At 41.1% G+C, this 72,089-nt stretch overlaps 1 long non-coding RNA gene across 1 annotated transcript; it reads left to right on the top strand.

The window, feature by feature from the left end:
* The first annotated feature begins 20,839 nt into the window (after window positions 1-20,839).
* LOC309670427 lies at window positions 20,840-33,491 on the top strand. The gene is made up of 3 exons (XR_014269008.1): window positions 20,840-20,963; window positions 31,736-31,884; window positions 33,451-33,491. It is a non-coding gene; the product is annotated as an uncharacterized lncRNA (long non-coding RNA).
* Window positions 33,492-72,089: the final 38,598 nt, after the last annotated feature.

Genomic DNA, 72,089 nt, shown 5'->3' with positions numbered 1-72,089 from the left:
TTCATTAGGCAGCAGGATGATGAACAGTCATTCTGCCTCATAAATGTGACTTGCACTAGCCCAGTGTCACAATCTGGTGTGAGTTACATGATCATTGTTCACACGTACGTTCTTGAGGGAGGAGGTTGCATTTCAAATACAGACAAAAGAAATTTGACACCATTTTGACTTGATGAGAGAAGCGTGCAAGTGTCCTGTCACGGACTGGATGCTGTACTTTGTGTATTAGCAAAGAGATACTGTTTCATCCGCAATGCACACAAGCTGGTTTGTATGATAAGGCAGAACAAGAGACTTGCTAAAGGATGGTCTGCTTCTGCCAAGGTGGGCATGAGGCTCCTGCCTCAATATTTTTTGTCATTCCCCTGCCAACACATCAGCAACAAGGTAAGGAAAAGACTTCAGCTCTTCATGTTATAAGATGCAGAAGTTCAAGTGGTAATTATCTGAACATTCAAGAACTGGGCACTTTCTTTTGTGGCAGAGGCTCTCGCTTAGGTAAGAGGTGAGTTATAAGCCCACATACTGGTTTTGTAGGTCTCATCTCTTGCCCATAGGACCCCAGTGTTCTTATGGAACAGTGGGAGTACAGAATGATCTGTGGAATAGAGCTTTGTTTTCCCTTGTGCTGCTCCCTTGAGTAATGTAACAGCAAGGAATCATTTTCTTTCAGAAAGAATTGATCCATACAAAAAAATTTTCCCCTTACTGCACAAAATGTGTTATCAGCCCAAGGTTATAGGTGCCAATAGTGTCTAATTACTCTTGTTTTCTGTGAAGTTCTAAGAAGAGCTTTACATTCTTTCATTATCTTGAGACAGGTGGAAACACTATTCATTAAAAATTTAGCACTCTTCTCATTTATTCAGAATAGATTAATACCGTGGTGCACTATGAGAGGTAGTTGCATGTGAAACCAGCGATGCTGTTACCCTTGAGCCAGACATGCGGATCTTTCTTAAAAGGATGCTGCAAATGCACACAGTTCTCTATCAATCATGGTAAAGGCACAGGATTTTTCAGAAGTGTCTATTAGTTTCAGGTGCGTCACTTCTGTGGTGCTTATCTTCACACAACTTAAGAGGAGCCTGATTTTCAAAGAGCAGGTGTCCATCATTTTGTAAAAATCCAGTTATATTAAAGTGTCACTCAACTTGAGGTATCCAGATGTACTAAGCCATTTTTTGAAGTCTTGTTCAAACCAATGTCTTCTGCAAGGCTTTGTAGTCTAATTCAGCCAAATACAATGTATAGAATAAAAACAAGATGAGGCTTGAGAAGAGAGAGAGACATCAAAGGGAACAGAATGAAAACACAGAATTTGTCATATCAGAGCAGACCATTGATCTGAGGAGGACTGTGTTCTGCTTCCAGCTGTGACCAGTACCCTGTGATGTAAAAGAAGGGCCAAAAAATGTGATTCATAATGTGCCATGCCAAAATCCCCCCAAAGGTTCTTGCTTGTGTTGTTCACTGTAAATAGATTGGTTAAGTAAGAACAAGGTGGAACAAGAAGCCGTGCATGCCAGTTGATAGTTGATGAAGCAAGCGTATCTGTGTCTAACATACAGGCAAAATGCTACAAGACTAGTTCATCCTTAGGAAAATATTATCCTTGTAATGCTGCCAAATTCAGTGCCTACATGGGTTATGTCTGCCTTGAACAGAAACTGCTAGGTTCACGAGGTGAATTTCTTCAGAATGTTTTATCTTATTTTTTTCTGATTGCTCAGAAAACCTTTATCATATGTCATTCATTTCTCCTTTGCGCAGGAACTGTTGCTTAAGTTGGAAAGCACAGCTCACCAGCTAAGGCATTACTTCCTAAAAATGCGGAAGTAGAGTTGAGCACTGGAGGTCAGCCTCCGTGTCATAGCCTTCTTACTCTTGCATCAGTTCAACCGTGCATCTTCCTAATTATCATGTTACAAGAAGGTCTGAGAAGAATCATAGAATGGGCTCGATTAGAGAGGATCTTTGGAGGTCATTTGGTCAACCTCTCCCTGGGCACCAAGAAGTGCTAACATTCAGTTGAATTGCTTAGGGCCTTGTCCAAGAAAACTTTGAATATTACCAAGGATGGAAGTTTCATGACCTCTGTAAGCCTGTTGCTTTGCTTGACCACTCTTATTTTGGGTTGGGTTTTTTTTTTTTCCCTTCATACGTAAATGGAATCTCCCATGCTGTAAGTTTTGAGCATTGCCTCTTGTCCTTCTCCTGTGCGCTGCTGAGAAGAAGCTGTCTCTGTCTTTTCTCTGGCTCTTCTATCCCTTTTAGGAAGTTGAAAATAGAAACTAGACTATCCTTTAGCCTTTTGTCTGGGTTGAACAAATCCAGTTTCATAGGATCATAGAATAGTTTTGGTTGGAAGGGACCTTTAAATGTCACCTAGTCCACCCCTCCTGCAATTTCCTCAACTTGCGTCATATGTGCCCCACCAACCTGATTGGACTTTTCAGTTTGTAAATGTCTGTTTTGTTCTGGGGAGCCCCAAACTACACACAATGCTCCAGATGGGGTCCCTCAAGTGCTAAATTGAGGGGAATAATTGCTTATTTATAAAATGGGTCATGATTGTTTCCCCCCTTGTCTGTCTACATTAATACAAAATAAAAACCAAAGTAAGAAAACAAGATGCCAGGACTACAAGAAGGGAGAACAAGAGATGCTGTGATGCTGTGCTTAGTTTTTCTTTCTGGTTCTTTCAATTTTGCTTTTCTTTCTGCATAGTGACACAGCTTCAAAAGAAGGGGCAGATGGTGCTCCTACTGATCCCAGTTATCAAAGAAACACCCTGTTGGGATGGAGGCGAGGGACAGGGGTCTCAGCCAGTTCCTGCTTGGTCCTGTCAGTTGTTTGTGAGGGATACACCATCCATTCAGGGATGATTGAGTATCAAGTTGAATATTCCCACAGATGTCTTTTTGCATGCAAAACTGTTTTGGATTTTGAGGCTTTTCTGTATTTGCTCATACTGCAGACACTCCGCTGCCCCTGTAACAGCTAGAATGTGCATGCAATACCTTTGGCTGGACTTCTGTACATTTGGAAATGCTGCATGTATTAATTTGTTTGGGAAATTCATTGCTTGGGTGATTCAGACATTGGAATTACCTTTCTAGTTTCTAGGTTTCATTGCAGCTTAGACTGGGGGAAAGCTCTGTACTGGAGAAGCAGGGCACTTTCAAGACAAAATGACAGCTGAATCTGGCAGCTGTCAGGTGGGTTGTCTAGGCACATAAAGTCCCATTTTAATCATCAAAGTCCTCTTTTGGGGGGGTGTCTAACCTTAAGAGTAAAATTTTAGAAATATTTAGGCAACTAAGCGAACAGATAAGAACATAATTTGATTTAAGGAATTTTCAGCCTTGCCATGCCTCACTTTCCTGTTCGTGACATGGGCATATTCTCTTCTTGCAAGACTGTTGTGGAGATGAAATTACATATTCAAGTCTGCAGAGTTCTCAGACACTATGTTGTATGTGGGCCATAAAGTTATTTCACCAGGTGTTGTGATAGAGGGGTTTAATTCTCCTCCTATCTCAGTCCAGTCAATCCTCTGCTTTCCTTCTGCTTGTTTGCCTTTTCCTTCCTGTTTTATTGTGATATACTTCTGTTCTTAGAGAAGCATACGTTGATGAATACTGATGGCTGAGTGAGTGTTGTGGAAGAGCACGTACTCGTGGATTTCTTTTTTCCATGACACTTCTACAAAAAATAACAGCAAAGCCATTCATGAATAAAACCCAGGCACTCGGTATCACTGTGCAGAGTATAAATCAACAAAGAGGCAGCCTCATGTTTGACTTTATAATATGGAGCAGAAGTGCCTTCACATCATCAGATGTTGATGCTATGGCTGCCATTCCTATGTTATCCCCCCCCCCTCCAAGCTGCTGCTAATAAATTACAAACACATTTGCTCTCATTAATCATTCTTTGAAATGGCAGAATAGTCTTTGCTGATTGAAAATAATTATTAGCTTCTCAAAAGGATTAAACAGCCTGTTTAGATTTTCATTTATATCACCATTTTGATGGAGTGATGTGGGGGTATGTACACAGCCTTTGTCTTAAAAGTAATAATAATAATTAATGCTGTGTAACAAAGAGTTTCAGAAGGACTTCAGACAAAGAAAGAAAAGGCAGGCAAGGTGAGCTGTGGAATAAATGTAGGACACAGAACTGAACACAAGCTTGTGTTGGGCAGGAAGCCTCCTACTGTAGCGCAGCAGTGATAAACACAAAGGAAAATACAGCATTCTCAACATAGCAGCGGAGAGACTTGAAATTTCTGGCTAACGTTACAATCTGAGCGGTGTAATTAATCTGGAATTGAAAGAATACCACAGATGTTTAAAATTATTTTTTCTACTGAGTCAGTATCCTGCACATTTACAAATTGCAGGTTGTGGATTAATAGCCCCTGAGGTTCATTACCCGATGGGCCTTGCTCCAAGCTTTGAATTTGCACTCAGCAAAGTGTAATTGGACTGAGACAACTTCCTAAAGTCGGGCCCCAAGATTTTAAAATAAAGCGTGTTTGCTTTTAGTGTTCTGTGGACACTGGGATGGGAGTGCTTGCTGGAGTGCCAGAGGTATTAAAATAAACAAAAAAAGTAAACAAAAAGGCCAGGTAAGAGTTAGCACATGTACATTACAGAATGGGATGCGATGCCGAGATGCCCAGATCGTATGACCCTATTAATGTCTTACACCCAGAGTGTAACACTGCTAATATGATATTATATTTGCCTGCTGAAGGCAGGACTTATTAACTAGATCCATGTTCTATACTAATTTGATTGCGCTGTCTTGGGACCCGAGCTGATGTATCCATGTAGTGCAACACAGCTTTCTGCGGAGGTACCAGCTAGTTTGGGTTCATTACATGATACAGGCATACCTTCTAAGACGCTGGATGGTACAGAAAGTGTCTGGGTCATATTCGAACCAAAGTCCCCATTCTTGATATTTCCTGTTGGTTCTCTGTACGCAGCTCACTCCCTTGAGCTTTATTTCAGTTCTTTAAGTCACGCCTGAGAGTCCGTCAGATGCCCAGATCTGTAGACATGGCACGTAGATGTAAAAAGGGCTGTTAAAATACACCCCTCTGTGACCGTCCTGTTGCATTCATCCTCATTGGAATGCTTGAAAGGAGAGCCCGAACACTGGGAGCCCAGTAATGGGTTTTCTTCACCTGGGGGGATGGGAGATGTGGCATTCCAGTTTCTACTCAGAAATATTTACATATTTTTTTTGCAAAATGGAAAAGCCCCAGCAAGAGAGGTGGAGATGTGATCTCCTTGGTTTGGAAATAATGATGGTCATGTAACCATTGAATTAAATATCTGCAACAGAGAGGACTTCCATAGCTGTTAAGTAGAGGACCATCCAGAATTGTTCTTTATGTGCTGCTGTTTACTGATGTTGGTTCCTGAGAGGGAGATGGTGCCTCTATAGATCGTGCCACTGACGTACAGTGCCTTTGTGAATTTTTTTGGGACCAAGTAATGTTTGGTCACAATTTAGATTATTGTGCATCTAGTCAAGAGCACCATGTTGACATTAGCAGTGGAAGAAGGGGATGTTTTAAGCACTGAATGTTCAAATGGTGCCTTAAATGTTGGGCTCAGAAACCTAAAGAGGCACTTTGGTATCTTGTGAACCTAACTCTCGTCAGCCCCAGCATTCATTTCCCGGTGGAAATCTTTGAATATTACTTTTTTCAACTAAAAGAGAAAGTGTATACAGATGCACTGAAGTAGTGTATTTTTTGTTACCCATCACAATTTGTACCAAGAATCACAATAGAAAAGCTTATCTGGATTTCTGGTTGGATAAATGGTTTTGTGGCAAGGGTCAAGGAACCCTTGACGTAATTATTTAACTAGCCTCCAGAGCATTAGTTCTCTGACTGTACAATGGGAATCTTAATTTCTCTTGCACTTTGTTATGCTTAATTAGTGTGCAAGGTCTTTTGACAGGTCTAATTTCTTAAAATGTATGTAAGCATTTTAAGGACCTGTGCACTGAGATCCCCATTTCCAGAGGGCTGCGGTGAAATGGATAACAAGATGGGCCGTGTGACGGGGTGCATGGCACGGGGGGCTCTACAACCACTAAGTTAAAGACTGTCTACACCAGAGAGCTTGCAATCGAAATATCAGTGATTTATTTTAGCAGCTGTTTACATAATTCTTATATCAGTGTGAAAATTGTCTATGAAAATATTTAGAAGTAAATGTAATTTGTTCTTCCAAAGTTCAGTAGCCAGTTCCTAAACCTGGAGCTCCAGATGAAGGTTTATTTACTAGAAGCGTCTGTTACATTATGTGTGGCAGTATATGCTCTTCCTCCCCTTTTTACAGGGTGTTTATATTGCTACACGCAGGTTCCATTCTGAACGTACTCAGAACCAAACACTGTATTTTTCATTCACTTTGGAAGACATTTCTGAGAGCTGCATATACTGAAACAAGGTCATGACTTTCCTGTTTTTCTCACAGACCACCTTAATAAATATTGCATTGACTCTTGACTATATTAGTTGCTACTATTATGTCCTTATTTTAGACTTTTCCATGCACAGCTCTTATTTAAATGCACAGAGATCAACAGGATAGAGTAGGTCAGACCTGCTTGTATTTTGCATGCATAGAGCACTTGATTTTACCAGGGGACGGAACTGGTCTAACTTATAACTACTAGCTACAGGTTGATTTGCATAAAGAGTTGATGGCAAAGATTTCCTTGTCAACAATGAAAACCCATATTGGATTCAAATTAACAAAGTTGTAGGGAACAATAAATCAGAATATACTGATCCTGGGAAGTAAGGCAACAAAATGTATGTCTGTCTTCCACATGTTAGCCTAATTCCTACTCTCTCTGAACTCTCATCTTCTTTGCATCATCTTCTTCATGCAGCCAGGTAGGAGAACATTGCCCTCTCCTCCCAGCCCGTGTGCAGAGAAGACCCTCACTCCAGTGAAAACCATGATCTCTTCATGGCACAGCCATCTGATGTGTAGGTGAGAGGAACCTTGAGTGGGTCTCTTCCGACACCATCAGCATCATGTGGAACGGGAAGGAAGGTGTAGGGGGTACAGATTTGCTGCTACATACTTCCACTATGGGTCAAGAACTTTCTGAGCTTTATACGACAAAACTTTTTTATAGGCCGAATTTGTTTGCATGTTAGGTCCCTTTGGTATACTCCTGCACGTTGGCACCCAGTTATGTATTTCTGCCCACGGGCCTTAAAATTAGATAGTGCATGGTATGTAATTGCAGCCACTGAAATCTTTGGTTATGAACAATTCTACAATTACAAAGCAGAAACACGAAGGATGGAGAAAATAAGCGGATGAAAAACAGTCACTTAAAAGTGTCATTTTTTATAAAAACATTGGCATGTTTTATTAAAATGTGGGATTTTACAGAGCAAAATACGTTTGCGTCTGCTAGAGACATTGAGAAAGTGGGAATAGACAAGGTAGCATTGAACATTCATTCTCTTTTTATGCACTTCTTTATTAACTTGGGTTATCATATCTGTTTTATTATCAGCTCTGTTTTTATTTTTATACAGTTTGGGCCTGATCCAGTATATTCTTACCAGGATAGAGTGTTCTTTGACTAGCGAAAATAGGATTTTGTCCTTTTGTTTGTTGATTTTGTCTGCTCATTAAAGGTCACTTTTGTTTGAGCTGTTAACAACCTGTCACTATATCTTGAGAGTCTCCCTGGATTATTCCTTGATAATTGGGGAACTGTATAATACAATAAATTTTATATATATATATATATATATAAAGGTATAGGGTATAACAGAAGGTTGCTCTGTAATTTGTTGTAATTGTTAATTTGACTCACTTGTCTATTCTAAACAAATTTTGCCATGTTATTGCAATTACTGTATGTCAGAAAATAGTAAAATAAAATAAAACAAAATCATATAGGCTTCTATTCAAGAGAATTATTAATACAAGAACATGAACTTAACTGCAACATTAATAAACAATATCTGGTTCTGCCTTTTTAAATCCAACAAAAGTCAAATAAATTCTGTGGATGAAACTGAAGTGTATTTAGACTGTTTTATTTTGCTTGGTGCTAGGATAGAATGTGAAATTAAATATGTTCTTCCAAAGATAACTGAAGTTCCTGCTCCTGTTTAGATTTCATCGTCTGTTAGAAATCTCCTAGGTGATTAAACTAATGCACTGTAAAAGAATGAATCAGTCCTGCAGAGCTCTTCTCTGCACAGAGAATAACTTGCTCGGTTAAGTACTACTGGGGTTTTACTAAATTAAAATCCTAGGAATTTTTGTACATAATATATTTTATCTGTGAAAACTGAGCAAAATTTTCTATGTGAGTCTCAAACTAGATTCCTATGGTAATTAATAAAGAAGATTTGAATACATTTCTGGTAGAGTCATCTTTGACCAATTTAATAACTTGATTTTCTTAACAGAGGAAAACCCTTATCTCTCAAGGCTTGTGGTAACATTGGGATACACCATGAAATTGTTAAGAGAATCAGAGTCTCTTCTTCTTTGTCGGGAGAAGATGAATTTAGGTGGAACACATTCTTAGTAATTATTTAATATTTATATTTCAGTTCCTGTGTAGGTTTCAGTAGATCCCTGAAACTCTTATCAGAAGGATCAAGTCTCCATTGTATACCAGCACAGGAAAATATGAGCCTCCTTCAAAGCTGAACTCACTGGATCCTGATAAGGCTGCTTACGTATGCCAAGCCAGCTCATTTTAACTGTTCTCCTGTTTACAGGTAAACATGAATATTGTTTTTTTGCATATGTGGCAAAGATAGGCAAAAAAATGTAGCCAGATGTATATTCTTCTAGCATGTATATGCACACTTGCCTTTTCGAGTAGATTTCTTAAATGTCAGTTATCCCCACCCCCTCTTGGCCTAATTTTTTTTTGTGACTGGTATGGCAAAGGGGAGTGCTATGAACTAAAAAGGAGATAAGGAAATGATCTTATCAGTCAGCTCAGAGATGGCATTTCATGAGTGGCATTTTGTGATTGTTGCATGGAATAAAAGTGCAGATATATAATAAATCTTTGGGTTTTGGTGGGTGTTTTTTTGGAACTCCCGATCTCCAGCTGCTCTTACCTGCTTCGCTCAATGTACGTATAGATGAATACTATATGGAATTCATTGCAATCCAACAAAAGCTTCCTTTTATTATATGACATAGCATTTATGTGTGTATTCACTGTCTAATACAGTGTTTGATTTTTGATTGTAGTAAATAGAAATAATTAGCGCAGCTTTTTTTCATATGGTATATGCTTTTCCAGTTTTTAAAATTCCATGTAAACATCTTACTGTGCTGCACCCAGGAAGTACCTGCACAATATACACACTTCTGTAGATTGCTAAGTCAATGTGAAATCTGCCTAAAGTTGATGGAATTGTGAGAAGAAAAAAAAAAAAGCGTGCACTCATTTGAATTCAGGAGGAAATTTTAATTCAATCATATCTGCTGCCCTTTCATACTTTCTGTTTGTGAACACTTAAGAACTTGATTCTTGATGCTGAGAATATTCCAGGAATATTTAAGACTGAAGATTTTATGAAAGCAAATGTCTAATATAGTACTAATGGGGTGAGATTCCTTTGGTCCTTTTGTAGTAAAGCTTGTGATAGTGTTGGGGAGTAATGCTTATCTCTATAAAGAGCTGGTTGATGTGGAACTCGATTTGGAAGAGGGCTTTCCTGATTAAATTCAGTAGTCTTACACCAGGTGGGAAAGCTACCATAATTAGGAAGTAAAGCCTATAGTTTTCCATAGGAATGTTATAAAGTGACATAGATCTATTTGATCTACTTGAAATGACCAGTATTTTCAGGAAAGGGTTTCTTGTGCAATAGCACTTGGCAGAATGGAAACAAGAATTGCACAGTCTGGGAGAAGAAGGAGTTGATAGCAGCTCAGCATACAACACTTTTCTTATTTTGGAACAGTACATTTAGTTGGCTTTTGACCTCGTGTCCTCCTAAATCAACAGCAAAGGTTGGACAGATAAATAAGAGAAATTTGATGCACTGGAAATTAAGAAGGTATCCTGATTCAGGGCAGTAACTTAGGGAAAATGAAGAATGCAAACAGACAGATGCAAAATAGAGCGGGGGAGCCTCTCCTAGGCTACTCCAATAACCTTTGAGCTCTGCTTCTGCAAAGTACAGTACTTTGCCCGCTGTGAAGGGAAGGCTGATTTAGTTCTCTCTTCTGCTTTGTTTTCAGTGGGGGGACATGGCAGAAGTTGCTGCAAGTGAGAAGGCTTACCCACACAATTTCTATGTCAGGTTTCTATTTCCATGACAAAGGTTGCCCCAAACAAGACAGCAGTGGTAGCTGACAGATTAAGTCAAGGCAGATCCTGAAGGAAAGATCTTTCAAGAGACGGCATTTTGACAACTGGCAGGTCAAGGGATTTCATCTTTAATGGAACGGCGACTTGGAAGTTCTTTCTGCCCAGTTGGAAAGGTGACAGTCTAAATTGCAGAAGAGTCCAAAGGTAGCAAAGGAATGAGCTAAGGAGATCAACAAGGTGGACAGAGCATAAAAAGGCATGTTAATGAACTCAAGAGTAAAATGGCTGCTAATTAAAGTACACATTCTTCTATTTAAGTCAGCAATTATACTGGAAGATAGCAAAGATTGTGTTTATATTTATAAAAAGCCCCAATAAGAATTACAGAGCAGTAAGGCTTACTTCAGCTCTTGCAACTTAACTGATCGGATGATTGACAATACAATTATAAAAAAATCCCAGAAACAAAGAATTTGATGGTGTAGTAGGGAAAAAAATTGCACAAATTTTGTAAAGGAATATTGCATCTCACTAATTCTTTAAATGTATACACAATACAGTAGATGAAGGAAAACCAGTCGATAAAGTACATTTGTGTACTTAATCACTGATACTTCTTAAAGTGACAGCTAAGGAAACAAAACCACGTAGATTTCCCTAAAAAGGTGGTGAGAGGAGGTAGAAGTCTGAGGTTCAGGTCTTCTTCTGAATCAGTACAGAAGACAGATTTCATCTTGCATTCTCTGTATTCAAAATAGCTGTTCGAATCAGTGGATTTCTGAGATCCCAAGGAGTGACTTTTTTGTTCCCTTTGTTCTGATAGGATTTACAGTCCCTGGCAGAATGCCTGTCTCAGCTGAATTGATGCCGAAACCCCACCCATTTCCTCTGTTTCACTGCTGACTTGCTTCGCAGTGTCACATTCAGCCAGCTTTGGGAATCTCTGTAGCTGCATATTAATTGCATGCAAGTATGCCATTAGGCATCAGGGCATGTCTGAGTTAGGCGTAGTAACACTTTAGTATCTTTGATGTTTTGAGCAGAGTAACACTGAGAAAGTAGCATCCTGTGTGGATAAAAGAGTACAAAACAGAATAGAAAAAAATATTCCATTTTCCTCAGGGGAAAAAATTACCTGTGGGGTATCTCAGGTTCCCACATATGGGTGGGAGTTCATCTATTTATTAATAATTTGGAAAATGGAAGACCAATGAGGTATTAAATTATAAATATGCTCCAAAATCTTGTAATCGAGGTTGAAGAAATGCAGACAAACGTCAGCTGGAACTAACACAGCTGGAAGCAAAGTTGCCACAATGGCGGGCTAAAATCAGTGTTGTCTTAAAGTGGTGATCCTTAAATCTTTTTATGCCAAAGGACTACTGTCACACCTTCAATTTTGTCACAGATGGCTTTTAAAAATGTGAGTGCCATGAAGAGAACATCTCAAATGAGTAATGAGGTGCAGATGATATAATCAGAAAAATTCAGAATAAATTTAAGAATGAAATGACTACTAGTAAAAGCATGCACTTTCTTCTCATCAGACTTTTAATGGGTGTATTATAGTACTGTTTGATATGCTCCTGTGGACTGTCCACAATCTACTTGTCATGGCTTAGCAGAACTCCATGGAAACCACAAGAATTTGGTTTGGGATCTCTTGGCCTAAGAAAAGCACTACATATGGAAAGGTACAATTTTAACTATTTTTACATCTTAATGGTTTTAAAAACCCAAATATTGCTGCTTATTTCTCAGTGAAGTGCCTGAATTCCTAGTGCCTGGAGCTGAACTCGGGCTGCCTGCCCGCCCGCCCACCCACGGGCTCAGGCAGCTCTCTGTGCCAAAGGACTGCCTTCCTAATGGTTTTCAACCTATTTTGATTTGTAGTATCTTGAGAAATTTCTTGTAGAGGTGCAGGCTCCTGTGTAATAAGTGCAAATGTTCTGATATTAGGCTTGCTTTTATTATATATATTTTTTTTAAATGACTGCTTCCACATCCCAGGAGTAGTCCATGGAGATCCGGGAATCCATAGATGATAGGTTAAAAAAACCAAACCTCCAGTTCCATAAGGGTTTTTAAAGAAGCCTTGAGTTGAAAAGTCTGGTGATTAGGATTAGAACAATTGTATCTAAGCACATGTTAAAGTGTATTTTGCATTTCATGCCGCCATAGCTATTTTTAGCATCCCTACTTTATGTTTTTCAGTTTGAACACAGGCCCTTTGTTTTCGCTGAAGTTGAAAAGGAAGACATTCTGGAGTAATTAGAACATTACCGCTCTTTTCAGTCTGTCTTAGTGCTCCCTTTATTCTTACAGTTTAAAAAAAGTCAAACTAATGGACTTCAGAGACTTGGTGGGTGCCTGGGCTTGGAGAAGCAGCAGGGAAGCAATATACTTAATGTGGCGAAAGGTGAGATATCAAACTTTTATGTACCCTGGGCACCAGGTATTAATCTCCTGATAACTGCTTTCACATTTGAACCTTCTGTCTCTTATGTGAGATCCAGCAATCTTTGCTTTTTTTCTGTTTCTGGGAGCAATTTTCCGAATCATTAATTTTCAGTGGCCAGGCTTCAATTAGCTTAATCAGGCATTGATTAGATTTCTCAAGTCCCTGGCATTTATTTTCCACCTTGCCTATATGGTTCCTTGACTCCATTACCTGATTGTTAACTTATTGCGTATAAGGTTGATTCCTCTCCATTAACATTCCCTGATGAGAGGTCTCGTTAGCCATCCAGCTAGCCACTTTCATTAGTGATGGTGGCAATTCATGGTGAAGGCCAGTTTCTACTGCCCTTGCAAAGCAGGATATTTTCTTCTAAGTAGTGTTACTGAATCAGCAATCTACTTTTAGATGAAGATGCTGCTAATGAACAATTCTGACCCAAAGGGAAAACACTTTATTTGGAATACGCTTCACACTTTGTTTAAAAAGTTGTGACATTGTAGAAAACGAATGAAGCAAACCACTCATTTTTTTCAAAGTATACTTCATGCAGGTTTATGGGTTTTGTCCTTCTTAGTGTCTGGCCTGATGTATTAAAATGCATTTTCATAGCCAGTACTCACGATGTCTGGGGGAGTCTGGTGTGGTTTTATAATCAAGGGTGGTGTAAGGCACATATCGACTGCATGTCCCCGTAGACCGCAGCCCCCATAGACCCATGCTCTGTTCCCAGATGCCAGTTGCTCAGCAGTTAACAGCTGGTGTGCAGACTCATTCCTCATGATGCACATTTTGGGGAGGTGTGAGCATGCAGCAAGGCAGGCGAGGGATGAGGCTGGAAGTGAGGGATTGGACACAGCTGGAAAATGGGACTTCAGATTCAGATGAATTTTTCGAGCGCTTTCTTTTCTCTAAATCCTGTTCAGGGTCTGACATTGTCTGTGGTCAGATCTGTTCATTATGCTTCGTTTTTGCAAACAATGTCTTCTGAAGACACAGACCTCTTTTTGAAATTCTCTTTTTAAGTCATGTGTCTACACTAGCATGAAGTAGACAGAGCTCAACATGAAAGAACTTGTGCCAAAATCGATAGCAGGGAAGTTCTGCTAGTACAGAGTTTCAATTTTAAGAACTTTGTGAAATATATGCTAATTAAAATCTCTAATAAAAAGTTATTTTAACAAAAAATATGGTTTCCAATTAAAAAATATGCAATTAGATCTTCAAGCAATTTTTGCTATAGCTTCTTTGAGTTGGGAGATTTGCCAGCATTTCCCTTTCTTTGTAATCAAACCAAAGTTGCTTAACTTCAGTTTTGATGAGTCAACATTTCTGAAAAAATGACGTTCTGCCAGGAAGCTCCTAAACCACACACTTACATAATTAAATATATGATTTGTCTTCTCCCAGTCCTAGGAAATGTATACACCTTCTAATTTAAATGATAAAGAATAAAAAGGGATTGTATCAAGGTTTAACATATTGGGTTTTTTCAGATTGTACTTAGAAATATTTTGAGCATCAGCTTCAGCTTTTGCTGAAAAATGTTAGTAAAAAACAATTGTAAAAGCACTTTTCATGATCACTTCCTTAATAGCTAAATGAAATAGAGATTAGGTTCATGTGAGACTGTTCTGAAGTTCATTTCCTCTTTTTGTACTCTTTGTTTTAAAGATTCATTGTGATTTGTTGGATTTTTAGACAGAGAAACAGATCTCTTATTTTTCTTACTCACTTTGTTGTTTATGCTTCATGACCTTATTATGCCCCCCCAAAACTGTAGCCACTCATGCAATAAATATAAAATGTGGGGGGGTTAATAGGTTTTCTGTCTTGAAATTATTCTAAAATGATCTTTCAGGGGACTGTGATTGCACATATATGAGAAATACTCTTTGGCTTCCCCCATCCCTTGTTTTGAGTCTTCCCCTGCCTTTTGAATCAGAGGTCTCCTTCAGCAAAGAAATTTTCATGTGTCTAAAGCTGTCTTTCTGTAGAAATCACAGTCTTCTGTGATGAAAAAACCCTTTGAAAATATCTGACAGTTAATCTCTGCAATTAGTAATTTTCAATTAACTACATTCAGAATGGCAAGTAGCATTAACATATAACTATCTCAGAAGTCACATCCAGGGTCATCACTTCTTTGGTTTTGGTCATTAGCTGTCACTGAGGTTCTGGGTTTACTGAGCCCATTTGGGGGCCACCTTTGTCTTTTCTGACTAGTGAAAGCCATTGCTGATTCACTGCGTTACTGAGGTAGTTAATATCGCTCTATGAAGAACTGCTAGGAAAAGGTATTTTGTTGACCGCAGAGGCAATGACGTGGGGCTCGTGTTGCTCCAGAATCGATGTCACAACTCTGACAATCTTGCCAGCTGTCCAAGCGTGTCTCATTTTCAGTTTTGCAGCTAGAGGTTATTGATAGAGTATGGGTAAATGGCCTCTTCAACAGTGATTCTTTCAGGTGTAACTTTACCTGGTTCACCCAGCTGAACCACTCCGGCGCACAGCAGATGTGAAAATGGTTGCCCAGAGGTGCTTTGCCTTCCTTCTTGCAAGATCCTAAAGGGCACCGTTGGAAATTATACTTCCAGTACTCTTTCTATGGGGGTGTTTTAAGAATCGGTTTAGAAATCCCTCAACTCCAAGGTATGCATAAAAGAAGATGCTGGGTCTAGGGAGAAGTTATAGTCCTTGATGGAGAGTGCTTGTTAGAGCTTCACAGAATCACAGAATTTTCAGAGTTGGAAGGGACCTCTAGAGATCATCTAGTCCAACTCCCCTGCTAAAGCAGGATTGCCCAGAGCACATTACTCAGGACTGCATCCAGGCGGGTCTTGAAAATCTCCAGAGAAGGGGACTCCACACCCTCCCTGGGCAGCCTGTGCCAGTGCTCCGTCACCCTCACCGTAAAGAAGTGTTTCCGTGTATTTGAACGGAACTTCCTGTGTTCTAACTTGTGCCCATTGCCCCTCGTCCTGTCACTTGGAACCATTGAAAAGAACCTGGCTCCATCCTCCTTCAACCCACCCTTTAGATACTTGTAAGCATTAATAAGGTCTCCCCTCAGCCTTCTCTTCTCCAGGCTAGAGAGTCCCAGCTCTCTCAGCCTTTCCTCATAAGGCAGATGCTCCAAGCCCTTAATCATCTTAGTTGCCCTTCGCTGGACTCGCTCCAGCAGTTCCCTGTCCCTCTTGAACTGGGGAGCCCAAAACTGGACACAGTATTCCAGTTGTGGCCTCACCAGTGCAGAGTAGAGGGGGAGAATGACCTCCCTCGACCTACTGGCCACACTCTTCCCTATGCAGCCCAGGATTCCATTGGCCTTTTTGGCAACAAGGGCACATTGCTGGGCCATGGATAATTTACTGTCTACCACGACCCCCAGATCCTTCTCCTCCGAGCTACTTCCCAGCAGGTCCGCCCCTAACCTGTACTGGTGCCTAGCATTCTTCCTCCCCAGGTGCAGGACCTTGCACTTGCTTTTGTTGAACCTCATTAGGTTCTTCTCTGCCCAGCTCTCCAGCCTGTCCAGGTCACGCTGGATGGTAGCACGGCCCTCTGGGGTGTCAGCCACCCCACCCAGTTTGGTATCATCAGCAAACTTGCTGAGGATACACTCTGTCCCCTCATCCAGGTCATTAATGAATATATTAAACAAAATTGGACCGAGTATTGACCCCTGGGGGACACCACTGGTTACAGGCCTCCAACTAGACTCTGTGCCGCTGATCACAACCCTCTGAGTTCTGTCCCGCAGCCAACTCTCAGTCCACCTCACTGTCACCTCATCTAGCCCATACTTCCTCAGCTTCCTAATGAGGATGTCATGGGAGACAGTGTCAAAAGCCTTGCTAAAGTCAAGGTAGATGACATCCACGACTCTCCCCTCATCCAGCCAACCAGTTATAACATCATAGAAAGCTATCAGATTGGTCAAGCATGATTTACCCTTGGTAAATCCATGTTGACCACTTCCAACAACTTCCTGTTCCTCAACGTGTTTGGAGAGGACATCCAGAATGAGTCGCTCCATTACCTTCCCAGGGGCAGAGGTGAGACTAACTAGTCTTGCCTAATTCTGTCTAGTCTTGCCTAATTCTGTCTAGTCAGAAAGCTGCTGTGGCACACGTCCCCTTATTTGTGTGTTTCCCGCTGATAAGGCAAATATGCCTATTTCAGATCCCCACCTTGCAACTCTTTGTGTGTCCTTTTTACCTCCTGAGTGGTCCACAAAAATGTTCTTCCAAGAAGCAGGACCTTGAGATCTCAAAATTGAGCTTAGCAAAGCTGCTTGAATTATTGAAGTGGGTTCTTAAATATATCCTGTGACATCCTGTTGCCGACAGCTCAACGCTTCTAACTTAAGATAAAGTTATTGGTTTTAATTAGAGCTGATCTGGATAAAAGGAACAAGATCGCACCAAAAATTCTCATAAAAGTTCATTTCCGTTTTTCATCAAATCTTTCTTTCCACTGAAATTTTCTTAGAGGCAGAGAGTAGATCTACCTAAATTTAGGTGCTTAACTAAGTTGTCAGAGCTTAGTTTTCTATATTCTCTATAGTCAAGGGAGAGAGGGGGAAATCCAGAAGGATTGTAACCCTGGTTTATGTGGGCTGGGTTGCACACTGAAGCAATTTCTCTTTCCCCATTGAATATAGAAGACAGAGACAGCAGCCACGTAATTTTGGAGTTTGTGAAAATAAGCTTAGATGAAGTGCAGAAATGTGGAGGGAAGAATCCGGACCTAAGCATCTTCACTGCAATGTGAACCAGGTGGCTACACCTCCAACTGTCCCGTTTGGTCTGCCTCAGGGAATGGACCTGGCCTAGGGTAGGGAGGTAGTGATGGAACAAGCAAAGTGAGCCATCCTCTCCCCAAAGTTGTATCTTGAACAAATGACCCAGGAGATATTTATGACTATTAAGCAAACCTGCTTCTTCTAGAAAGGCTTAGCGGTGGCTGAAAGGTTCCATCTAACTCCAAAGGGTTACATTCCTTAATACTTTTTTCTTTCAAGAGAGAAAGTAAAAACAAAAGCCAAGAGCTGGTCAAAACCCTAGTACCTCCTCATCCCTAAATATTTTGAAGTAGCTTGGACACAAAATTTATGGCTGAAATTCAGCATTGTGTAAAACATGAGATTTACAGTGTTAGTGCTTCATATACATTAGCTCTTCTTTTGTCTTTCTAAAAAATAACACATGTGAGTACTGTAACTATGAGCATTAATGCTCTGAATTAGAAATTACTGCATACCTTATTAGCTGCTTCAGCTTATGTGATAATTAGGAATAAGAAGGCATTTATTCTTGCTAACAGTGAAAATAAATACGGTGCATTTTGTGCAGGATCTACAAGGAAAAAAATGATTGGTTTTAGATGGTGAAGAGTAGAGTTGTATGTGTATTAAACACGTACATAGAGAGAATACGTTATATCATGACAGAATGCTTTTTCAGTGTGAATTTGGGACGGCCACACTATTAATGATTAAAATACAGTGGGTCATCTCATGCTGGTAAGAATAGTACCATTATACCATGACACTTTGTACATGAAATGTGATACATGTATTGTGCCAACAGAAAAAATACTTTCAAAGCAGTTAGCTTAAAAAAATTAGAAAAAAATTTTTACTTTCTGCTTGTAAACTCTGGTAGTTTCCACCTGTATATCTATCCAAGCCCTCAGAGGCAGCCATAAAAATCCCTGAAAATAACTTTAAAATATTGTGAGTTTGAAATTTGATATTTCAAGAAGTTTTAAGAGCTAGATGCAAGCACAAGGACCTGTTGGGAAAGGAGGGGTTTCTCTTTTCAGTTACCTTTTCTATTTTACAAGGCTGGAAAAATTTCAAGCTTTAAGTTATGATTTTTATTAATACAAAATCTCTCTGGGGTTGATTTTGTCTGTCTTTGTCCTTAGAAGTAATCTGGGGAGGAAGAAAAACAAAGATTTTTGGAACTTCTTATGACCCTGAAATATTAAACTAAGTCCCAGAGAGCAGGATTAATATTCAGAGGTCAAAGATGCTTGATAAAGTTATTTTTTTTTACACAGTTAATTTCTCACATGGCTCGTACTGAATGTGCTGTTTTGCCATGTCACTCCACAGTGACAGCTGGGTAAATTTATTGGATGGCGAGAGTTGGAATTTCTGCAGATGGAGGAAACCTTTTTCCTGGCCAATTGATTTAAAAAGAAAATGGTTTGTCAGTGTGCAAATGCATCTGGAGGAAAAAGGGTAAAGGAATGAATTAGAGGTCAGTCAGTATAATCATAAGTGAATCATATAAATGTATATGTGTGCTCAGGCTGTGCAGACCTGACTGAGTATTCATTGTTCTCATGAATATTATGCTGGCCTGGATTTTTTTTTGAAAAATGTTGGAAAATGTTGATTCAGTGAAACCAAATCTTTTTATAGACACATACTTAGTTTCACCTGTATTCGGCTGGAAACGTTTTCAGGTCTTGGGCGAGAATTTGGGTGGCAGGAGAACACCAACCTTTCCCCTGGAACAATGCAGTGGCCGAGGCAGGGGCACAGGCGTGAGTGAGGTGCGCAGAGCCCCCTGCCCGTGTGCCCACCTCGCCACAGGCACTGGACCTCCCTTCTGTGCCTGGGTTAATTCTTTCCTCACCCTGCGGGCACTGCACAAGGAGGCTGTGCTCGGTATGAGTATTAGAAAGGTCATTGTTAAGTTCGACTTCTGGGTTTGCTTTTGTTTTTGGTTTTGGGTGGGTTTTTTTTGTTGATATAAAAATACATTTTGGGACTCTGGAAGTTCAGAGAGAAAATTTTTCACAAGTTATCTTTGAATCCTCGTATTTGCTTTTGGGGGATATTTGGGGGATCCCATATTTGCAATGGGATTGCATATTTAAGCTCCTTCACTTCAGAGAGTCCTATTTAATAAGTAAATCTCTACCTCTGTCCCTCCAACCGTGCTTCCTCTTCCTTTTGATTCCTCCTTTTGTTTTCTTCTCGTACTTCTGGTGTGTGGCATAGAGCTTCTGGACCTGGGGTAGCCTCCTCTTCCAATATCCCCGTTTTCCCTACAACTCCTGATTCAAACCACTCCTTAACACAGTCTTTCCTTCTTTTTTCTTTCACCTCACTTGCAATTATCCCCTCACGCTGCTCTCCTGTGTTGTACAGATGAGAGTTCCAGTTTTGTAGCTGGGTCTTATCCCTTGCATTATTCTTTCAGAGGTGTTCTTTTAAGAAATCCATAAAGTTTTAAAGGTTTAAAGGCCAAACTTGAGAGGAAGATCTGGTAAGGGTGCAAGGGACTTAGCTATTCTCTCCTTTACCCCCCTTTTCTCTTCTTAAAATATTGTTTCCATTTGCAGCTTTGCTCCATGAATAGCAGTTAAACCCCCCTGGGGCACGTTTATCCAGTCACCCCTATTCTTACACATTTGGGGGGGAATAAAACGGAATCCAGATACCATCAGCTCCTGCTGTTGGGCAGAAGTCCGACTAACGTTATTTTGATAAAAGCCCCAAAAGCCACCTCCCCTCAAGGGATTCTGGCTTTATTTTATGCTTTTAAATGTATCAGAAAGAAGCCATCATTTCATTCAGCATCTCCTCCTACTCGCTGGTCGTTCGAAGACCGGAGAAGGTGGGGCGTGCTGCTGGAGCACCCCTGGGTTCCCATTCCTGATTCCCCATGCCTCTCCTCCTCCCCAAGCGCACACAGGCAAACAACAGTCTATCTGCAACCCCTGCAAGCAACTACAGCTTTTTGTTTAACTATATAATTGCTCTCTCGGTGTTTTTTTGTTTTTTTTTTTCCCCTGTTTCAATTTGTTTTCTTAATAACTAAGACCAGTACATTTAACTGGTCCTTTTTTTTTTTTTTTTTTTTTTTTTAAACAAGCACAGTGGCTATAACAAGATACGCAGCTACAAACATTAATCATATTAAAACTAATTAAACCCCGAAAAAGTTTCTGTGCATTCCAAGCGCTGGGGGGGGGGGGGGGGGGGCGGGGAGGGCTTCGGGCTGAGCACTGGCGTTTCCTGAGCGCAAGCAAATGCCTGACACATGGACTCCGCCGAATTCCAAAATGTAGCAAAGAAAAAAAACCCCAGTGCCTGCATATTTGGCAGGCATCACCACCGGTTCAGGTCAGTGTCTGTTTCAGCAAAAGACGAAGCCCTGCATGTTAACGGAGGGAAATAACTCAGAGGAAAATGGGAGGAACAACATGTGACATTTGGTAATTGCAGCCCTTCTGTTACCCGAGGAGCACCGCTCCGCCGCCGCTCTGTAAACACTTCCTCCTATGCAACTGCCTTTGAACACGTTTTTTTCGGGGTGGGGGGGAGGAGGAGGAGGAGGCAGAGGGAGGGGGGTGAGGAGGAGGTCAGGGCTTTCAAGCTGTTAGGATATGAATGAGCTAGGCTTCCCACCCCCCCTCAACTTCTTCTTTTTAAGTGTTTAGCGCAATCGATGTTTTAAGGAGCCACCAGTGAACGTGTGGCCAGAAGGACGTGCGAGCGCTGCTCGCCGGGCACCAAACCCCCAAGCGGGTAGTCGCCCGCTCCGGTGGGAGCCCGGCGAAGGGAAGAAGGGGGTGAGGGACTGAGCTCTGCACTGCGGTCCCCAAATGCCCGGTGCGGGGGAGGCCAGGCTGGGAGGGTGGGCCACCCCACCGTGCTCCCACCCTGCCGCTCCGTCAGCCTCCGCAGCGGTTCTCGGGCACTGGTCCCCAACGTCGGGGTGGGACAACCCCTATCTGCCGGGGAGCACAGTCTGACCTCCCCTGATTAATTTAGGAGCAAACCCGCCCTTGAAGCCTTTCCCGGCAAAAACAAGACTAGGTCATTATGATTTAAAATTCCGTTTGGGGCATTGTCTTCTTACTTCTGTCTTGACTGTGGGCACCTTAAGCTGCCTTTGTTGCTGAGGAACTCGCTATTTCTTCAGAGATGGGGCTGGATCACTTGTTATTGTAACACTTATTGGTGATAAAGTTCAGTCTAAAAATTAAGCAGCTGCAATGTTGCAGCACAAATTAGTTTAATGTAAGCAGTCAGGAGCAGCTGTTTGGCTCAGGACTCCGGCTCAGCGGTGGGGGAAGGGCCCTGCGATGCTGACAGTGTTTTTTTTCTCTACATAAACATTTTCGGCTGTTGCAGCTTTTGTGCCGATCATGTGACAGTGTCCCTAGGCAGATAATTTATTTCTGTAGCTTTCATGAGCAATCATTAACCTTCAGACACTGAGCTTGCTTTCTGCTTTCTGGCATTTGTTATTTTTTTTGGTATCCTAACTAGTTTAATTCACAGAGTGTCAGGAGAAAATTACAACCAATTTATAATAGACTGTAATGCATAATACTTATGTTTCTATTAAAACAGACCTTGCTTACAAGACCATTCTTATGGCTTAGCTTGTGTTCATGGATCAGAATAATTATTTTCAGTGATGTAAGTGCAGCTGTCATCATGATACTCCCATAGTGTCTTATTCTGAATGCAAAGCCCTTCAGAGTCCTGATTTGGGACCACCCTTTTGAATTTCCCCTTCTTTGCCGGAGACACTGCAGAGTTTATTGAGATGCAACAGGCTTGGGAGAAAGGGCGTAGCGTTTATTCCGGCGATTGCTATTCTCCCACCATGGCTGGCTGCCCGACAGGTATTGACCGCCGCAGAAAGTGCGTCTAGAAGAGAGGCATTGCTGATAACAATTACGGCTTGGATCTGGGGTTTCAAAGCAGACTGCCCAGATAGGGTTGGATCACGCAGCAGTTGTGAATGTTAGAAAAAGACTTTATTTTCACTCCTGGCCATTTTGTTACAGTGAGGGAAACAATAAATTAAGTGACTTTGTCAAGGTCACTGAAGAAATAAATGTCAGATAGGAATTTCCCCTTCCCTGATCCTTTTCCCCAAGTCCTGTGCTTTTGTCTAGGGAAGACGACAAAAGAGTGAAAAATACAGAGACTTGGGCAAAAGAACTCAGAAGAAAGCAATAAAAAGGGGGAAAAATCATAAAAGGAGCTGAAAGCCAGGATGACTGCCGACTTACTGTGAATATCATTTTCCTTCAGATCTGAATGTGATTTTTGCCTTTGTTCACTGCCTCCCTGCCCTATCTTAATTCCCTTTTCTAACTGGTCATTCACGAGCACTAGGAAGTTCATCTTTTTTGTATCAGAGAGCAAGACACTACGTTCGTATACGCTTGTGAATAGGTGTAATCTAGCCATACATATTCCTTAGTTTATTGTCTACAGCATGTGTCACAGTGGAATCAGACATTTATGTTAAAAGTGCTACCAACATAATGTTGCAGATACAACGGACGTGACAGCCACAGGGTGGAGGGGAACAGAGATGGAGAAATAAAAAGATTTTTCCAATGCCCCAAGGAGGAAAAGGGACATTATCATAATCTGGTCAATGGAAGAGCAGTAGCATCCAGATAGCTCAACTATTGCCCTACCCTCTTGGGACTCAAAGGATACTTTGGCTATCCTTTGATTGCTCATTAGCTTAAGAAAAAGGCATGTAATGGGAAGAAGACCAAAACATACACGTAGTCTGGGATGTGGCAGTGGTACACGCTACATCATCTTGTAAAATATAAAAATGGGTGGACGGATTTTGCTGTCAATGTCAGGAAAAACATTTCCTTTCTCATTAGTTAAAAATAATAGTCTGAAATTGGTGTTTTAGTGATGCCTGGTTTCTGTGTGGAAAGATGAATGAATGAGTAGCTCACTGTTTGAAACCTCCATCTTTCAAAATGTTTAATGAAAATGAAAGCACAACATATGGTAAATGTGGACTGAAATCAGGGATGAAAAAGCAGAAGCCTGGGACACGCACTGAAGGGCAAACGGGACTGCAGAGGGGCTTGGTGGTGTGTTACGTATAGAAGCGGGCAACATTTTTGGATGCATTAGAGTGATTTAGGAGCTATCATCCCATTGACTTTTGCCTAGAGTCAGGATGTAACTGCCTAAGTCAATTCTGAAAATGGGAATTAGATTTCTAAGTCATTTTAAGGTGCTTTTGAAATTTTTACCCCTAATCCCAGGGTGATTAATTTGTAACAAGGTGATTCATTCGTATCTTTCTTGTCTTCAGAAGCCTGAATGACACATTTGAGATGCACTCTAAAAGCACAGGTAATAGTCAGAGTGCTACCTCAGCTACTTTAAAAGACAATTGATTAATTTGAATTCATGCTTTTCTTCGGCACGTTTAAAGGATTCTGAAAGTAGCAATACAGCTTTGGAGCTGCTTGGTTTGAACTGTCACTTCCATGCCCTTGCCTTCATTAGGGTTTTCCTTTTTTGTTGTTTCTCTTTCCCCTCTGAATGAAACTTGTCCCCATCCCTCCCCGTTGCTACCAGCAATGCAGCCCCTCCGGTCACAGCAAAGCCAGGAGGCCCTAATGCGGTAGCTGCTTTGCTGCACAGAACGGCTGAGTTGCTTTAGACAAAACCGTGTCCAGGAACCTGGCTGTGAACTTCTCTCTCTTACTTTGCACTGGGAACTACAGGTACTTTGGCTGGAGCTGCCCCACAGTTAGCGAGAAAGGGCTGCTCAGATGCAGTTAATAAGACACGGCTTTCCCACAGTAAATTCAAGCCACCTAACCTGCTAATTTGTCCGAAGATGAGATAAGAAATGATTGCTTTGGTATTTCACCAGATTTTGTTAGAATCTTGCTAAGAACATACGGTGGTGTTTTATGAACTTTTTTGTTTTGTTTTGTTGTTATTACTGTCTTAAAGTTAATCTACTGTTGAAAAGCTGGAACTGTAGTAGTACTTGTATAGATTTGGTCAAGACACTATATAAATCTATATATACTGCAACGTTATTGCAAAGGTCGGTTTCCATTGCTGCTGTGAGCCTCTGTGTTTTAGGGTGTAACTGATGATACAAAATCCTTTCTGGAGTAAAATGAAGACTGCCAAGCCTATCTATGGGACTTCTCGAAAACATTAGCGCTTACCAGAAATAGCAGACGTCAGAAACCCAGCTAAATATTTGAGTTGTCTGTGCTTTCAGAATCGAAGGATCTGATGATCACAACAACTTTACTTTTGTCCCGTGGTACAACCGCAACCAAATGGGCTTCTCAAACTAGTTTAGAAGGCTGGTGTTAACTTTACTGCTTGGAGTAAAGAAGCCTGCGTTTACTTGAATGTCTTCAAGGAGAGAAGTAGAGGGACTGAATGCAATACGGGTTTGATTTATGGATTAATATCTCCAACTTTTGACTGTGGAAATTATGTTGCGGAATAATTTGTTTCAGGCAGTTTCAAAATAGTCTCCCCGAGAGCTACAAAGTCACCTAAGTTTTTAGTGCTGCAGGCTGGAGAGAATCATGGTCCCTGGGAGCCCTCGCACACCTTGCAGCACATCAGCAGTCTCGACCACTACACATCTTTTAACATAAGGATCCCTAAATGCTGCTAAGGAAAACTGGGGACATCTGACTAATAGGGGAGACGTGCTTCTAAGAACATCCTCTAAAGCTCCCTGCTCTCATTCATGCAAGAATAAGAGAGGGGTAAAGCTTCACCTCGGTCTGGGCTTTTCCTTCCTGCGTCCTTTGCCTGGAAAAAGTGCTGCAAATCATTAGGTCCTTGAGGAACGAGTGCCTTGCATTGAGAACAACCCTTGCAGGCACTTCTGGCTCACATCGTTCGTTGTTTAGGACATTGAGCGCTAGGTTAATGAGTGACAGAGCTTTCCTGCTTGATAGCCCAAAAACTGTAGAGGGTATACCCAGAAGAACTAAAGGCTACCGCAAATTCTACCACCATCAGTTCTTTGAACTTGTCCTTTTAAATTTAAACCGGTACAACATGACTCTATCTGTAATACTTAAATATTCTAAAGCGGACCCCAGACTGTCCGCACTGCTCGTAGGAAAGAATGATAAAGCAGATTGCTTCGTGCAGTAATAGACAGAGCTCAGAAATGGGGACAAACACAAGGTAAGAATGCGTATGGAGGATAGTAAAGCTGCTCGATGAGGGTCTTGAACTGATGAATTTCTTTCCCTCGCATTTTTAATTGCTTAAAGGGAGTAAAAACCAACCAACACCCCCAAAAGGCAAAACCACAAAACAAAAACCTAACCCCAAACCCTGCAGAGGAAACGAAGCCACAAGAACATTTTTCACACTAGCTCATTTCAAGGGTCTGGCACACAGACAGCAAGCCTAGGAAGTCCGCAGGTGCATTATACCATTCTCTAGAATGCAGATACATTGCACTTTTACGTCAAGTACACTACACATGTGCTTTAATGTAGTTTTAAGCATTTATTTATTTTAAGTTTGATTTTTTTAACACCAGTAATCCACTCGTTCTTTTCACTGCCATGCGGCCGACTAGATCCAGAGGCTTCACATTGGATTGCTCGCTCAACCCAGAACGTGTATGGTGTAGGGAAGGTTGAGCAGACAGAACTTGGTTTCACAAGATCAAGGGACAGCTGGGGGGAACAAGCTTGTAGTTTGCAAATCAGAAAGTATTTCACTTATCTGAACTGCAAAACATAAAAGAAGGGAGGAGTTAGCCAGAAACAGGAAGCAAGGATCTAGAAATGTATTTTTGACGCAATTACTCCCCCCCCGACAATTAACAACATAGAAAAAGCAATGTCCAGCTGATCAGAAGCATTGCATCTTCTGCATGAGTTTTAGTTTCTCTTTCGGGCACCTGGCCACAGGTTTAGGAGTCTGACTACAGGTGTGAATATTTTGTCCTATTTTTTTTTCCCCTCTTGAGAAAAGTTGTCAACTTGAAATAAGGTGGTATGTTGAGACCAATGTCCTTTTATGGAGCATGCATTTCAAATAGAAAGATAAATATCTCAGAGAAACAGCAGGAAAATCTTTATGATTTAATTAGCTCAAGTTAAGGTTAATATCAAGCTTTTGAAATGCATTTGTTCATATGTTTATTGTTCATTTTCTCCATATTTAATTTTGGTTGGAAGACTGTTGTGTTTTTTTTCATGGGTTTTCCTCCCTGATTTCTGAGGGAAAAAAAAAAAAAAGGACTTTTCAATAAAGCTTTCACATTCTTTACAGGGGCTTGAACGTTTAAATTGTTAGAAACCTGAGAACGGGTGAAAAGAAAGAGGAGCAACATGCATAATAATAGTTAACTATATTACTTACGTGCCTTTCACTGTTGTCTCTTGCTATACATTAGGAGGTCTACCTCACACCATTATTTTATCAATTGTTTAATTGGCTCTTCTTACAACTGACTTCTCCAAGAGCCAGTGAAATACCCAAAATATGGCTAAATGGAGAAAAATTCTCCCAATTAGAGAAAGTTTCAGAGGGAGGTATAAATAGAGCATAATCGAGGCTTAAGTGGTATATAACCTGTTGTGACCTTCTGCATAGAGGACATTCACCCTTAGCTAACTATTTGAGCAAAGACATGTCTGGTATTGGTCCTGTAGTAAATAAAAGGCATTCCTTCCCTTTAAATGTGAACTACTATGATCTGCAGCTCCAGCATGTCAGTTCAGTTTTCTTGGAGGGGAAGAATCTGGTGTTTGCAAGCTGCTTTCTAAGTACTTAAGTGGATTTGAGAAGCAGGCAGGCATATGCTTGAAAAAAAAAAAAAAGAAGTGCTTGAAGAAAAAAAATGATTTTCAGATTTCCCATTCAGAATTTAAATAGCAGTCCTCTTTGTTTGTGTGCTCAATATGTAGTAAAAATAGGACCTGTTATAGCCAATTGCTACTCTGAGATTACATCCAGTTTCTTTACTGAAGCTCAGATTTAGCCCAGTATCTGCCCCGAGAAAGAAATACTTACATGAGATGAAATGATGGAATTGGATGTACTATAGAAATGGTCCAGCTAGGTATAACTAGAAGTAACGGGATGAAAGTGAACAAAGCAAAATCCATGCTGATAATGAGGAAAAATTTCATAGCAGTGAGGTCTGTTAGTCTACTGAACGTCTCCCAAGGGAATGAGTTGAACCCTCATTGCTTTAGTTACTTTTAAAATGAACAAAACAGTCAAGATCCTTGTAGGGAGACACTCTTAATTAAGAAGAAGACAGAAAAAATGACCTAATGGGTCTTTTTTTTTCCATCTCCACTGTTCATGACTATTATTGTAAGGCAAAACCAGGTTTGGCAAGAAAATTATGGATTTCCAATTTTCACAGCAATTTTGCAGCACTCTTATTCCATAATAATAGCAGTTCTTTCCCACTCTTCATTTCCCTCTATAAACTTTTGTGTGTTGCTTTTCCTTCAAAGAGGGCTATTTTGTAGCCCTCTGACTAAGAGGAGCTGTCAGGTAGCATAATTTACTTTAAATAATACTATTTGTAAGTTTAAGATAAATATTTGGACCTTGTGCCTCCCGATTTTCATCAAAAACTCTTCAGTCAGATGTAAAGGCCGGGGTAGCAGTACTGGACAAAATGTTATTGCCTGTAACTGTGGCTCGTTCCACGAAATAAGGAGCCGTCACATATACAGCGAAGGCTTAGGCTCGTGTTGACTTTCACGAACATAAGCTACAAAGGCACGAGATGCAGCACATCTTCGTGGCCAGTATTTAGGGCTCTTTATACAATTTCAATGCTTTTCTTCTTTCCACAGGAAGCAGTCTTTGACGTGAAATGTTTTCACGCTAGCAAGAGGTCCTGGCAAATGTGACTCCTGCTCCTCTGGCTGGGCATCTCCGGTAGCTGCCACTCACATCTGCCACCACCCTGCATCCCCTCCCTTGTTCCCAGAACCCCCCCTCCATCAACGTGGATGGTGCACTGGCTCAGGCAACTGATAACTCAGCAAAAATAACAAATACAAAATAGTGCAAGAAGAGCAGCAGCGGCACGTGGCCCTTTATGGGCCCGATTCTCAGCAACTGGTTTTTAAGATGATAGCCACGTGAATTAAAATGGTTAACGCTGACGTAAAACTGAAGTAATGCCACGATGAGTCAGGTCCTGCTTCTTCGAATTGCTGTGCAAATATTTACCAGTTACTCTTCCCAGTAGCCAGCAAGCTACGCAACCTCATTGCTGCTTTGTCAGAAGACAGATTGGTTGAGGTAAAACGCAGGAAGTTCCGATTGTTTTGTTACAGTTGTACAGCAAAGGTAGGCAAAGGGTATTGAAGCCTGTACTGCAAAACCAGCCCCAGATAAACGTGGGAGTGGTATGACCAAGATGACCAGAGTACAAAATGGAGAGAGACATGGTGCTAATGTATATTTATTAGTGATTTACTGAGATGCACGTTCACCCCAAGAGTTAATCCAGGAATACCCAAGCCACTGTAATTATCCTTGCACAAAGGCTCTCTATTATTTGCCTGTTAAATAACAAAGCCTTTTCATTACCTGGCACTGACATAACTTTAGCTGTAGTGGTAGGTAGGCAGCGAACAAGCTTCCCCTGTTTGTGGGGGATGGGGTATCATGGGATGAAGCCCTGCCCCCCAAAGCCCTAGCCGAATACAAACGGGATGGCCAAACTTTTCTTTGCATAAAAATGACTAACATATTGCTAACATGCCCAATTTCCTGTACCACAAATAGCTGAAATCTTATGAGCGGTACAAAAAGCACAAAGGAGCGAACTCCTATCGCACACAGAAATGAAAACGCAGAAGTACCGGCCACAGGAATGTAACTGTATTAAAATCGGGAAAGGATCCAAAATCTGTAGTAGCTCTCTAATCTGCGACACAAGAGCAAGGATTTTCATTATGTTTTGCATTCCACATACGGCTTTGCTTTGGAGCTCTTATGCAATTGGTGATGCAGTAAAACCATTGTATTCATAATGATTTCAAAGATGTGGATGCTTCCAGGGTTTGACCTATTTTACCACTCATGCATTATACACTGGGTAAAGCTACTCTCATAAGGCAGAGTCATTAGTACTTAAAATGTATCCATCTACTGCTGTCCCTTTTCACTGCAAGGCTGCTGATTTTTTACAATTCTCAATCAATTATTCTTTATTCAAGAATTTATGTTTACATGCATCAATGGAAATTGCCCATGCACATTTTAAGGCAGAGGCTAGCACATAAAGATAATGTAAGGGGTTGCAACTGTTACTAGCCCAGAGCAAACACTTCTTCTGTTAAGGGTTTCTTAACCAAAGTCTAAATATTCCCTTGCATTTTCTGATATTTTTTACTTTGGAGATATAAAAACATACCCGTGTGGTCATTACTTCCAGAGCAATAGTGCAACTCAGGTTTTTTGGAGGCCCTAATTCAGCAAAATTTCTAATCCCATGCGTTGCTTTCAGTGGGATGAAGTCTTCCCTAGTTAGTTATGTCTGAGACCTATTAATGTCTATGGGACTCAAACTTTGCTACGGTAAGGTGGAAACATCTTCTTGAACATCAGTGTAACACTTCAGGAACTTTCCACAAGCCAGACTGGAAACTTTGTGGGCTGTAGTTACCATTGCAAGGGCAAACCTTCCTGCTTCTTTTTGAAATAGGCTAAATTGTACTAAATCATTTAAAGAATTAATATCTGATCCCCAAGCAGTGTAGTTCAGGGCTCGTTTTCTTTAGATCCCCTGAGCGATACTGCCTTGTACTGCCAGCAAACTTGAACTGGGAGCACAGCGCTGATTTCTCCAGGCTATAGCATGGGTTGACGTACATAGTAGGAACAGGCCCAGGACAAATGCATTCTCCCACTGCTGAAGCGTTGCCGTGGGTGAGGCATACAGCATATATGGCAGATGCTGAGACTAGGCTCAGGCCAAAAGTTTGCTTGCAGTGCTGGAAATACCTACCACCCTTCCCCTCTCCCTCCTCCACAGGGATCTTGTTTTCTGTGGGTCAGAGTCTTCCCCCTTTTCCACAAAACCTGGATTAATCTCTGTGAAGCAGCTGCAGAACAAAAGCTTAGATGCTCACAAAAACTTCTGTCTGTACCAGCCGCACCAGTAGCACTGGGGCACAGATCTTCCCTTTTTACCTGCTGGAGGGCGAGAGGTTCTTTGCCGTCATGTCCCTCCTTTTGACTTGTCCGACTCTTTTTTGAAACTGTTGGGAGGGAGGTGCCACTGCGCTGCTGAAGAAGACCATCCGCTGGTCACTTCAGCGTTAGGTGACTCAGGGCATAGGCCAGACCTGGTCCTGGGGGGGAATTCAGGGCAGGACCAAAGCTTTCCCCGCTGCCTAGTCCTGGTCTTACACCTGGGCTCTGGGCTGAGGTGGACGGTGTTTCTCTGGAGGGCTCTGGGCTCTTGAGTGCTTTGGGGCCAAAGTGTGGTCTCTAATGAGAAGTTAAATGAAACCTTTGCTGTTTCTCTGACCTCCACAAATAGGAGGAAAGTGAAAACAGAGGCAAGAGTCAATCAGCCCGTGATTACATTAAAGAAAATGGTTCTCTGTGGAAAGCATGAAAGAGAAAACAGACAAGGTGCTGGGACTGAAGAAAGGAAAACAAGACTAGTGGGGTTTTGAGGTCTTTTACTTTATTTTGATCCTTTCATAGTGTATTTTAAATTCATAAATAATGGAATAAAAAAGACCCCAACAAAACTCAGCTAAATGATCTTGAGCCCTCAAGCCTCAATCAAAAAATAAACACTATAATACTTTTAAAAGGAATTAGTAATGCACAGTTATAGTATTCCGTGTTTAAAAATAAAGCTGTTGAATAAATGAACAATACCTTGGCTGAAAAGTATTTCAGCTGAAGAGTGAAATCCCTGCAGAGAGTGATCTGTGAGATTCTGCAGGAAATCTGCATTACAATACACCATTTCCATTTCCAGGGAGGGACTCACAGAAGGACACATGGAGGAGAAAAAAGAAATGAAAAAGCCCCAGTCCTTTATGCCTAGGTTGTAGGGGTCCTTGGCCCATCATTCTCATGCTAAACAGTTACTTTTTCTACAGGTACCCAACTGAAATGGGAATAGTTTTCGAAGGAACAGTGAATGTGAAAAAGGCTAACAGAATCGGTTCTTTGGTTAATGAAAATTGTCTCCCCAGCTCGCCTAGATACAGCTGACATGGGTTTACCTCTCCGCCTTGCTGCAAATGAAGTAAGGAGTGTGTCCGTATGCGGTAAGCGCTGGGCTACTGCGCTGCTCTTTGTCTTCTGCTCCGCCATTCCAGCTACTCCACCTCTTGTTACTAATGAAATTTCTTTGCAGTGGAGGAAGAGCTTCTAGCTAGATCAGCAGCCCACTAGTCAACCAGCTCATGCGGGGTGTGGGAGGCCAGCGTCCTAAGGCTGGTCCAGTGACAATCTGGCATTGATGTTCTCCAATGCGGGGGACTACAATTGGCCTCCCCCTGGGCTTGAGTCTTCTGGCTGTAATTTAGCAGCTGGGGCAATGGCCATCCAGGGACTTGGATCCACGAAGTATTACGTCCTGGCTGACTGCCCCCATCGGAAGGCTAGTATGCAATGGGCCAGCCTCGCTTGTGTGTGGAAAAACTTACACAGGGCTGGTTTCCTCTTGCTGCAGAGTGGGAAAAATTGTGAAATCTCAGTTAAATTTGTGGGATAGGAAAAAGGGAAAGCCAGCAAGTGGAAGAAAAAGGAATAAATTTCCTGGCTTCTAGTCCCCGGGTTATTAAGCAAGCCATAGCAGAGTGTGACTGGGTCACTGGCAGTAGTATGTTCGTATGGTTACATCGGTGAAGAGTGATGCTAAACATAAAAACGTGCTGCCTGCACCATGCACAGCATGCGTGGAAAATGTTTTGGCCGATGGAAGGAACGGGCCCATCAGCTGCATGAATCTATTTGTTGCAGTCTCTACCATGACTAATACAATGGGGTGCTAGCCTGTTGTAGCAGATGAAGAGAGCCCAAGTAGGTGCTATGTTTCTGCTTCCTTAGCGTATCATTACTCAGAGAGTGTCTTCTCCTTGGGCATGTATTTAAAGGAAGAAAACCACAAAACAGTCAGCATCTGGTTATTTCTGCTAATCAGAGGTTTGTGGTGATCCCAAAGAGACAAAAAATTTGCCCATAACCTCTACTCCTGGAAAGCACTGAAGGTCAGTCACAGACATTTCCTATGTTTTCCCTTAGAGTGCTGTCTTTTGCTTAGAATCCATTGTGGTTCCGCATAATACCAAAATATGATCTAATTAGGGATATAATAATTTGAAACTTCTGCATTCGTACAACACAAATATCGGCCTTCATACATGGATTTATTCACATATACACGTGTAGCCTGTTGCACGTCCTTATGTATGTGCATATGTCTATGAATTTGCGTATTTATGTTTGTGCTACTGTATGTACGAAGGCAAACATTTCAAATATGTGTGCATGTGAGGAGGCAGATTTAAAAGCATACCTTACATGGTATAAAATATACTGCTGCATAAATCACAGAAAGAATTCCATCTCTAAATTAAGGTACACTCCAGAAAGAGCAATTATTGCCTCTAAAATGTTTCTGTTAAATTCATGAGACACCATACAATTTTATTCATGTTATCATCTACGGTTGCCTGAAAGTGTAAAAAAAAATCTTAGCCACTAGCAGAGTAACGTGCAAAATACTATCAAAGGAGTGGCAAAGGTCACTTCTATTGCCTGCCTTTTTATGAGTTTCATTTTTGTCTTTTTGTTTTTCTCATTGCAGTTTGTTTGTGTACACCGCTAAACTTTAATGGAAGAAAATATGAGGGGGCAAAATAAATATAAAGAAACAGACTGCTGTTCAACAGTGCTGAGCTGGTATTTCCATGAATGATGTTAGACTCGTGTTTCGAATAAAAATTTAGAAAGTTCACAAACAGAAGGTTGCAGCAGTGCTTTTCTCCTTTCCTCTCTCTTTTACACTTGACACATTTTAAAATTAACATCTTTTTCTGTGTGTTATCATTAAGCACAGCAGTACTAATTCTGTGAGGCACAGAAAGGAGAGACCATCAAACAGCTGGACCGTACGTTTTCTTTGGTACCATAGGTGGCCCATTGCTCTGTGCATGGGATTTTGTTTGTGCGAGTTCACATTCTGAACTTGCTTGCTTAACCCCTGTAATAATAGTAACCGATTAAGGGTTTAACACAGCAAATAACATTTCCATATGCAGGTGCCTAACATCAGGCACGGAAGCCCCAGTTGAGATCTCAAGGAAAAAGGAGTAATTTTCCAGAGGTAGCAGCAAGTATTTGCAGGTCTTGTTGAATTCAGTTGTACCAGCATGTCCTTCGCATGGCTGTGAAGGAGAAGCCCTTAAGTCTGGTTAATCAGTTGAAATATTATCTTGATCTTCTCAGTAAAGTGCCTTAAATTCAGATGAGCTTTTCTTGCTCAGTACCAGGCTTAGCAAAGTGTATAAATAAATGCTTAGGTAAAAGGCAAGACTGAAGATAATCAGATACTTAAGTGCTTTGCTGTATAAGGGCATATCTTTCCTTGAGTCAGTCCCTAATTGTCTGTTATGCCTGCCTTGAAATGAGATTTACAGATGTTTTGGCAATGTTGAAAGGCTATGTAGTTTCATAACAATTTCTATAGCCACTCTTTTTGCTATAAGTTTGCTTTCCACCTTCCTACTGCAACACTCCTTCAAGAAGAAAACTCCATGAAGTATGAGCACAGTCCCCGAAGGAACAGGTTATTTTTTGAGGTGAGAGAAAACATTATAAGTAAAATGTATCCTGGGCTGCACCAAAAGAAGTGTGGCCAGTATGTCGAGTAAGGTGATTCTGCTCCTCTACTCTGCTCTTGTGAGATGCCACCTGGAGTACTGTGTCCAGCTCTGGAGCCCCCAACATATGAAGGACATGGACCTGTTGGAGTGAGTCCAGAGGGGGGCCATGAAGATGATCAGAGGGCTGGAGCACTTCTCCTGTGAAGACAGGCTGAGAGAGTTGGGGTTGTTCAGCCTGGAGAAGAGAAGGCTCCGGGGAGACCTTAGAGCAGCCTTCCAGTACCTAAAGGGGGCCTGGAAGGCCCTTTACAAGGGCATGTAGCAATAGGACAAGGGATAATGGCTTTAAACTGAAAGAGGGTAGATTTAGATTAGCTATAAGGAAGAAATTCTTCACTCTGAGGGTGATGAGGCACTGGAACAAGTTGCCCAGGGAAGTGGTGGCTGCCCCATCCCTGGAGGTGTTCAAGGCCAGGTTGGATGGGGCTTTGAGCAACCTGGTCTAGTGGGAGATGTCCCTGCCCATGGCAGGGGGTTTGGAACTAGATGATCTCTAAAGTCCCTTCCAGCCCAAACCATTCTATTATTCTATGAAATGTGATGGATAAGTTGACCTCTGTAAAAAAAAAACAGTGTTTCTGTTTCCACACAAAAAAATACCGTTCAGTAGGTGATAGCGCAGATTTTTCAGTCCTCACAAGAGGCTGCATAATTGCAAACCTGCAAAAGTGAAAAATGGTGGAGAAACAGTGACATTTCAATTAGTGGCTGTGCCTTCTCTACATCTCTGCAGATGTAGAGATGACACCAAGCAAAGCTCATGCAAAAACTGGGCAAGCCTTTCCCATCTGCAGACATGGCACTGCTGATGAAAGTACTGTCAGAGATCACTGCAAAAGAGGGGGTCAGTAGCTGAAAGAAAGGTGTCCATGTTACTGGGCAGTGCTTGAGTGCCAGCCAGTCTCAGCTGTACCGCCAAGACTGTAGCAAAGGCAGATAACGAGGTGTTGTATGCAAATATTTCCAATGAGAACCTAGAAATTCCTGAAATCTCCTTACGTTGAAGAGTCTTAGGAGAGTTCCAGCATATTTTTTCAGATCAAAAAGTTTAAACTTCCTGAGTCTTTAGATGTTTAGACTAACCAGACCGATCCTAACTAGGATCTCTAGGGTCATGTTATAGACAAGAACAAAATACTGAAAACTCAAATCCAGCAATATGTAAATCGCTTGTCTAGTAGCAACAGTGTATTTGAAGATGTTTTCATATTTATTCCACCTATGGAAAAAGTGAGATCTGGGCAGGCAACATTTTCCCAGCCCTATGAAACTGTTTATGGTTGCAACTATTTTTCCTGTTGGAATGCACCCAACATGCTTTTAAAGGTTTTCACAGTGAGAAAGTGCATCACGGAATGGTTAAGAGCCTGCCCATAGCGAGTTAAACCAGGGACCTTACATATCTCAGAGTAGGGACTATTTGGGCTGGTATTTGTGTATTTCAATTCCGGACAATCCACGTATGAATCTGTGGAACTGATGTTTTCTGTCGCCAGAGCTTTTATGATTAAGAAGACAGGGGGACAATTATACCTCAGTCAAAATCACCGTTTGATGAATAACATCCCCAAATGGGTTGAATACTTGTAGGGGAGACTACCACATATCACTCAGACTGTTCTGTGTCTGCCTGGACTTCTGGCTTTACTGCCCACTTCTCTAGACAGTAAATAGGACTGACACATTTCATCACTGACCTAGAATAAAGGTGTCAGAAAAGCCATGTTTGGTTGCACCTGGTCCCAGACTGAGTTCAGCTCTGATTTCTGGCATGAACTAAACCCCAAATTCCTTAAATTAGCATTGACTGCTGACTCAGGCACTCCTATCTTCTCCCTGACCCACAGACACTAGCCTAGGCCAGCCAACTCCCCTTCCTACCAATATATCTATAAGCATGCATATAAAAAAAAAATAATAATTTCTCTCTTTGCCTCCCAGTAAAATAGTTTCTTCTGTCTACATTTCTCAGGCCTTTTTGAAAGGGACTTTCCTTTAACTGTGACTCATGCAAGCAACCACACGCATCATTTCTGTTTGATAAACAGTAAAAATAATGCTAAAATTAAAACAATCTTTTTGTCAACATATGTAGTTGGAATGCTAGAGGGTGTTCTGCTAGTAGGGAGAGATCTTGCACACATTTATTTATCTGGTTAAACTTTGAGGCTCATCTTTGAAGCCAGCAACTTCTCAACCCCAAGCAGCAGAGCACAAGTAAAGGCAGATGGTTGAATGAAGCAGAAAGACTGACTATAAAAAACTCAGCCTTCCAATAACGCTGCTGCCTCCCATTTTTTTCATACAAATCTCTCCATTTTGCCTTCCAGAGACTCACAATTAAAATTCTATTCTGCCTGTCTAATCAAGACAGCAAATCTATTGAATTGCATAATGCTGGGGATAATCAAGGAAGGATGTGACATGAATCCATTTTTCTTTACAGGTAGAAAATGAAATATTTTCTCTCCTCCCCTGAAAACAGATGGGTGGCTGAGGATTTTGTGTTTGTCCTGTCTTCTCCCTCTTGTTCCTTTCTACCTTTGGCACCAGCCGTGCACTGTTGAGTAGGTCTGCTCACCGGGGACCAGTGGCATCAGGGCAAACTGGTTATGCCGTTTCAGTGGCGACAATGTCTTACTGGTGTGGGAGAGGCACTGCATGTAGCTCCGGGTGCAAGTGGATTTAAATGGCGGTGTTAGTCTCCGGGCTGCCCACCCTTTTACCAAAGGTTATTTTTCCAGTAGCCGGGAGAAGTAAATAAAATGTGTATCTGCTGCCTAGTTGCCATAGCTAAGCCCTGTTTATTAATGTAGTCTGAAATCCCTTCTGCATCTCCTCTAATTCATGTTTACATCCTCCAGGGCTGGTCTGGGCTATTGAGAAGACAAGAGGGGCCTGCAGGATTTGATCCTGCAGTCTGGGGGTTCTCACACCTAACTAAGGGGCCAAATGCAACCCCGGAGCGAGGGCACGTCGCTCCCATTCCGCTGCTTTAAGAGGGGCTGCGTGTGCTCACGCCGTCATTGAAATTAGCACGTAGCTTCCGATTCGCTAATAAATCCCCGTGCATCAAGGTGAACGGGCAGACTACTTTGCTGTAAAGTCAGAGAGAGAATCAACCCAATCGGGCCGAATGGGTTTGTAACCCAATCACGCTTAATTCGGTTACAGGAAAAACAAGGCCCGTGGAGTTTCAACCTTGTTCCTGCGCAACATCAGGAATGTGATTTGTGCCGATCTCATAATCGGGTGCAGACAACAAGGAAAACAAGTCCTTGCAGTGGTTTCTTTACTGAGCCTAACAAACCACATCTGATAAGCTATATAATTTGCTACAGCAATTTGTGCCAAAAATAAAAGGCACAGTCCTACAGTGCAGCACGTTTCTGAGAAAAACAGAACCCCACCCCTTCCCTTTGTAGCATCTTTCTTTCTCTTGCCTTTGCTTTCTCAGCGAGACTGAGCTGATGTCTTCCATCCCGGCTGACAGGCTCCGGGCTGCTGTGGGGGTGCACGGCCCCCCCCTGCTCCCCAAACTGCTTTTGTCTCCCCTACAGCTCCGGAGGATGAGCCGAGGCGATGGCACTGGCGGGGTTGGGAAATGATGACTTACATAGCGAAGGCTCTTTCTTGGCTGAGTGGCTGAAGATCTTCTAAATCATCAAGTAATAAAGCTACACAACTTTTTCTAAGAAACAGGGAGTTTCTTGTTGTTGTTGGTTTGACAGAGTTATTCTAAACTTGTAAGAAATGTGTCTCTTTTTAGTTCAGTGACCAGAAAAGGAACTAGCTCTTCATGTGTATTTTACATATCAGGCCCCCAATGGAGAAAACATTCCTGTGCTTTTTTTGGGCTTTGTTTTTTTTTTTTTTTTTTTTTTGTCCTGCTGCTTACAGAGAGCGAGGGGAAGAAAAAAAGCAAACAACACAAAGTTCTGAAGAATGCAGGCTGTCAGCTATGCTGTGAAATAACTTGGAGGTTAAATGTGAATCACTGCAGTATGTTTTCTAATTTGGATTTTGCCAAGGTTACCTTAAAAACCTTAATGCTTTTTGCAGTGTTTACGGCAAAAACTGCAGATGTGCTTCTTGGTTATTAAAGGGAAAGCGTACGAGAGGGAGGTGGGCTAAGAGGAAAGGAGAATGAAAGGTCAATGATTTTAATTCTACCTCACTGAATTCCAAAGTTTGAAGGGATATATTTGCTTGAAAGGTCATGCTATGGAAGGTAAGCACCCTGAAAGCAGCGTGTGCGGAGTTTTACAGTGGAATAAACAAAAAGGTAACTTGCTGGGATGTTTGTGTGTCAAAGGTGACAAAAAACCTGCCTTTCTTTTCGAAGCCTCTCAGCCCTCTGCAAACTCACTGGGATCAGGGCTGGAGTTTAAAGGCAACAGACCGGCGTTTGCTTTAACTCCTTAGATAAAAGCCTGATCCAGAAGCCAACGAAATTTCACTTCTTACTGAAAACAACTAAAGGAGAGAGCAGTAGGCTTCGTATCAGAGGAGTACTTAAAACTTTCAGTGCCTGTGCTTGAGTTCACACTGTGTTCCCTTGAATATAAAAACCCTAGGAAAACAAGGGCTGGGCATGAAGACCTGCAACACTGGCTTCGATTTATACAGCATTACGAAAACCCTGCTGATGATTACTTTGAGGCCAAATATACCATACTTTGGTCCTTTGCTTGCATAGCACCTTGCACAACGGGTTCCTAGTTTATGACGTGCCTCTGAACGCTACTGCAATACAACAGTGAATATTGGTAATGTTAGTTGTTCTTCTGTTAAAGTTACCTGGAAAGAAGCGCGATCCTTCACGGTATCAAGAAAGTCTTCATTTAACACCCACCCCGCCTCTCTGCCCCCCGGCCAATTCCTGCTTAGTGCGTAAATGCACTTTGACTCTAAAACACTACTGGAAGGAAGGAAAGTTCTTACAGGGGAGGACGACTGAGGTGCACCGCAGAATAAGTGACTTATACAAGGTCACGCGGGAAACCTGACGCTGCGCCAAGAACAGAGCGAAAGTTCCTTGAGTTCTAGTCAAGCGCTTTGCCTATTTACTCGTCCACCTGCCTGCTTGCCTAAGCCAAATAAACACCGGCAGCCGCACACATGCACCCACACGTGCGTACATACATGCACACAGGCTGCAAGGCAGTACGCCCGCACGCCCAAATGGTGGGAAGCAGCAGGCAGAGCGTGCTCATGCACCTTCAGTTTTAGCAGCCGCGTCTTTGATGCACCGTGTCTGACCAACCACAAGAGTTTAAAACCGCGGCCCACTGAGCACATGAAAAGTGCAGTCTCTGGAAGGATTTTCACCTGGCGACATTTCGGTGGAAAGCGGTTCAACCCAGAAATAAAGCACCCCGGGTGTGAAGTTCCTTCCCCCAAGTGCCTGTGCACAAGGGCTTTCGAAGGAATCATCGCTAGATTATTTTAACGCGAGAAACAGCCAATTTAGCCCTCGCCTCACTGTCAGAAATCTTGACTTGAGACTGAAAAGTAGCACGAGCGTTGTTAGCCTGGACCATTACAGTCTGGCAGACGCAAGCAACGGTAAACAGGACTGTGTGATGGTGTCAGCAGCTTTAGGCGTAGCTGGTGCTACCCAGCCTGTATTTAATCCTCCAGTGAGTTTGATTCCGTGGTTAGGCTTTACTCCCTGCAACCAGCTGAAATTTTGTCTCTGCCTTAAATGAGAGCAGGATCAGGCCTTAAAGAAAGAGGCTCTTATTTTTTGCAAAGCTGTACTCAATGAGCATGTTTTGGAAATACATCAGCATGACCTTTCAGCAATGTGCCAAAAAATGGGAAAAAAAGGAAAGACTTTGGGAACTGCCAACCAGGAAACATTGTTTTGTTTGTTTAAAAAAGAAAACCAGAAACCCGTCCAAGAATTTTTGTGTAAGTTAGAGGCTAAGTCACTCTCCTTTATAATCACTCTTCTTTTTCTGGATACTGTATTTTCAGTGAGGGTAGATAAAATCTGGCAACATGCTCATTGGCTCTGTGTTTGGATTCCGTCCCCTTGACACTCATCTGCCTCCGTAAACTTTCATCTCCTAAACCCAAAGCGAGTTCACCCAGGAAAGGAAAAAGGAGGAGGGAAGGGGGATGGGGAGAAGGCTGGCAAACTGCACAATAAAAATCCAAATTGCAGCTTCTGCCATTTCTCAATGAAGAAAACATTAGCAATGGCCAAGAAGTGCAATAAAATGCCATAAATCACCCAGCTTTTATTTCCTGTACGGGAACCCTACATACAGATGAAGTTCTAGCAATTTCTAGATACACACAGGTTTTGCAAGCGTGATTATTTCCTCGCGTCCTGTTGCGCGGAGGCCTTCCCTAACACTTGCAGAAAGTAAATTGACTAGAGACCGAAAGGTGAAAAGCTGTGTACAGCACTCCTTCGCCCTCTCCCTGCTCCCTTCCCCCCTCGCCGGCGGTTTTGCAGCGTCAGCCCTCCATGCATCGGCAGCTCCCTACGAGCTATGGAAACCCCCTCCCCAGAAGGGAGAGGCCTTGCGCAAAGCCGTAGGATTTGGCCAACCCAAATGCGCTCCTCCTGGTGCATTTCTTATCCTCCCGCTTCCCCCTGTTTACATTCCAGCTCATTTCTCATTTTCCATGGGAAAGAAAGAGATACTAGCAGGTAACAAGGGGCCCTTTAAATATTTCCTGATTCCCGCTTGCTAATGTGACCCTGAAACATACTGCGTTTTACAGAGGTCCTCAGCGCAATGCGCTTTTAATAGCAGCGTAACTCTTCTACTGAAGTTTTATGTTAAAGTGGGGGAAAAAAGTTCGAAGTAAATTATAAATTCTTTTATTGCTAATTGCTAACGTAAAGTGGAGTAACCGCCATTTTGTTAAATACAAGTCGGCCCGACAAACCCAGTCTTCTTCCAACTTTACTTAGAGCTCGGTAATTTTCCTTAGGCCACTCTTCAAAGGGATACTGGCATTTGGTTTAGACCCCAATTTAATTCACTTTAGAGCTTATTCTAATTTCATAGGGAATTATAGATACCTTATTTTCTTTTAAATGTACCTGACCTCACAGAGTAATAAAAAAATCCCTGACAGCCAATGTTTATATAGGACGTATTAAAACACTCCCCAACATTTTATGCCCCCTCTGGCTTTACAGCTGCGATCGGCTACCAAGCACCCAGCCAAATTCTGCCTCAGTGACACACATGCAGCCAGCCTCCCCCTGACCTTAATGAGGGCTCCGTGCCTACGTCTAAGGGCAGGATTTGACCCATTTTTTTCCCCAGGATGGTAAGGGGCTCAGATGCATCTTCTTTCCCCTATTTTGCTTTGCTGATGGACGAGTGGAGTGCACCAGCACAAACAATCGCAGTATAGACCCTAAACATAACTGCAATGTTAATTTCAAGGTCTATTAGCAACACCACGAAAAAAAGAAAAACTGTTTGACAGGACTAAATCTGCAGGGGAAAAGAAAACATTATTCTCGAGCTTCAGGGAGGTTATTATTACAAACAATGGAGAATCGATAAATTATATTTAACGCTATTAAAGGTAGTTGACAGTGTTCCTTTGAGCGAGCACACCGAGGTCCCGAACACCGTGTGACTGCAGCCTGCGCGCCGGGCGCTCGCTAACTCGCCATCGGGTCACGTTGAGAACAACCCGCCCAGCATTCGTGGAAGAGCTGCTGGCAAGCGCGCTGCGCCGGACGCGCGCGCACGCATACACACACACACACACACACACACACACATTAATAACTGAAACACAGCCTTTTCTTTTTTCTTTTTTTTTTTTTTCTCCCCCCCTTTCTCCCCCGAGCTTGTTATGCTTAATTTCTGAGTTGGTGAAGTGGGCTGGTGCACACTGTCAGGGCTGGTGGTTTTTTTTTTTTTTTTCATTTGAAAGCGAGTGGAAAGACAAAAGCAAACAGGGTTTTGGCTACGAAAGGATGACCTTCCTTGTAAAGAATTTAAGTCTTTTAACTTCAGAGGGGAATGAAGCAGGAATGCTGTTTGTATCAGAAAACTAACATGGGGAAGGGAGGGGGGGAGGGAAGCGGCATCTTCTTCCTACCACTTCGGTGCTTTCAAAGATCCCCGTTTCCCAGAACTACCTCTGGAGCGGGATAATATAATTATTAGCAGCTGTTAAAACAAACAACAAACAAAAACAAAAAAAGCACACACCAGGACTGGCATGTCTGCACATGCCTGAATGCTCTGACCGTTACGCTGAGAACTTAAAGAGAGGCCCCCTTTCCCCGCACCGCCGCTCAGATGCCGGCCTGGTACAGCCGGAGCGGAGCGTGGTACGGCTGGGGGAAAACGGCAGCCGGAGGCGCTTATTTTCGTCCATTCATGTTATGAATGCTGAGCGCTCCTCCGTTTGACGAGCGGAGCATCGGTTCTTGTGCTTCTCAAGCACGCTGCCCCAGAAACAAAGGGCAAAAGAGATGACTTATTTCAGATTTAGAGAAACGGGGGGAGGCACCAAGTGAAACAAGGGAAGGGACAAATGCAAAGTCTTCCACGCTGCGGGGAGACGGGGAGAAAGAGGTTAAACGATTGCCTGCTCCCGTGGCTTTAGAAATCTGACAAGTGGTACAATTGCTGATGCACGTCTCTTGTCATATGGCTCCGGTCCTGGGATCACAGGAGGGGGACGCAGACCTTTCTCTCTTTCCCTTACTTTTTAATGGGAGCCTTCGGGGCCTTATATTCTCGCTAAAAGTTTATAAACACGATCCTGGGAATCTATAAAACCCGAAAGCAAATAAAAGGAATCCCGTGTGAATTGTTTATTAAAATCACATGATTTTTAAGTAGCTTTCATGATTCCTTGGGCCAGTTTCACGATTCTGGATGCTCAAGGCTGGCAGTATAATTTCTACCCGCTCCCAGGGACTACTTCTTTTTTTTTTTTTTTTTTTTTTTTTTGCGCTTAGCTGGCTCTCGGCAGCTCCTTGCTCTGCAAATTCCTGTTCAGAAACCTCCGTTCATTTATTAACAAGGCAGAGGGGCACAGGTAGAGTGTCGGCCCCATGAACAGCAGTGCCCTGCCTGCCTGAGCCGAGTGGCAGGCACCAAAGCAGGGACTTAACGGCTGCCCTCCCTCCCTCGCTCAGAGGTTTCCATGCCTGGAAGAGCAATCTGGTGTGTTAGTGCAGAGCGACCTTTTTCAGCCCTGTGAGTTGCAGTGGCTGTGAGGCACGGCCATATTTTGGCCTGTTGTTGCCCGTGCTCTATGGGGAGGCAACAGCCGCCGGAGGGGCGAGAGCGGGCAGGAGGGTTTTAAACCCGCGTAGCAAAACGCGGCGGCTCTCTCTGAGCGTCCCTCGGAGCCCAGCTCGCTCTCGGGCTGCAGCTAAAATGAAATGCAAAATGGCACATATCGCATGCACCGTCCCCTTTGTCTGGAAGGGAGAGAGTTCAGCCTTTAAAGGGGCGGTGCGCAAACGGAGCGAGGTTTCTGACGCTGCTAAGCTTTGCTGGTAGCTTTCCAGGCTGGGTAATAATTGGCGAATGTCACAGTATTAAACAATATTTAGCGGTAATTAAAAATGTGACTAAACCCTGAAGGTTGGAGTTAAATCCAGGCAAATCCCTTCAACATACTGGGCCAAACCCGCTCTAACTCTTCCGAAACTTTGCGACTTGGACCCCTCTCCACTAATAAGGATGGTCAGTCTTGTTATCATGGACCTCTTCCTTTGTCCTTTCCCTGCCTGCCAGGCAAAGAAGCTACGCTGCGTACATTTTCTTCTTGACCCTCCTTGTCCTTTTCTCAAGTGCCTCTTATGTTGGTTAGATAAAAGGTAGCAGTGTTCTAAAACGCTGCCTCTGTAGTTTTGCTATGTAAAATGACATTCATTCTGAAGAGTGGTAAGAAAATAATGATCTCATTAGAAGAGAGGTTTAGCTATGTAGTGGTTCCTCTCTGTAGTGGAGATTAAATAGCAGCTAACTACAAACAATAGTCATTTAAACAAAGAGCCGGCATCAAAGTTATTATCTCTCTTTCTGCCCTTCAAGAACATCATCAGAAATTGATCCTCTCACCACTGCACATTTTCATCAAAGGTCCTGAATTTTAAGCTTGAAACACTAATTGTTTTGTGTGTGTGTGTGAGTCTATATGTGTGTTCCTAAACTGGTTCCTCGGGTTGGTGTTTTTAACTAATTATTGGTGACATTTCACTTTTCTTCGTAATGAACTTCCTCAATTGTTTTTTTTTTTCTTCCTCAGAAAGAAAGAAAACAAATCCTGACTCGAAATGAGAGGTGAAGTGGCAGAAATAATTAAAGGAAATAATAGTGTAAACAGCTTTTTCTCTTCTATGTCTGAGGAATGCTAGGAGTGCACGGCCGCTGCACATTTGGGAAATGGAGTAAAGGTGACGGTTCAAACCGAGTTGCAGATGCTGCCCGGGTTGTACGCAGAATATGGGAAGAAGGATGGGAATGGTGAAACCGGGGTCTCCAGTTTCACGCCCCGTCTATGAGAATGCTGAAGCGGGACAAGCAGCAAGGAAGCCTTGAAAATCACAGCCCTACCCCACCTCCTCGGGTGATGGTACATCCTTTGTTTCATTTCTGAAATGAGAGCCTACTTTCCTTGGCAGATGTCTGCTTGCAGCAGATCTTCCTCTTTTACCCTCGTCCAACTTATGAGCCTTGGATGGGGAGAGGCATGGAAAGCAAACCATACTGGAAGACGTTGCTTAAAACTGGAGGTGTCTTGCTGCTTATGCCGTTGTGACTGCTGCCATGCAATGCCACAGAGGGGCCTGAGTTTCACGGATGGCAAAAAGTGACGGGGTGGGATATGATGATGATTGTGATGCTGATGCATATAGTGTGATGCAAGTAGTCTGATTTGTGGTTGACTCAAGATTGGGCATATCTTCCATGTCATTCAGGAAGGAACAGCTTGTGAGAACCTTACACTTACTGTAGCCCATGAAAATGCTTCATTATTCTAAACATCTTTGTTCAGTGTGAAGACCCAGATCGGTGAGGATCCAGAATACAGAGCTACCGCAGTTTTTTTAAAGGCAAATGTATCTATGCGGTCACCTACATTCACTATGACCTCCAAATGCCAATTATATCCCCAGGAAATTTGAAAGAAAAATGTCAGACTTTTTGTTAGAGATTTCCTGTGAAAACTGAAGCATTAGCTTGGTTAAAAGCCTCAGTCTAGTTTGGGTTGGTCTGATCTGAATTGATTTCTTGCTGGAACAATCCCCTTTGCCATGGAAAACACATTATTTTTTTTTTTCCCTTAAAAGTATGTTTTTATTGAAAGGGACGTTTTTGTCTTTTAAATGAAAAACATTTTGACCAACTCAGCTATGGACATAAAAGTGCCCAAATGCTAGCAGGGCTAAATTCCTGACCTCTGATCTGGAGACGTTACCGAATGCATAATGTTGCAGAATATCAAAGAGGGAACAAAGTGTGATAAAAGATAATAGCAGTGACTTCTGCTACCCACATACAGTCAAGAAAGAAGTTATCTAAGGACGTTGTAACACTCGCAGAAGCAGCTGAAAAGAAAGCAAGAGGAAAGAGAAAACAAATGATGATTAAGTGGTGAAGTTCAAGATGCTGTTTGAGGTAAGCAAGATCCCCTGGAAAATGGAGAGACAGCAGGAATGAAGCCAACAGAAAAGAGTGCGAGCTATGATAAGGAAAAAGAAGATGGAAATTCTGAAGAATAGCAATTACTTGATAATAAGGGCTTATTTAAGTATGTGAGATACAGGAAGCCTCTCCGTCCAGTGGATTTCAAGGATGCAAAGGAAGCAATTAAGGGCAACAGGGTTTTTTCCCAGAGAGCTTTGACAACTTCTCTGCTTGCCAGCAGGGCAGATGGTACAGATGAATTCAGTGAATATGAGGAAGAGTCAAATTAGTTTCACATCAGTCCCATGCAACAGTGCAAAGAAGCATTGCCTTGCACAGCAATATCAGGCCCGCTGTGCGAGTTACCTGGGGTTGTGGTTGGAGTTACCTGGGGTTGTGGTTGGAAGCACCTCTGCCAGAGCTAGTGACAACCCGCAAGACAGGGACTCGCGTGGACGGGCTGAGTCCATGGGAGCTGCCTCTGTTATTTCCAAAGACTTTTTTCAGGCTGTTAGAAGCCTCTGGGTGTTCAGCTCTGCTGCTTGTCCTGCCTCTCCGGGGAGCGAGGCCGTCAGGGCACCACCGGCTCAACGAGCAGTGCACAACAGCGGGAGGTCTTCCACTCTGGTTTATTCATTGTAGCCCCAGGTTTTACGTTGCAAAACTCCTCTACTCGCAATACAAGCTTAATGCTGTCTCTGATACAGTGTATGGCTACTGTACCTTGACTTTCAATTACATTAAATCCTATTATAATCACTTTCTTTATAACAAATCCTCTTTAACACCTGAAAAGCTCAGTTCCCATGGGTGCACTGCTGTGTTCTTGAAATCAAAAACAGAGGAATTCTAATGGAAATGCATTAACTGGGAGAATACTTTGAGAATGTGCCTGGCATGAAAGGCCTTCAACACGCAGCTTACATTCAAATAGCAGCGGAGGAAAAAATTCCCAGAGCCGAGCACTTGTACACCAGCTGCCTTAAGATAGAGTGTCTGAATCACTGTGTTATCACAGTAAAACATCTTGTATGGAAAATCATCACTATCCAAAGACAGGTCAAGTACAGGTTATCTAAGTACTATTATTATAGAACTGAATGTTTTCCATCAAAACAGGAGCAAGAATTTGAAGAGATTTACGGTGATGGCCAAAAGGCTCAGTGGTATAGTGAATAAACCATGAAGCTTCTTTGCAACTTTTTTTTTTTGTTGCTTTTTTCTCCTGGCAGGAAGGCACTAAAAGTAGGATGCCACATTTTGTTACAATTCTTTTCATGTTTCACCCTTCCTGGAAAAATAAGAGATTTTGTGCATGATTCACATGATGTTTGTTTTTTCTTATATAAAAAGTTACCCTGCTGTTGTCTATTGAAATGAGAAATAATTACTCTATCGCACTTCGTTGGGGGAGAGAGGGAGGGAGAATATTTCTCATACAGATGCAAATCTGGTACCTCCATCCAAACAACTGGGACTTTCTCAATGCACATTACATATAGTTTGAATAAGAAATACTCGCTCAGGAGTCCTAGGAGATAGCAGGTAAAATGAATGACATAATCCACGTCTTCAGCATACCCTCCTCATCTTGATTCTGTTTCCCATGCTAGTGGAGTTTGCTGAGGGAGCCTGAAAGCCTGAGCTACGCCTGTATGGTTAGGAGTTACTCTCACACACTGGCCAAACACTGAAGAGCAGATAACACCTTTGCATACAGTTCTTAGCTGTAGAAAAATCCTCAACGCTGTTCTTACCCTATCTAAGTACTGGTTCATCTTTGTGTTTTCAGTACAAGACCTACGTGGAAAAGACACTGCAGAGACACTGGTTGTGCCAAATGTTGCATATATCTTGCTTGTGAAATAATTAAATGCATCCACTGCAACTTACACAACCCCTCTGGTACATACGTATGAAGATACCTTCTTGAAACCACCAAATTTGGTGGCGTTTCAAGAAGTACCTCTCCTCTGATTTCTAGCAGTGGTGCTGGTAAACGCCTTGCTCAGCTGGGAGGACTTCCCACATGGTCCTTCTAGACCACATCAACAACTAAAAAAAGAAATCGTGATCAGGGTTTTCCTGTGTAGGCAACTGCCTTCTGGCCTACAGCTCTGGGTACGAGTAATGTTATCTATAAAATTTCTGGAGCAGCTCCACCTGGTGCGCACAAGGAATTGTAGATTTTCTTCAAGTTTTGAACCTTCTGGGATGCTATGTAACAGCGTGTTTTCGCTTGTACAGACCATAGGTAGTAAATAGGGTGGATGGGTCATTGAAGCCTCAGGGCATGATTATACCTACTTTCTTGGTGGCTTAAGTAACTCTCCACCACCCCACTAGCTTTCCTTGTTAATTTTCATCCTCCTTGCTCATATTTCTGCTCCTGCCATCATCTCAGCTGAAAATGGGTCTTGCAGAAGCTCCGTGGGCTTTCAGCTGAGCCATGTCCCTGATTCGTCTGTCCATGGGGCCACACAGATACGCTGGCAAAAAAAAGGTTGTGGGCATGCAGGGCAAGGTCCCCGGGGGAAGGGTGGTAGGGCCTGTTTTGGTGACAGTGAGGCTCTAGATCAGCTTATGATGACTGTGATCCTGCACCCTAAGGGACTGAAGTCTGTCATTAAGTATGTACCCACATTTCTCCTTGATTTTCAAAGTAGGGAGACAGGAGTATATGATGGCAAGTTCTGTTGTATATTGTTAGAAACAGGGCAAAATGTGATGGCTTTGTTGAATGGTGAATGTGCACTGCAACATAAGGCAATACTCTCTTTCAAAAGAAAAAAAAAAACTTATTTTTTTCTCTACAGAAATCTTTTTATAGATTATTGTATGTATAATTCTCCGGAAGTAGCCTACTTCTTTTTGCAAAGTGGAGATAAAAAATTGACTGAATTTTGTGGAAAGGTTATGTAACTGTACTCTTTCTTTAAATAGTAATTTTTATTCAAACTGCTTACGTCCTCATCAGTAGGAAAAAAGAAAAAAAGAAAGTGTATTTTCTTAGCATAAAAGGTAATTTCCAAAGGACTGCAATTAGTTCATGAAAACTCTACCTTTTGTCATATCTCTTCAGCTGCAGTGGAAAAAAGGGTGGACCTTTTTCATTGTTAAGACAAAACCATGGCATATGAACTAAGGGAGCCTGAAGGAATCATATGACAAGTTGTGTCTGAGGTCTACAGAAAATGATAGTGCAGCAGTACTGCAGATTCAGGACTTCTCACTTTGATTGCCAACTTTTGGAAAACCTAGAAATGGCAACTGTCATCTATTTCTTTGCTCATCTCTCCTGAGAGAGAACTTGGAGCCTTATAGGAAAGAGGTGTATTTCAAGCACTAATGGGGAGATAAGAAGAAAGTTATAAAAGCCATAATCCTGCAAGGTGACTCGGGTAAAGTCACATATACTTTTGCTATCTGAGGATCAGCTGAGTTCACCATCATTTTTGGCCCTAAACAGGAGGAAGGGGTACTAACATAAGGGAAAAGACTGGCAGAGATTTGGGTGAAAGGAAAGGAAAGAGAAGAGTAAGGAAGACAAAAGAAAGGAGAGAAATTGAAGGCAGTGGGTAATAAAGAATGGCGCCTGATGAAAAAGAATGGTCTGGCAGAAAACATATTTACAAAACATAATTGGGATTGTTTCATTTTGGGTGATGTTTTTGAACACTGTGTGAAAAGATCACAATTTGTAGCAATAGCCTCGAGTCTTTTACCCAGTTTGGGAAATATGCAGTAAGGGCATGGACTGCTCTGTGTTTAAACTTAATTCTAAACCTTTTAATGATAAATTTATTTCAAACAAAGAAAAGAAAGAAAAGAAAGAAATTATGGGAAGAAGAGAGAGTAACTAAAATCTTCTCCCCCTCTCATGCTTGTCTTTCTTGTATGTTTGTAGAATGAAACGCTGCCAGTAAGCAATTTATTTATAATAATAAACACATGATGCAACCACTTCTGTTGCATCCCTTAGATTATGATCATGGATGAAGAAGGGGGAAGTATCTTCTGAACAAAGGTTCCTCTTTACATAAAGATATAGCTAATCCTAAAATCCTAAAAAATGATACTGTAAATAAATTTAGGGCCTATAAATAGAAGTTAATTTTAAAAGGCTTACTTAAATAGTCCCAAGCCACAAAATAGAAGTTTATTGAAATAGGGTTTTAAATAGAAGTTTATTTGAGTAGGCACAAGCCACAAATTTCAAATCCAGATTTAGAAAGCCCCAAATTTTAGGAGTGTTTGGAGCTATGGTTTTTGTTTCATCCCATTATAATGCTAGAGGTTACTTGTCAGTCAGATTAGGGTTCACATTTCATGAGTCCAAAATCTGCATTTTGATTCTGTGCTCTGGTTAAAAGCTATAACTAGTGAATAAACAAGAACTTCTTTATTTTTTTTGCCAGTTGCATCTTAATCAAGTACTACGATTTTCTTTAGTAGTTCTGTTGTTGTTCTATACTTAACAAACATTTTTAACTTGAGTTTTTTTAATAACCATAAAGACATTGACCATTAAGGTAATGAAATTAGTGAAGGTAGGAAAACGATAAAAAACATTACAAGGTACTACTAAACATGCATCTAAGGGCATTGAAAATATTATATGGTTTATTACTTGAAAAGCAACGTAGGCTACTGTAACTAAAATCTGTTTCATAATTCATATACGCAAGAGGGTAGACTTACGGCTGCAAATGGTGTAACTCAGCATAAATTTAATGGAACTACGCCAATTTATAACGGGAGGCTCTCTGCCTCTCTCGGGGGTTGACTTTGGCTTCTGAGAAAAATTATCAGTGCAGCGACAGTCTCTGCCACTGCGGCTGGCACTGGGGAGCTCGGTGGCAAAAAGCTGGTGCTGCCCTTGATGGCACCTGGCTCTGAGAGCAAGCAATGGCAGTGCTTTGCCTGAATGGTGGTCTTGGTGGGGCTAATGAAGAAGAGATATGCTTTGGTATTCTCTGAAGTAGGAAAGATGGGAAAGATGCTGCTAAATAAGTGTGTTGCCAAAGCTGCAGCAGCTCCAGCGTTGGTCTGCTCAGTTTCCTGTGTTGGGGGGATGGGCGCAGGTTAAAAAATCACCACCAACGTAAGGAGGGCAAAGTAAATATAGTATTTAATGATGAAACTGTGTGTGACTGGAGCTTTTCGGTAGAGCTCCTGGCTAAATCTGTTGAATCATTATGCCTTGGGGAAGCAGAAGAACTTGTTGTGTACAACGCCGGATCGCATTCCTAGGGAACTGCAGGTGTCTCTACCTGCTGCGCCGCCACGGTCTGCTACTGTGGCAGGTAAAAAGACGACTACTAAGAAACGACGCCACCTTGCTCGACATATCTGCTTTTTGGGCTCAGTTCTGTTTTGCAACAGCAAAGCGTGCTACAGGCTCACTGAGTGAAAGCCTGACCCTGGTGAAGCCCATGCGTTTTTTGTTACGGCCTGCAGTGGAGCAGGGATTTTAGCCTTAGGTCACATCTGCTCTGAAAAAATAATGTAAAAAACCAGCGTAGGTCCTCTGAGACTGGAAGTGCCTAAAATTCCCTTACTAATATTGTGCTGTTCTGCCCTTTGAATACTTTGCTTACCCCTTTCTGGGAGGCCTGACTACACACGAGAGCTGGAAATTTGAGTGGAGGGGCAGGACAGTATTAGCAGGTATTTGTTGATTATAAAAAAATAGACTAAGGGAAATGCGGAGGAATACCTTATTTTTTCTGAAACTACATGGCCATCCTTACTGGACTTCTTATAGACTCATTGTCATTTTACTCATGTGATTCAGTATTTAGCCATGTCTTCCTTCAAATCTCGAAGAACAAAAAGAACTTTTGCTCACCGTTCCGTTAATTCCTCTTTTACACCTGCTCAAAGCCCGGTTCCCCGGGCTGTAGCATGCTCAGAGTTGAAAGCCTGCAGGATAAATACTAGCTAATATGCTAGAAATAATGCTGTATCCCTGTGGAAGCAAAATGAAGCACTCGGTTTTGACCTGGTATATAGTGAGGCTGTCAGGAAAAATAAATAAATAAATGAAGGATCGCAGAACTGTGATACAGTGTTTTAGAAATTTTATATACCTTCTTGTGTACCTTGAGTAGGCTGCTGGAGACCTGAAAGGCAGCTCAGCTCGTTTAATACAAGGCAGCTGAATCTTTTCAGATAGCAGATAGCCTTTGAGTTTCAGGAACGTATCTCGTGCTTTTGGCAAAGGTTGATGAGTCATATATATTCCTTGTGTGTTCAACATGAGGATCAGGCTAAAATTAACCCCATTCTGAGGCAGAAGGTAGCCAACTTGACACTGTGATCCATTATGCTAAAGAGAAATGTTTCTGTCTAAACCCAGAGGTAAACTGCACAGACAAGAAGTCATTGAAATGAATTATGTGGCCAATCTTGTTAGGCCTAGGTCAGAAGCAGAGATATCTCTCTATTTCTGTCCCTCCACCTCCTAAGTACATTTAGCCTTTACACTATTAGACTTCCCTGGGCCCTTTTTTAAAATGTCACCTGCTCTACAAATTCCAGAATTTTGTATTTTTAGATGCTGGGGTCAGGATGAGTGCAAAAATAATGACATTTCTGCCCTTACAAGTAATTCCTTCATTTTATTGCTTGTAGGAATGAGCCATAATATGGAGTGAAGGAAAACTGCTTAACCATTTTAACCTCTCACAGTCTGAGAAAGAAATTACAAAGAAAACGAGCCTCTTCCTAAGCCGATAACCCTCCTTGTATCTACCACCTTCCTGAAAAAAAACACTTCCTGGTGTGCCTTTGAAGCTACTTGCATGGTGGACAATGAGGGGGTGTATTGTCAGGTATTATATTCCTCTAACCTTTCTAGAAAGCGCCTTCACCAGAAAACCAGCTGATCTGATACTCTTATTTCACCAGTAGATTTTTTTTTTTATTTCATTTAGCACCTACTATTTTTTTCCTTCAGAGCAAGGTCAAATGCTTGTTCGAGGCCTCTTTTTCTGTCTCTGAATTAAGATCCTTTTCTCCCCCTCTGCCCCCTTCCCCCTCTTAATGTGCAAGGCTGCGTCTCCACTCCTGAACAAGGAAGGGAAGTAGTTTTATGTGGAATCAATTGTTACTGGCAGATCCCAATATGCAATTTGTGAATGGGAAGATCTGGCTTAAATTTTTTTTCTTCTAAGGCGTGCTGCTGAGTCCACAGGAATTCCCATTTTAAGTGTAGGGATATTTTCTCAAACTAGCATAAACTTTCAAAACACAAAGAAAAAAAACTTAAAAGCACATTTTGCATTTTTAACTAGAAGGTGCATTATATTCCAGACCTCGCATTAAGTGGGGATAACAGCTTCTCGGCGTGATTGTCATATTTCAAGGTATGGATCAGTGAAACATTGCCTCTTACACACTTCAAGGAAAGTCATCCATTTTCCCTTCTGTTAAGTGGGAAGAATAATTTTACATTTCCAGAGACAGAAAAAAAAGATACTGAATGCAACACATAACACGCTCTTTGTCTTTAATTTCTAAGCAATTCTGGTCTTCGATTCTTTATTGTCTCAAAATGGTGTTTTCTGTTCCTGCCCTTCACCAGCTGAGGTTGCTTCCAAATATGAAGAGTAAGACTATCAAAGAGAAAAGACACTCTCACAGAGGTATTCTCAGAAACAGTGTATTAAACTGAATCTTCTGGGAATGCATTTTTAAAAACGTATCCGATTTACCATAAAGCTGCCTTGCAGTGGTTAACCTGGTGTAGTTTTCCACAGGGGAATACATCCAAGTGTGGTGGTGGAGTAAAGAAAAGCATGTGTTTTTTATTAAGAACTTTTAGCCCTTTACCATTTCTGTAAGGAAACACCACCACAGATGATAACTGAGCAAAGGAAAGATCATATTTTAAGTGAATTCCTCTGCAATCAGTGATGATTTTTCATGCCTTTTCATCACTTTTATTAGTATTTTAAAGGAGTAATAAAGAATACACAGCTATTAAAACCATGAAACCCTCCACGAACCTTCGATGCAAAAAAGAAAAAAAACCACAATCTAAACTGCTCATTATCATTTCAACGTTTGTCAAAAACACGATTCAAAAATAGAAAGGAAGGAGAAATTACATGTTGATCTATATTTAGTGTAATCAGGCTTTTGAATGAAGTTTTGAGGCCCATATTTTCATAATTGTGTGTGTGCAACTGATTGGAATTTTATGGCAGGCAAGTTTTCCTGGAGGGAGGGAGATAGATTACTGAGTCAATATTTGAGGGCTCTTTTGTTTTGCTTTGTTTTAATGTTATTGAAAAGTCTGGGTGGCAGCCATGATAGGTGCTTTATAGCTCACAGATTAGGCAAAAATGAAATAATTATGCATAGTCGACAATCAATTGGTTGCACATGGTCAAGACTGGGGAGCAGCAGTTTAAAATATTTGCCTCGTGTGCTTTACATCCATGGAAATACCATATGAAGCTGTACCACCGATCAGGATAATTTGCTTGAGAAAAGGCTTTGGGATAAAGTTAGTTTGTATTTCTTGGAATTTCAGATCTCCTTGAAATGCTACCTGTGAGTCATTTAGTGAAATGAAGGGGCAGGGGAAGAAGGCTGTTGTGCTCTCTGCTAAATATTAATAAATAACAAAGCAGAATGCTTTGCTTAACACTTAAAGATTTTAAAGTACACTCCTCCTGTGCTCTAAAATGTCCTTAATATCTCAACAGCTCTGCATTATTCTGAAAAATCTACTGAAAAAAAAAAAAGAAAGGAAAGAAAAGAAAAGAAAAGAGTATATCTATATACAGGGCACCCTACTTCTATCCATGTATAGGTAAGGTTATTCCAGCAGGATGCAGGTGACCCTTAGACCACTACTGCCTATATACAATATTTTAAGAATTCTGGGAAACGCATTAAGAAGTTACACTTCTGGAAACAATACTCCTCTGTCAGATCTTGTAAAGCAATACAAACCAGAGAGATTCCATAAACTTTGCAAGTTTTGTACAGCCATGTTTCTTGAAAAAGGCAACTCCCCTGTTGCCCTTGGCTCTGAGTAAAATTTTTGACTTCTCTTCTGCCATGCACTTGGAATAAAATTAATCCCTCGTCTTAATGAGATATTGTCAATGAAAGTAGTTGAGAGACCAGATTTTCTTCTTTTTTATTTCTTCTAAATGCCTTACAGAACCAAACATTAATTAAAATATATAGACACGCATGCGTGCCCGCACATATACATACACACACATGGAGATGTAGTCCTAAAGGAGCATCATTTGATCTCCTAAAATGTCAACCAAAGTAATTTTATTTTTTTAATATAAAATGAAACCACCTATTATTTGAAAAACTTGACTTGAAACACTTTGGGCTTCTGTGTTTCCTGAAGTGGAGTTGTGCATTCTCACTGAAGAAAACATGAAAAAAAAAATACATTTAAACTGAACTTCATAACTCTGATGCATCCTAAATCCATGCCTCTTTTAGGAAAAGTTGCTTTAATACTGTTTTATTTCTCCGTCCTGTTATACATAACAATTTGTGCCAGACTGAGTACTGGAGAACTTCTATTAAAAAAAAGTTGCAGAGTCATCATCTCTGTTTTCTTCCCATGTTATCCTAGGCTATTAATAATAATAACACTATCTAGCTCTGTTCAAGATCCTTAATTGAGGGGTCTGAGAGACTTAAAAAAAAATAAGAGAAAAAAAAGAAAAAAGAAAAAAAAGGAAAAAAAAAAGAAAAAAGATAAGCATATGTTTTCCTGATTTTGAAGCTGTGGAAGCACAGGCAAAGTAGAGAGAAGTGATTTTTATCAGTGCACTCATGAGACCAGTGGCAGAAACAGGGACAAAATCCAGATTTGCTGAGAACCAATGTAACATGCTTTCCACTTTCCAGAGACGAAAAAGCATTCTTCCCTATGATGGAATGATATCACAAACACTCTTCCTCAGGCTACTTGTCTACCAAGCATGCACAAGAATGATTTTTCTCTTGTTTATTATCACTCAATCTATTTTTTACCCCGGAACTAAGCACAAGAGACCCATGCTAAATTTCACATCTCAGAATCAGACATTTTTGCAGGAGCTGTGTTATCACTTTTTTTTTTTTTTACAATGAGAATGGATCCTTCATTCTTCCATTCCTCATAAAACTGACAAAAATATTTCCATCAGAATTTCCTTTTAAAAATCACCTCAGGCACTGTCTAATAATGAAAACCTGAAAATAGCCCTAAGGTTGAATGTTTAGAGAGATCATATCCGTGAGACTGTGGTGTCTTAAAAGCAACTTGCCTAGACATGTTTGGTTTTGGAGGCCACTTAGGGAGGCAGTCGTACGCGTGGCCATGAGCAGTGGCTGTGACACCCCACAATATTCACAGCAGCCTGTGTGCCCAGTGTGGCTGACTGAGTTTTTCCTCCACAACAGAATGTTTCTTCTGGACTTGTTTCTTGCTTGCTGCCCCGCATCTCATGGTTAAGGGCTCACGTGAATAAAGGACCCAGAATATATAGGTGGAGACCACTTTAATTTCAATGATACAGGTGGCAAATCACTTCAGAATTAGGCTGAGACGGTAACTACTACCATTAAACCAGACTTTTGGAGCGAATGACAATCCAGTATTAAAATACTGACCAGAATTTTAAAGAAAAAATAAGTAAAAACCCCTATGAATCTTGTCCCTTCCAAAGGCCCGTATGGTTTGCTTTGCCAGACATCTGTTGAATAGAGTAGATAGATACGTCATGACATCTTTGCAGCCACCTTTGGTTTGGTCTGGGGAAAGGTGGAGCTATAATTTTGGCATCAGAGAAGCTTCTTTCCTCGCAGTAGAAGAGCTTGCTCTCTCCTCTTCAGCTCTTGGAGCTGCAGGTGGGAGAAGATGACTGAAAGAGTGAGAAGGTTACAAACGCTTTGCCTGAGTTTCTCTGGCTGTGGAGTAACAGCAGTGAGGATCTGGGCTTGGTGTCTTATATCTTCATGTTTTTCTTATTTTTTCAAAGGGAACTCAGCTTCAGTGGTGTCATCACCTGGCTTAGTGATGACTTTGCAGCCAGCTGGGTTGTCCCATTAGGATGAAATTCAGTGGTCTTACAGCCGTGTCCTGCCGTGGAGTTTCATGCAACGGTGCTGTTGACTTCAATGGGAATTCCGTATATGAAACAATGAGTGGAAATGCCTGTAGTATTGCACATAGTGACGCTGCGACATGAAAGCAACACAGAACAATAGCCAAAGGTCTCACTAGGCAATAAAATTATGCCTAGTTTCTTTACACACCATCCCCCGCCGCCCCCCCCCCCCCCCCCCCCCCCCCCCCCTTGGGAAGCTTCCACGGCATAAGGTGTAAATTTTGGGGCTGTTCATTTCTGACATCCCTTTTCACTGAATGAGATCCTAAAAATATACCACGACTTAACCATTCTACTGACAAAGTATCCAGCAAAGAAGCTTTGAATACAAAAATGGACACAATTGACATTTGGTCTTACAATTTTTTTTCTTCTAAAAAAAGGAAATTAAAGAGTTTTCTTTTACTAAAATTAAACGATGAGCCCTAACAACAGGAGTGATATTGGGCTTGATCCAAAACCCTCTGAAGTTAATGCAGAGACTTGCATTGACTCCAGCGGGCTTTGGGTCAGACCAATTTTGAATTAAAGACAAAGCATGAGCTTTGTTACAGAAGTGTACTTGTCCTCCTTTTCTTGGTATTGCACACCTGCTGTTCATGTACTGCACATATTTTTACCTGTTTAATCTTTTTCACTTGTGACACAATTAGGATGAAAAACACCTCCAAACCTTCAAATATACACACGTAGCATAAGTGTGTGACAGTGTGTTTGCTATGTGTGTCTACAGATAAGTGCATACACACATAATTTACAAAAAAATGGACATGAGGACTCACTGCCTTTCCAGGACACTGAGAGGTGGAATATTATCCTGGAGAAAAAGAATAGCAAATTTGATGCTTCCTTAGAGCTTCCTTAGCTATATATACTATTATTTTGCCTGCTCTGAGTGGGGGATTTTCCCCTCTCCAATTACCTGGGCAGGGATTTCCCTTTCAAAGATCTTGTGGGATAAGGTAGTGTTCTCCTTCAGCTGCCCCCCTTTCCTCCCAAATACTCTCAAGCCCAAGCCCTTGTTTGAAGAACCAGAGTTTGCTTAGTCATTTAGGCTGCTCACCACAAACAGGATTCATGAGAGTAATTTATTGCTCACAAATGTGTCAGCAAAGTGCTCATTTACCAATACCAGAATTTGTTCATTAATAAGCCCACTTATTTAGGAGGGGTTTTCAAAATATTTGTTCCCTTTACAACGAGTATGGTACCCTGAGATGACAGTTTCCTCCACCTAAGTTGAGGTCAAATTACCCCACCCAGATAAACCAATAGCAAATGTGACTCAAACAGCCAAAGAAGGTTTTCCTCTCTGCAGAGGGAGAGCATCCATATTTTAAGTTTGCATTGCATCCTATCAGATAATGTTAGACCTTATCATCTAATGTAGTACTTACAGTACCCATAAATCACTCAATCTGACATAAATGCAAAGAATATTCATTCTTTTTTTTGAGCAGAATGCAATCATGCCTTAATACTGCCTTAAAACCAGTGAGGAGTCATATCCAATAACTATCCCAATTATCTCTCAGCACAATGTTTTCCACCTGCAAGGAAAGATTATGTGTCAGTAATGATGATAAAGTCCTTAAAGAGATGTTGATGCCTCATGGAAAAAAAAATTGAAAGACATATTGTTTAGAGAGAGTTCTGCTTATAGACTGCATCACATATATCTGAGGTATTTCTCTTCCCCATTTTTTATTACTAAGGACATATGCATAAAGAGATGTTGTGTCTCAGGGAAATAATCATTATACAGCTAAAGTAAAAACTGGTAATCATGTGTGCTCTATTCTTGCTTTGGCAGACACTTCACAAATGACCTTGGGGGAAGTTCTGTAACTGCTCTGTGTCCTACTCCAAAGTAAAGTGGAGACGATGCTTGCACGAGACTGAGGATTAATTCGTGGCAAGGTGTTCCATACCATTGGGTGGAATGTACCAGGAAAGGGGTTAGAGCATGTTCTTATCATTTATACCAGCAGTTGTATTTCTCTTCCTGTTGAGCCTAAATGCAGAAATGAACATTAGTCCATTACTGTGTTGTTAGGTGCTGTAATAAAAGACGTACTGAAGAAATTGCTAATTAGCAAAAATCAAGAAAAAAAGGGACAGAGAAGACTGTGATATCGAGACGTCACAATCTTTTATCAAAGTTACAGAATGTTTTGGTATCAAAATATGGAAAAGAATCTGTATTTCATGTCTTGGTTGTTACCTCTACGTGGGCAGATGGAAACAGAGCTGTCCTGACCCCACTTGAGCTGTAACCTGCTGGAGCTGGTAGATAAGTGCATTAGTTGGAGCCTGGTGCTATGTGAACATGGCTGGGTGGCTTCTAGACAAAGAGCTTTCGGAGGAGCTTCGGTCTGTCTGTGTAAACAGCTCTGGGTCTCACAGCATAAAATGTTTACTAGACCACATCCCATCTGAGTGCTGGAGGTAGTGAATGTGCTTGAGTTGCAGAAATCAGCTCCGATTTGCAGACCTCACCAATTCAAAATCTGCTTCCCTTGCAGCATCATTTAAAGTGTGTTTTAATGAGCTGTTCCTCCTGCAAAACAAGAGAAGTACAAGAAACATACTGCTTGCAGTTCTCTCCCTCCCTCCCTCCCTTTTTTCCGTCTCTCTTTTGGAAATCTCTGAAGAGTTTCTCATCTTGTTATTGAAGGTGTTTCCAAACCATGGGTTCCAAATTTCAGGGTTGTCTTCGCCTGTTTGTATCCTTAAAGCATCATAAACATCTTTACACCAAATATCAGTTGTTTTCACCAAGACCAAATGCTAATATCCGCAAATAAAGTCAAACTCTTACAGATTTGATGCTTTCGTGAAAGTTTTAACCACCTGCAGCTCCCAGTGACTTTAGCAGGATTAGCAGCGACTGCTATTTCTATACAGAAAATCACCTCCCTGCAGAGGTCTGTGTTTGAGTTTGGAGGACTCACTGCAGGCAGCCAGGTGGGAGAATTATGGTCCTTCACAGGGTCCCTTCAGCTCATTACCATGAGTACGACAGTCCGACAAGTGAACCACAAAGGTTTACATAATCACTTGAACTTTTAATTACATCCCTGTACTGAATTAGCTGCCATAATTTTTGAATTTATCTATCCCTTGTTTTAATTGACTGTGCTCCTTGATCTGGCTGTCATCATGCAAAATGTATTGTTAAATGGTTTTAATAACTTCCTGCATGTGCAGCAAGCAGTATCTAGTATACATTAAGAGACACATATCAATCATAATTGACTTAAATTTCGTTGCTTTTGTGGGTTTAAATCAGATCTTTAATGCTACTTGAAATCTTCTTTTGTGGTTACATTTCAATGCTTTTTTGCTAAACCTTTCAGAACAATGTCCTTTCCTGGCGGCTGATGCATCGAAACCATAAGTGCCAGAGGGGAAAAAAACCTGCCATTGAAATGCGCGAAGACATGAATGACAGACTGTTCACTCAACTCGTACATTCAAAAATGTCTACTTTGTCCTTCTGAAAGTGAAATGGCTGCTTTGGCATAATTGTGGTCTTTTGTATGATGTTAATCCATACTGTCAGAGCCGTTATGATTCTGGTTCAGATATGCATGTTTTAAAAAAGGATTCTAAGAAACAGTCATTTAAAATACTCAGCCACAGACATTTTTATGTTAATAATGTTGTGTTTAATTTCTAAAAAATTTTAGAAATATGTCACTGCAGGGAACTGTTGGATTTTGTAAATCTGCTGGCTACAAAATTCCTTTTTAAAGAAGTACACTTCTTTGTAATCCAACTTTTGCAAACTATTTATTTTCCAGAGGATGTTAGCATTCGTGAAATGTATCGGATTTACAATTCTAGAACATCTGTTTGCTCAAACAAGGCATTAGTGTAAGCAATAAAAAGGTCTTCATATTGCTCTGCTAATATCTTGGCCTCAGTTTGCAGTAACTGTCTAGTTTCAATTTGCTCTTCATGTCCACTATCTGCTTAAACTCTTAAATTAATTGCTCCTTTCATTATTGGTGATCTTTATACCTGTTCATTAGGAATTGTAGGGAGACACAATCAAATTCACGTTGTTCAGCCATTCTTTTAGAGCAACAAAGAACAGCAATTCGGTTTCATCTGCAGCCAAGACATTTCCTGCCTATTAACCCATATTTCATTATCAATCCCTTTTCACAGTGTCATGTGTTTATTCTCAAAGCTTACTTAGCACTATGATGAAACATAAATATCTAACATCGATTTTTAAGTAATGTAAAAATGGTAAGAGGACTATTTAAAAAGTTAGGAGGAATATCTGAAGAAAATGATTCTCAGTGCCTTCTAACGTACATCTCCCTGCCTAAATTTTTCCCTCCTGTTGGAAAATATTGGAAATGTGTAGCTCACTGCAAATGTTATCACCAGGAAAACCAGAAATCTTCACACCTTAACAGGGGAAGCACGAATCAACGCTTTATCTTTGACAGGGATATTGTGGTAATAATAAAACTCCGCAAAGGTTTTGGACTGAGAAGACTGTGAGTATTGCTCCAACTTCGATGAGAGAGAAACTGAAAGTATCTTTCCAACATATGTTGAACAAATGCCAGAGGAAGGAGGTCACACACCAAGCTGGGAAAGCATTTAAAAGTTTAGCTTCAGGACATGAAAACTCTTGGCCTAGTATTTTCCATAAGAAATTATATGATAAAGTTGACATCGCTCAGAAAAATATTATTGAAGGAAAGCAACAGACTATTAAACCCTAAAAATGGGAAAACTGTGAGGGAAGGATGGTTTAATTTTATAGGACCTTGGTCAGACTCTGAAAGATGTGGTACATTAACATCTGATCGTGGAAAAAAGCAAAAGAGAAGACAAGTATGCTTTGTGATAGATTTGAATCAGCCTCAGAGATAGTGTGGAAAAGTTGCCAATATAATTTTATGTTATATGTATTGATATATGCCATAGGAGTTGCAGGTCAGAGCCAGATGCACTGGGCAGTGCATGGTCTAAATAAAAAAAAAACCCACAACAGGCTTATCCAGAAAGATGAGGTAAAAGAAGACAAGAAAGGAATGATACTATATTGTTGTAAATTATAGTTTCAGCATACCACTAAACTAACTCCTCAAAATCCTTTTGTAGGGCAAAGAAATTTTTTAGGATGAGCTGGTATGAGAGCAGTCTTTCTGGGTGTTTATGAAGACTTCTTCCAAACTTGAGGGGAACCTTGGGCAAAGCTTTCAGAGCCAAGGATGGCAATGAAGAGCCTTGAGAAAAGAAATACCTTATATTTGCAGTAACAGAGAAGCAGCTGCTGAAAGGATAAATATAAAAAAAAAGGTAGTATGTAGCTGAATTCGTTGATTAGGAGGATGGTCAACATGTATAGACAAGAGATGTTGTGTATAGACAAAAGATCTTAGAAATGCTACACAGGAGCTATGGAACACAGTATTGGGATATCTAGAGAAAGGTGCAATGACATGGATCTTTCTTACTTAGAGTGCACCAGAATAAAAAATTATAATAGTTGGGATTAGAGAGAATCATACATATTGAAGATGATATAAAGCTAAATAAAGAACACGCTGAAAGACAGACAAGGGTTTTGAGGCAAGCGGAGTTCGGGTTTGAGTCAAGCAGACTGCTGTGCTGGGTGGCTTTGCTCTCGGCTTTCACCCTCAGGAGCAATATACTTCTCTCTTCTTCCACATAAGATAGGAAAGTGGCTGCACTTCAGGCCAGTCTTTGCTTTTAGGTCCGTTCTTGGCTTGCTTTTTAGGTAAATGTTTTGCTAGCCACAGGCCAAGTTGGATCAGAGAATTGGATCCAATGTATATAGTATATAAGGTTAATACCTGTTTTGAGATTTCTACCGTAGCAAAAAGTCAAAAACGCAAAAACTCCACCAAACTGAGTGGTATGATAACCTTAACTCTAAAATGCCTCTATATTGTGGCTTTAGGCAAAATGCTGAGATTTAGATTCCTCTATTTTTTTTTTATATGTCAAGCATGAATCCCGATAAAATAGACTTCATACATATGTAAGATATTTAAGATATTAGAATCACAAAACCACCGTGAAATGGTGAACAGGTTTCACTGCCTTAGAAATATACTGACTGACAGGATAGAATCCAAATACACATTTGACTCTGTGTGCTGTAACTGCTACTGTATACTTATGGCATTAATGGATTGAGAACACTGTGTACTGCACTTCCCATGCTCCATATGCAATCATATAACTTAGGTATGAGATTGTCATGTGTACTCTGAAATCAAAGAAGAAATTGTAAACTAGTCATATATTTTAGCATGAACTGAAGAAACACCCTTCAATACATTGGGGAAACTGTGTGATGACTCACATCTAACTCCCTTGTTATTTTCTTGAAATAAAGCAATAACACTAATTCTTCATGGAACCCAGCAATCAACTGGATTGGAAGAACGTCCTAAAGATTAAGATGTTTCTGTCTGCTCAGAATTTGTACCTGTACTTTATGCTACTGCACAAAATCTTGGATTTGTGATAGGTTGAAATGAAAACAAATTTCTAGTGTCTTAAAGTCCAGCTGTGACCTGGGATCTTGGTTTAAATCCAGCCCACTGCAAGTCTCATCTTCCAAATGTGGAACATAGTTTAGATGGAGATTTTGTAGGAATTCCTGGAAATTCAGATCTGAAAGCATGGTTCCACCTGTTCAATTTACTAGTTATACAGTCTTGGTCAATCTTCTGGAGAATACGGAATGGGTTATCATAGGGGACAGGACATAGGGCTGCTGATTCACTCAAAGATTATAAGTGCTATGTCCTTAAAGGATATTTCTTTTCTCAATGGTTATTTTACCTGCAAAATTCATAGTTCAGGAGAAGGCAAAGTGGTTTTTCTTTGGGTAATAAAATAATTCAGTCAGTGCATTTGTATGAGCAGCATGTTTTTCAATCAATTAATTGACAGTTAATCAGCTGTAGGAAAAGATATAAAGCGAAGAGAAACAATGAGATATCAAAGGGAGGAGAGAGGCCAGTATGGCTAAAGGGAGACAGTACGGAAGAATTTCAAGTTGTAACCTAGTATCACTGATATCTACTCGTCCCTGGTTGTTTTATTTATTCATTGACCACTTTCTGTATCAAATTATCCAATGGCTTCAACAAATCGAAGAGGTATTGACCATCATTGAGCCTGTGATGCCCACCTCAGAACTAGTTCACATCTGTGAGCTCTTCCTGGTTTATGAAGACTGAGTTAAATTACTTTTTTAATTGTATTTCAATGAGAACTTTTTCTTTCAAGTCGGTGCTCAACAGTGATTGATGGAAGGATGTAGGGAAACATTGGCTTTTCTCAGGATATACTGTAGATGACCTTATGTCCTATGTCCTTGTTTCATTTGAAAAGAATAATTACTAATCAATAGTGAAGGGTTAGGTGACACAGTAGGTTAATTTACTAGCCTTTTGCCTCTGGAGAGCTGGATTCCGGCTCAGGTCACATGTAAAATGGGTTTGGTGGTTTCAGCCTTGTCCCTTGTGGATGTCTGGCTATATCACAGAAAACAAGCTTGAATTTGATATGTGTTAGATGGCTGGCAGTTTCTGCTTAGGGAAATCTCAGGGCTCGAGCTGCGGGGATCCATGCGTGGGCAGGACGGGCGCATGCTGACATCTGCAAGAGGAGATGCAGCACAGCATCGCGGTCTGCCTGACCGCAGGGGACCAGACCCTCAAGCAGAGTTAGGGGCATGACTCCCACCGCAGCCAGGTGCTTAAGTATCTTTAAAGGCCTGAGCTTCTCTCTCTCTCTGTACCTGCTGGAGTCTCACAGGTACTGCTTTTCAGGACTTGTCTTTATAAGATCATGGTTTCGGTTACCTTTTTATTGAAATTAACCATCCAGACAGCTGCTTTCAGTGTGTGCTTCAGGGAGGATTATTATGAGACCCTTAAGACTAAAAATATTTTATGTTTATAAATTGGGAAAACATCATAGTTTCAGCCATTTTGTAAAAATTCTTACACGTCTTTGCTCAGCAGCTCCACACCCTCTATGCTTTGGATGAGGGTCTTGACATTTTGCAGGAGGCTACCCTGGTGCCGAGGTCATATACAACCCTTGTATGATTATTAGTATCAAGATTGATTTAACCTTGATAACCTGCTGAAACTTTATTTTGTTTTTAAAGTGTAACTTTGATCCCAGTCTTTAGCGTAATATAGATTTTAATATTCATACTTGGTCAGTTTGTAAAGTGTCTGACCTCACTGCTGAGGGTGCAGAGGGGGAGCTGAGTGTAAGATTCTGCGGTTTTTACTGTGCTTGGAGTGCTCCTCTTCTTTTTGTGATCTGTCCTATTGACTGCAGAAGGTGGAAGGGGAGGAGAGAACAAGGTTGGGAACTGCAGGCAGAGAAGAGGTCTCTTGCTCAGCACTTACAGTTGCATCTAGAGTTCAGTGGAACTATAATTTGAGTATATAAAGTACTGTAAAATACATGATGTATTGATGTTTCATGTTGGGCACAGAAAACTAATGGACAATTTTGACAATTTTGGCCTTACTCTTTTTTTTTTCCTCTGCTGTAAGATAGACTTTTAATACTCGTTCTGCCCTTCAGGACATTGTAAAGATCAGTGCTTGAGAAGCATTAAGACACGACAACGTGAGTAAGATAATGAGGAGTTAGAAGGGATGAATAATTTTATAATCACTGCAGGTTTTGATAGGTCTTAAGTAAGTTCAAATAACCAATGAGGAAGGTGAAATGAAACTTTGAAGAATCACCCATTTAGAGCCTGTGCCAGGGGAAGTCCCATGGGGAGGAAAGTGTATGAACATGTGAGTAAAGACAATCATACTACATATGCAGAAGAGGAGACTAAAGGTTGCATAGGCAATCTTAATTCTGGCATTCCCTAACCCCTGACAGAATAACTGTGAAGCCTTAATAATACCCTTTCACATAGCTTTTCTGTGCGTAATAACGTAGGCATGATGCATAATAGTTCTGACGTGGCAGGTGAACTGCTGTTGCACCTGTGTGTCTAGGCTGAGTTGCCAATTGCCGTCTGAATTTTCTTCTTGCCTCCTCACAGAAACAGGCTGACTGCAGCACACAGCGATGCTACACCTGCCTATATCTGCCCTGACGGGGACTGCTGGTAGGAGCTGCTTGTGTAGGCACAATGCCCTGCTGGAACCTGTACACTGGATTAGTCTTTCCACAGGAATGAGGAGGTAACACGGGAAATGATTTCTTAAAGAGCTCGATGCCTCGGGCTTCATGGAGATGTTTCAAAGGGACTTCCTTACTGACACCATTTTGATTTGACCACATGGTTCATTTTTTAAGCTATCAAGATGTTTTTAAAAATAAATTTCTAACACATATTTCTAATTTGCAATATATACTTATTAGGCGTGCCATGTCATGCATTTTAATTGTGAGTTCTAACTGACTGGTTTAACGATACTTTGCAAAGTAAACTCAACACGTAGGTCGTAAGTTCAGAATGAATGAATCCCTGGATGTTTACCAAACACCAAAATTAAATTACATTCTTAATTGTTTTGCAAATACTTTGGCCTAACTAATTAAATAGGAATGACTTTCTGCGTTGCTATAGTGCAAGGAATATTAAAGTCTTTAGGACTCATTTCAAATTAGCAAACTCTACCGCTTTCCTTGAACACTATATGGTCAACTAACACTTCAAAAAAAGCATCTCCTGTGCCCTCCCCAAACAGACAAACCAAATAACTAATAACATGGTACAACTTCAGTTGTAAGAAATATCTCTTGAGGACAATTATTAGACTGAGAGTGTTCAGTGTTACTAAATCTCCATCCACGTGCCCTGAGGGTCTTAGGGAGTGTTCCAGAGTGTCCTAATGACTTTCCAGACTGGGAAGAATATGTATGAATAGATATTTTCTCTTTGTCTTGTCCCCTGATCCTTTACAAAATCAGTGGGACACGGACCCTGGTGTACACAAGTGGAAAGGTAATTTAAAAAGTCAGTTTTGCTGTTTACACTGAAACAGCTGAGATTTTACTGTAACTTAATCTCTCCTAGGCACGAACCTCAGCTTCATGTACTAGTTCCCTGTCTTCAAGAAGTATGTTTCTCTCTCCAGGTTAACAGTTTCTTTGCTCCGGAATAAAAAAGGCAGGGCTGTGAACAGGGAGTGTCATGCAGGGTGAGGCAGACCATTCAGTGAAGGTTTCTGAAACCTTGGATTTGACTTTTTTCGGCAGAGAGCGAGAGCAGAGCGAGCTGTGTATTCTCTGTGGTCTGTGATGCTGAGCAAGTGGATTGCTTCTTCTGAAATGTGTATAGCCTTTTGGTAGGAGAAGACTGTCTCATATTGTGTCATGCTACAAAGGATTACAATAATAAGCCAAGGAATCATGAAAGTTTGGTTTACACAGCCAGCTGTGGATAGAAGGAAAGTTTTAGACAGAGTAAGTTTTGGATCTCTTAGCTTTATGTATATCCTTGTACTTGCCATAAGCTTATGTATATCCAATGTATTATTCGTGCAAAGGGATGATTTTTTGATTTTAAGGAATTTTAAGGGTCCTTCTGTCCCCTCAACAGAATAATTTGCCCCTCCAGGAGGTATCTTTATCCTTTGCTGTTTTCATCCAAGTCCTTGCAGTCAGTGTTGTTAGGGCCTAACAAGACTGTTGTGAGCCATGCAAGGCACTGACAAATTTAACCTCTTCTTGAAACTGGGGGAGAAAACTGCGAGTAAGATTGTTTGCATTATCTCTGCTACTGGGATAAACACAGCCACTGGAGGACAGGATAATATCCTTGAGTCCTGCCTGGGTCATTTTCAGATGTGTTCTACAAGGCAAATTAAAAATGCAGAAGGTGAATTGAAGAAAAAAAAAAATCTGGTGTTTTGCATTGTTCTCAGAGATAACAATTATTCAGATGTTAGTCCTGAACAACCATTGAGCAACACAGGGAAAAAAAGTTGTGACCCTTTTCACTTCTCTGCTAGATTTCAGGAGAAGTGGTTGTGTGTAAAGCAGCCGATGACATCAACCATTAAAGCAGAAAATGGTTCTTCTACAGCTGTCTGAACCAGAAAAAAATCCAGTCTGCTAAATCTTCTCAGAAGTTCAAAGGGAATCTACTCTACTTAGTTAGCTGATATTCCAGTGAGTGGCTGGGACGTTGATCCAGGAAACTGGACCAACGTGTGGTGTTTTTTAGTTAATTTATATGTTTTTCTCTGTTTATAAGTCCTGGCTCAACGTTCGGGGGAAACTATATAAAATTCTGAGATATTAAATGATCACAAAGGCCTAGCTAATTATACAAGCAAGCAAGCAAGCAACCAGTATATATATTCTAAGTATAAATGCCTGAATAAGAGTTTTTTACGGAACAGGTTCAGTGTCTGAATTTCCACCACGAATTTAGGTTTAGGAAGTTGTTTCTGGTAGTACGATTTTACCTTAACCTTAGAATAGAACTGAAAAATCTTCAAAATAATGTTGTCTGTCTAGAAAGACAAAAAAATCCCCCCCCAAAACAAGTGGGGGCAAAAAGTGTCTTTCAAAGCAAAATTTTCAAACTCTGTAAGAACAACAGTTCTGCTAAGGAACGAGGTGATTGTGCAGTCATACATAGATCAGAGGTAATTGTGCTTGTAAGAATCTTTGTGCATGCTGAAATACTCTGACAAGTGCGTATTCAACACACTAAATCGGGATGGGCTGCGGAAAATTTAAACTCAGAGCTACCATTTTGAAATTGTGTGTAAAGTAAGGGATTTTGCTGTTATAAAAATCCTTGAAGATCAGCGAAACTAATATCTCAGAAGAGGAACATAGCAAAGAAAACAAACAAAAAATGTGCACAAAATAATAGAGTCTTGAACTAGAAGTACACCGTTAAGCATATTTTATATTTTGCAAAAAGTAAACCAGAGCCCTTTTCAGAGAACTGCTGCCTCTCAACTGATTTTACTTAGAAAATGAGGAAGGGTTTATTTTCTTGGTAGATTTCTCCTCATTGAAGAGAATGTATTTTCAGGTTTGTATTAGTGATTTTGAATATTCACTTCCTTTTTCTACCGGCAGCTCTCAAACAAAGAGATTTCTCAAGTGATATCTAAATAAATCCCATATTTAGTCTTGCTGAGAATCTTCATTGTAAACAAAAATTTGTGGTTTATTGGTGTCAGCTGGGAAAGAGGCTCATTGCTCATTGTGTTGCTCATTGTATTTCTTTCTTTTACCACAGCTCTTACTTTTATTGTGCAACTGTAAGTGAAAGCCAATTACTAGGTGGAGTGCTGAGATGTTACATTTTATTTATGTGAAACAACAATTCCAGTGCTTCATATCATATTTTTATTTGGTGGCAGAGCCCCACCTTGTTTTTCACTCACTGTAGTATGGCATGAACTTTTCTGCACAAAGGTTCTTTGAGGAGAGGTTGGGATCGAACATCTTAAAAAATATCTGTTGCTTTAAATAAATGCACTATTATAAGAAAAGTACATCTGATTTACATCACATATCTTTTGGAACAGTTTTTGCCAGTATTTTTGGGCAGCGCTTACTCTACTTCTGTCCAGAATGAAACCTGATATGAATCTGAAAAGAGTTCATATTTAAAAGTTTATAACAAAAAGATCTAACTTTGTTAATAACAGCTACAAAAATGATAGAGTTCCTCAAAGAAATAAAAGAGGACAAATGATTTCAAAGTCCAGTCATATTAAATGTGAGAAGAAGTAAAACAGAGTCCTGATTTGGGTTTGTCTGCCCTGTAATATGCAACACAGTAACAGACTTACAACACTGAGAACTGGAATCACATTTGCAAATTACAACCCTTTTCCCCTAGGTACTGTTTATCTCTAAATTTCCCTTTATTGACAAGGTAAACATACGCTGTACTTAGAAGTGCGCTATATATGGTACTTAGAAATAAGGCTTCAGTTTCTTTATTTGAGTAACCTCAGAGGCTCATAGCAGAAGAAACTCAGAGGAATAATATTTTTAGTGATTTTTTTCTTCCAAGGACAGGGTATTCTGTGCGGCATACAATGACAGGAATTACTATGCACGGCTTTTTGAGAAGGGTAGTGATTTAAAATACTAAAATGGCTAACCATTTTTAATAGTGTATTCTAATTGCAATAGCCTCTTTCTCTGTAGCAGGCTCTACTAAGAGATAATTGACCTCTGCATCTGTTAAGCACTCTCACATTTGGCTTGGGAAGCATAATTCACATCACAGCCAATTACCTTGTGATATAGCCTACAAAACCCCCTCAACTATTGGCATAGCTCTGCCATTTCTTCCCCTTTCTGTCTTCCTTCCTTCTTTCCTTCCTGGCTATAATATTTGGGCTGTCGTATTTGTCAGATGGCCTCTTTGTTCTCTTCCATCTATTCTTTACTGTAGAAATCCAAACAGCAGAAAATAACTGACTCAAAACAACTCCACTGTTTCAGTGCATAATGCTAAACAATGATTTACAGTGACATAGAAAATAACTCTCTGTTAAATATTGTTTTTAGTTAGTCTTGTACATAAAGCCTTTCAAACTAGATGCTGAACTGTGTGTGATAAGCAAGGCTGATAAAAGAGATTCTGAGTTGCTTACTGCTATAGAATTGTCTGTTATTGTGTCAGGTGCTTTTTTATCATGATTTAACCAAAGCCAGTCAATTACTTGTGGTTCCTTAATTGGTTCTTTCAGATCTGTTATACTGCCCATCATGTTGGCACCTGGGCAGCTTACATAAATTAAACCAGTATATTAAGAAAATACGACTCCTCTGGGAATAAAAATCTCAATAACTAGACCTCTGCCTCTGTTATTAAAAATGGCCTAAAGGTCAACTGAAAATCAGGGTGATTAATAGATCCAGTGGAGTCTTGCAGACTGCCAGAGCCTGGTTCCCTACTGAACACCCTTAACTATAGGACCAGGGTGACCATAAGCTAAGGAATGATAGCAAGTCTCATCCTCGGTTGGGATAAGCCAAGAGATGATCTGACTGGTAAATGGGTCTCAGTCTTAACCCTGATAACTCGTAATCAAAACCTTAACCTGCCTTCACAGGCAGAAAGGTTGTACATTCATGGCCATTACAAGACGTTTTTGCAACACACCAGTTGGACTCCTGCTGGCAATATCTTATCTAGGCTGACTCTAGTTGCTCCTGTCCTCACCACTGCGCTTGTCAGAAACTGGGAAACCACACAAAATGGCACCACCAGGTAGTTCTGGGTACTGAATTTTCTGGGTGCTAAAAGAGTAGGGACTCATGACTTTATCAAAACACAGATTGCCAAAAGCATTTTAATGCAGATAATCTGATTTGCAAAGATGCTTTTGACACTGAAGAACCAGTACTGCATACCAGGGACCTCTCAGCAACCCCAGCTGAAATCTCCAAAAGTAAAAAAGATGTCATATTTCTGGAAAATAGTATCCTTCCATGAGCCAGATTTTTCTGTGACTTAACACCTCCTCGAAACCAGGAACTTAATGAATAACTTGGAGTAGATGATAGGTTTATGAAGCAATCTTCTATATTTTGGTATGTTGGGTCAAAAGCATAAGATGCAGCGCTATTTTGTAGAGCAGAATTTCGGTGCTCATGCTTCTGAAGTTCTTTCCAGGAATGCATTGATTATATACTGTGACTGAATACACTTGCTAAGTCTTTAATTTGCTTAATATCTGTGACAAGATAGTTAATAGAGGCTTGAATTTAAAAGGTGGTGTAATATATATT

The sequence above is a fragment of the Vanellus vanellus genome, assembly GCF_965231255.1.
Source record: "Vanellus vanellus genome assembly, chromosome: 3".
NCBI classification, from domain to species: Eukaryota; Metazoa; Chordata; class Aves; order Charadriiformes; family Charadriidae; genus Vanellus; species Vanellus vanellus.
The sequence above is the reverse complement of the archived record's forward strand: the minus strand, read 5'-3'. Positions and strand labels throughout refer to the sequence as shown.